The sequence below is a fragment of the Heteronotia binoei genome, chromosome 9 (genome assembly GCF_032191835.1).
Source record: "Heteronotia binoei isolate CCM8104 ecotype False Entrance Well chromosome 9, APGP_CSIRO_Hbin_v1, whole genome shotgun sequence".
NCBI classification, from domain to species: domain Eukaryota; kingdom Metazoa; phylum Chordata; class Lepidosauria; order Squamata; family Gekkonidae; genus Heteronotia; species Heteronotia binoei.
The window spans coordinates 28,387,058-28,459,146 of NC_083231.1; the positions used below are offsets into that span (position 1 = coordinate 28,387,058).

Sequence of the window (72,089 nt, forward strand, 5' to 3'; positions counted from 1 at the left end):
CACTCCATAGCTCAGCGATCAGAGCCTTATTCCATCTGATCTACCCATATTGGCTTACTGCTCCACATCAATGTTCCATTAAAGTCTTTCTCAGACATTAAAAAGGTAAAGGTCGTCCCCTGTGCAAGCACAAGTCGTTTCTGACTCTGGGGTGACGTCGCATCACACCGTTTTCACAGCAGACTTTTTACAGGGTGGTTTGCCATTGCCTTCCCCAGTCATCTGCACTTTCCCCCCAGCAAGCTGGGTACTCATTTTACCGACCTCAGAAGGATGGAAGGCTGAGTGAACCTCAAGCCGGCTATATGAACTCAGCTTTTGCTGGGATAGAACTCAGGTTGTGAGCAGAGCTTAGAACTGCAGTACTGCAGCTTTACCACTCTGCGCCACGGGGCTCTTTTCTCAGACATTACAATCACACATACTGAAAGCCCACCAAGTGTGTATAAATTGGATTGCCTGGAGTACAAGAGTTAGATCTGAGCAGTGTTCCTTCTAAGATGAGCTGAGCTAGCTCACAGTTTTATAGCCTCCGACTCACACATTTTTGTCTTAGCTCAGGAAGGATGGCCCCAGAGCAAACTAATTTATGCAGTAGCTAAATTGCTTGCTCACAACTTTCAAGCCAGTAGCTCATGAAGTAGAATTTTTGCTCACAAGACCCCACAGCTTAGAGGGAGTATTGGGTCTGAAGTCTCAGATTTAACATAAGTCAGACGTGAGTGGTGGGTTATCCTCAATTTCCACACATGTGTGGAGACTAATTCAGAACTTGACCATAGCACTTATGGAGACAGGCTTCAGCCTGCCCCTCACTCCACCTCTCCAAGTTGAAACAGTCCCAGGTATACTATGCAGCTTGTTGGTGATGCCCATGTGCATTCCACAGAACATGTGGGTTTTCCCAAATGGCACCATTAGGACTGTTCCATATTACAAAAGTGGTATGAGGGGGGCAGTTTAAGTCCATTCTATATTCACATTACAGTCCTGATCCAAATTGGATGCAGTTTGCACCCGAATTGAGGAGAAACCACAACTAATATCTTGCCGTGTTATGTCTGACACAGGGTTGTGGTGTGATCCCAGATCCAACCTGGGGACTCTGTAATGTCTGAACTGTAGACCTCTTCCGAGGGAACTTTGCTGAAAAAGAGATCTTAGGGTTTGGCTTTTGGATATGAGCAGAAGGGATGTTCGATTACCGTGGGTTGTAAATTACACACGGCACACAGAGAAAAGGTTATTGGTTGTAGTTATCCTTGGGAAATGAGACATTGATTTATGGTGACTAGTTCCGCAAAAGATGCAGTAGGAGTGATAATATGTTACTTGTCATAGGTATAAGGAAATGAAGGAAGAAATGAAATGAAGATATGAATATGAGTCCAGTCTAGTATTGGCTTCTTATGTTCAGCATGATGGTTTCAGGAAACATATATTTCAAAGTTGTAAGCAAAATGTGCCGTCTTAACAAAAGTAGCAAATTATGATTGTTGTTGTTTTTTCTCCTGCTGTCAACGGTGTAGTAGACATCCTAGTACTATGCATGTTTATGTAGAAATAAATCTCATTATGTCCAATGGGTTTTGTGCTTATTTTGTAGCAGGAACTCCTTTGCATATTAGGCCACACAACCCTAATGGAGCCAATCCTCCTGGAGCTTACAGTAGGCCCTGTACTAAGAGCCCCGTAAGCTCTTGGAGGATTGGCTACATCAGGGGGGCGTGGCTTAATATGCAGCGGTGCTCCTCCTACAACAAAAGCCCTGGGTTTTACTTCTAAGGTGTGGGGATTGAATCCTTACCACAAAAAACCCCCCACCTTTTTTGTTCTGGACACTCATTATTGAACCAAGCTGGGTCAGAGCAAGATCTGAGTTTCATCTCAAATGTTTTCCTAAGAAATTCCTTGAACATGACGATAAGAATTTCAGTTGTAACAGAGGAATTTAAAGAAAAAAAACGTAACTAAATAAATGCAGCAGTCAGACTAAATACTGTGATTACAATAAGATAATCAAGATAAAAGTGTCCATTTCTGCTCTTCCTGCCCCCCCCCCCTCTCTCTCCCCTCCATATTGGTGTTCTATAGAACTGCACGTAACCGTCCTCAAGACCTTGGCTGAAAGTGAAAGACTGCAGTTTCCCATAGTCTGTCTAGAATATATTTCGAAGCCTTGAATTTAAGAACCACGGGTGTCAGGATCACCATTTTGCGTTTGAGTTGAGAGTCAAAGAGAATATTCACAGCAAAGGTCAAAGGATGTAGTGGGCATATAACCAGTCACTGGGCATTAGGGAGGGAAGGAAGGGGAGCAGGAGGAAGGGGAGAAAACCAGATTTGGCTTATACCCTGCCCTTCATGCAGCCTCAAAGCAAGTTAAAATCCCCTTTCCCTTCCCCTCCCCACAACAGACACACTGTGAGGTGGAGGGGGACTGAGAGATGGAGCCTTAGGAGAGTGGAGTTTGGGGAAGAGGGACTTCAGTGGGGTTTAAGCTATAGACAGGGCTTATGGCCTAGGCAGGCCTACCTACCCCGCCGCCCTCCTCTGCGGCTCTGCCCCCCTCTGCGGTGCTGCCCCACAGTGCCGTGCCCCACCACCCACACAGCATGGGAGGAGAGACAGAGGTGGGGAAAGTGGCAGGCGAGCGAGAAAGGCAGTAAGCGAGCAGGGAAGGCCTCTGCGAGTCACACGGGCCCAGGGTCAGCGCCCTACGCAAATGCCTAATTTGCCTTGTGGAAGCGCTGGCTCTGGCCATAAAGATCACCTTCCAAAGCAGCCATTTTCTCCAGGTGAACTGATATCTGTCATCTGAAGATCTCCAGCTATCACCTGGGGGCCGTCAACTCTACTGGGCAATAAGTGCTTCAGAAAAACCTAGAAGGCATCGTCCTGTGTCTTTAGGAGCTCCCAGCCAGAGAAGCAGCTGCTTCCACTGGCTTGTAACCTCCCAGCATTTTGTGATTGGCCCCAGAATTCCACGGCAGCTACTCTGTGGTTGACTCAACCCCACACAACACCCCCTTTGTGGTGGGACTCACGCCATGTTCTCAAAAGTACTATGACCTCCAGAAGGATTGATGAAATGAGGACCTGTGGATAGGAAGTAGTTTTCATTGAATTCACCAAAACTTCCATCTGAATGAATGTGTGTGGGTTGTGCTACACATTATTAGGACCATATGTTGGACCTAATTAGAACTAAAAATAGATTTGCTCCTGAAGAATACTCTGTATGTAGTCTGTGTGCCTGAGTCCTCCTGAAACAGCAAGTCTGATGGGTATAATGCGGGTTCATTCTTGAATGTAAAGATTAACAGATCATAGATGGAAGTTCTGCTAGTCACTTTTGATGGTATATTTATATAATGTATTTCCAAAATGGTTACCTGCACCATAAATAGCTTGTAGTAATTTTCCATACAGACATTAACTATGTCTTTTCTATATTTCTTTTTCTAATTCAGTTCATCATCACAATGGGTCCTTCTCAAAGGACTTTGCTGTTCCTGGGGTATCTCCTGACAGGTAATATTTCCACTTTAAAAATATGTTGGCCAGGCTTGGAATTCTATAGCATGTAACCTCAGAACGGTCAATCCAAAGTGGTCAAAATCCAATTATGTGCATGCTTGCTTAGGAATTAGTTCAGTGGGACTTATTTCTAAGGAAGTATATCTAGGATTACATCCTTAGCGTCATTCATTTCAGCATACATTTAAAATGCAATGACTTTCAGCTTGAAAAGACCAATAGAAACAGATTGTGTATTTAATATAATTATGTAAGGATCTATTTATTCCGGCTCTCAGAGGCCTCTTCAAGATAGCAGCTCACCAGGAATGTTCTCAGCAGGGCTTTTTTTGAGCAGGAACGCACAGGCTGGGTGTCAGGGGTGTGTGTCCTAATATGCAAATGAGTTCTTGCTGGGCTTTTCCTACAAAAAAGCCCTGGTTCCCAGTAACTTGAATGACCACTATGCCCCTGATCAGCAGGCTGAATTTAGATCCCCAAACCAGCCCCAGTGCAAGACCTCCAGAAATAGCTGGAGTGCCATAATCTTTGTTGGCCGGGGTTGGAGGTACCAAGAAACAGAGGGAGCAAACAGCACATGCCTGGCTTACCTGTGACTTTTTATGTATGAGAAGAACATGGGTCACCTATGCCCCGTATAGGAAGAGTTCTGCTTCAGGCGGGACATACTCCCACATACACATTCCTACCATTTGGTGTGATTTCACTAGTCACATGTTATTTATCATTTTTTCAAATCAAAGACATAATATGACTGAATGCTACATGAAAAGCCCTCATTTAATGAGTCAGACATATCTGGCAGGGGGTTATCTTGCTGTACACTGCATTGGTCAGGCCACACCTGAAGAATTGCAGTTCTGGAGGCCTCACTTTAAAAAGGATATGGACAGAATGGAGCAGATACAGAGGAGAGCAACGAAGATTATTAGGGGCCTGGAGACCAAGCCCTATGAGGAAGGACTGAGGGATATGGGGATGTTCAGTCTGGAGAAGAGAAGGCTGAAGGGGGGGGGCATGATTGCTTTCTTTAAGTATTTGAAGGGCTGTCAGAGGAGGGCAGGGAGTTGTTCCTGTTGGCGGCAGAGGACAGGACTCACAATAATGGTTTAAATTGAGAGCAGGAAGGTACTGGTTGGATATTAGGGGGGTGGGAATTTACATTAAGAGTTGCTCAGCAGAGGAATCAGCTACTGAGGGAAGTGGTGAGCTCCCCCTCACTGGCAGTCTTTAAGTAGCAGCTGGACAAACATTTATCTTGGGGTGGTCTAGGCTGATCCTGCACTGAGTAGGGGGTTGGACTAGATAACCTGTATGGCCCCTTCCAATTGTGTGATTCTATTATTCTATTCTGTGATTCTACTTTAAACTATATGTCATGGTTTATAACTAGGTTTACCACCTCTGGTACCGGATTTCTCCTACTGTGGCGTGAGCATGTGACATTCAACATGAAAAATATATATTCCATGCTCCACCTACCACAAAACTATAGCCTCAACACTAAATACTAGCTTCTGTTTAAAATTAGCTGAATATCAGCTTTCCCCCCTCACAAATTATGAGGTAACAAGTTTCATTTTCCTCTTCACAGGGCTGTGGCTAGCTTCTTGTCAGTCTTTGCTTCCCACTATTTTCCCAAACAAAGATGAAATGGTTGTGCAGCTGAATTCCCCCTTCACCCTGAAGTGCTCTGGAGACAGCGAACTGAGTTGGCAGCATCCAATATCTGAGGGAAACGACACAATAGAAATAAGAAGTGAAGAGAACAACAGCGGCCTATTTGTGACTTTGCTTGATGTGGCAAAAGCTTCAGCCACTCACACTGGATTATATGTTTGTTACTACAATCATTCTCAAGAGGAGGATGTGGAGGTGGAGGGAAAGGAGATCTACGTCTATGTGCCAGGTGAGTTCCTTGAGGAGGCTTATGTGTTTGTTTAGAAAATGTGTATACTCTCTCTCCAGAGACCGACTCAAGGCAGCTCATAGTGGAAATGATAAAGCAAAACAAGCCATTAAAACAAGCCAGGACATAAAAACAGCAAAAAAACTGTGCAGCCTCAGGGCTTTTTTTGAGCAGGAATGCACAGGAACACAGTTCCGGCTGCCTTGGCAACAGGGGGTGTGGCCTAATATGCAAATGAGTTCATGCTGGTTTTTCCTACAAAAAAGCCCTGTGGAAATGATGGTGCCACCAGGGGTGTGGCCTAATATGCAAATGAGTTCCCGCTGGGTTAATATGATAGCTATTATAAACAATAAAAACAGCTTTGTAAAATCCTTTAGTTAAAAGCCATAGGGTTGCCAGGTCTTAACTGGCTGCTGGCCGGGGAGTTCTTTCATGTGTGCTATGTGCATGCAGCATGCAGGGATATAAATCACAAATAAATAAATGTTGACATCACCCAGAAGTGACATGCTGCGCACATCAGGTGATGATAGAGCTCTTTGGGGGTGGGGCTCCCTCCGCTGGCCATCTCTGGAATCAGGGGAACCCCCACCAGGGGTGGGGAATGGGAACCCTAAAAAGACAGACTGACCAATTGTAACAGTACAATTTGAATAGAAACCAATCATAGTGTGTAACTGTATTCTTTTGTTGTTCATTAAAATGTCAGAGTCTAATTAATCCCAAATTTGGTTCCTCCCACATGGTTAATCCATATCAAACTTGAAATGAGACAGGTGAGGGGTTGCCCAGCACAGGACCAGAAGATGCAGTGGCATAAATGAGAAAGGAATTTGGAATGAAAAGGGAAAGAGTCCCTAGGTGAAATGGGTCTCTGCTGGGTTTATGACTGAATCATCTGGGAACTGCATTGCAAAGTAGTTTTCAAGGGTGTTGGTTGTTGTACTGCAAACACCTTATGGTATTTATGGCAGAAAGCTGTAAGATGCTCTTGAGGTTCAAACAAAGGAGTTTAGATTGATGTTCTCTTGGAGGCAGATGACTACTTCATCTTGAACACACATAACGGGGCTATCTTCCTTGAGGCAGAGACATTGCTTTTAAAATCGAACTAGATGCATTCTGCATACCTCTGGCAACCAGTCTAAGCTGCAGAGTCTTATGAGCAAAAATTCTACTTTGTGAGCTACTGGCATTAAAGTTGTGAGCCACTGGCATTAAAGTTGTGAGCTACTGCATAAATTATTGTGCTCTGGGGTCATCCTTCCTGAGTTAAGACAAAAATGTGTGAGCTGGAGGCTAAAAACCTGTGAGCTAGCTCACGCTCACTCAGCTTAGAGGGAACACTGCTGGCACCTGAAGGCCAAAGGATCTTGGGATGCAAATGACACAGGTCTCAATTTGGAGAGGGGGCATCACACAACATGCCACTCTGTGCAAATTCTGTATGTACCGTAAAAATGCCTATCAGTGCCCTTTATCTGCACACTGTAGGGCAAATCAGAACAACCAGATAGTTCCCCTCACTGAGGCTGGTCAGTGGAGAGACTTGCCAGAAGAAAGAAGGCGGCCCAGGCAAGGCTGCCAGGGATGTAGCAACATTCACTTCTGGCACACATGGGAAGTGGCATCATCACACTGGAGACATCTAGGTGTTGCTCTGGTATTTGGGCAAAAACTCTATGGTGGATGACATTTTTAGCGTTGATTTTTTGCATGAATACCAGAGTGTCACTGCAATGTCACAGCATGATGACAGTATTTCCTTTGCTTGCCAGTAGTGATATCTCTTCCTCACCTGGGCCTTCTTCTCTGTCCTTGTAAGTCCCCACATGCCCCACCTCCTGGCAACCCTACAACTAGATCAGATCACATGGGCAAGTGGCCTTACAGGGACATTTGTATGATATTAAAGATTCCCCCCTCCCTGCCATGGACCAATGAACATTGCCAAGTTGTAGATTTTTGTTCTTTATTATTCTAATGAAAATGTCTTTTCTAATCATGAACCATTTTTAAAATTTAAAAGTAAGCCATCATTTTTCTATGCAAGAATAATGGAGGCACAGTTGGAAGACATTTCCTTTATTAAAAGCAGAATGTTTTTAAAAGCCCATATGGTGAAGCAATTCCAAAGTGAAGGGAGGGGAGACCTATGGGAACCATCAATTGGAAAGTGAATGCACTGAATTATAGGGTGCAGGTTGTATGTGGCTTTGAATGACTTTTGCAAAATCTTTGTATGTACACTGCAAAGTAGGGTTTGGGGGGGGGGTTGGCCAGAGGTTTGACTTTCATATCTATTAAATCTGATGAAAGACATTCTGGTGTGCAAAAATACTTTTTTCACATACTAAATACTACCATAACTGGGCATTTAAACATAAGACTGTTCTACTATAAAAGTCTAGAAATTTGTGGGGTGTGATTTCTTCCAATTTATACTAAATGATGTTCCATAATTTGAGCCACATATTAGCTGAGATTTTTTTTTAAAAAAAACCCCTCTTTTGTGATAAAAGGAAACAAAAACAAATTTCTATGGCAAGGGAACCCAGTTTTCTATTTTGGGGTGAGCATTTGTGTGTGTGCATGCTGGAAGTCATGGTTGACTTCAGGCGACCCTTAGTGGGGCTTGGACAATTCAGAGAGGTGGCTCTATTGCTGCCTCTGCATCCCAGCCCTGGTATTCTCTGGAGGTCTCCCATCCAAGTACTTGCCAGGGTTGGCCCTGCTTCGCTTCTGAGATCTGATGAGATTGGGCTTTCTGGGCTATCTAGGTCATGGTGGGGACACAATTTTTTAAACAAGAAAAATGAGAAAGCCAGTTTGGTGTAGTGGTTAGAGCATCTGGGTTGACCCAGATTGGAATCCCCACTCTGCCACAGAAACCCACTGGGTGACCTTGGGGCAGTTTACTTTCTCTCAGCCTAACAGCCCACACAAAGTCATGGTAAGGATAAAACAGAGAAGAGAATGAGATAAGCCGCTTTGGGTCCACATCAGGGGAAAAACCAAAGTACACATGAAGTAAATAAAGCAAGCTGGCAAAATTCAGGTTAAGGTAAGCAAATCACTTATTCTGCACAACTAATTTGGCAAAAGTTGGTCATTTGCCTAATCTGTTCTGTTCCTGCTAAACACTGGGAAGGTGAAGTCACTGCATGGCGCACTATGGCCACTGGAAATATTATTCAGCAACTCCTCTGACTTTTGACTCATTTTCTACATGTTTTCAAATATTCTACATGTTCTATGCATTTTCTTTCAAAAAGCAAGTAATGCCTCAAAAGCATGGCTGGCCACTGATAGGATGCTGGACTAGACTGCTCATTGGTCTGAACTAGACAAGAAGTTTTTACAGGGTATATGTCTTGTAGGATCTCTTCATGACTTGCAGGATCAGAACGATTTGCCCAAGCGGCAACCATTTTACAAAATCAGAGAATGTTATACATGTTGGTCACCATAAGGGCTAGATACTTGCTTTATTAAAAACTGAAAACTGGGATGTTTCAGAGTCTGAGTTTTAGAGCCCTTTAGTTATTTACTGTCATGCTCTCTGGTTGAGACTCAAGGCAGATTGCATCGTGTAGTGTAATGTGAACACTTAATGTAGGGTTGCCAGCCTCCAGGTGGTGGCTGGGGATCTCCTAGGATTACAACTGATCTCCAGACAACACAGGCCAATTCCCCTGGAGAAAATGGACACCTTGGAAGGTGAACTCTATGGCATTATGACCCACTGAAGTCCCTCCCCTCACCAAACCGCATCCTCCTCAGCCTATACCCCTAAAATCGCAGGGGTGGCCAAACTGTGGCTCAGGAGCCACAGGTGGCTCTTTCATACATATTGTGTGGCTCTTAAAACCCCCACTGTCCAGCCAGCTGACTTGGAGAAGGCATTTTTCTCTTTAAATCACTACTCCAAGTTAAGCCAGCTGGTGGCTTGGAGAATGCATTAAAATTAGTTGCTTTTTTCTACCTCTCCCTCCCCATCTATTTCCTTCCTTCCAACTTGAGGCTCTCAAACATCTGTCATTTATTCTATGTGGCTCTTATGTTAAGCAAGTTTGGCCACCCCTGCTCCAGGTATTCCCCAACCCAAACCAGCAACCCTAGATTAATGCACCTCTAGAAAAGCAGCATTCAGGCGGCTCTGCAATTGGATTCAGCTGTTGCTGGGTTCACACAGTGTTGGGAGAATTACAAACACGCATGCATATATCTGTTGTGGGAGTGGCCCCATCCAAACAGAGCCTCAAAGCAATACACTTCTGTGGCAAAAGTGACCGGATGATACTGTGCACCTTCAAGCTGGCATCAGCATGGAGGAAAAGGATAATGGCCATTCTCCAGACCATTACACATACATGCACGTATACAAAACAGCTGAGTGGGCTGGTTCTGTACTAGCTGTTTAGTCTGGAATTGCCACATTTCATTGTCGCCAAGTTGCTACATTCCGGTATTTTCAGTGTCTGTAAAGACCGAATTTGAGGCAATCTGCCCCCCCCCCCCCAAATGCAATTACAGCATCAGCCTGTTCCTTGGGGAGAGTCAAAGTGCTGTTGAGGCCTCCCAGGGCTTCTGTCCCTTTAAAATCCTTCTCCCTCCTCTAATTAGTTACTTGCTGGTTTCTGCCAGATGGCCCTTGGGAATAATTATCAGGGTGTGCTAGATCATCAGCAATAATTATCAGTATGCAGCAAGCCCAGGTCATTGATTTTATGATTATTTGGGATGAAATCCAAAATAAAAATTGCCTATTTATAAAATCCTGGAGAGGAGATATGCATGGCTATGTTGGAGGGAAATTTCTTGCAGTCCTTGCCCGTGATCCTTTGTGTTATGTATTGATGATAATGATGATGATGAAGATATTGGATTTACTGTATATCCCACCCTCCACTCCAAATCTCAGAGCAGCTCACAATCTCCTTTACCTTCCTCCCCCACAACAGACACCCTGTGAGGTGGGTGGGGCTGAGAGGGCTCTCCCAGAAGCTGCCCTCTTAAGGACAACCTCTGCCAGAGCTATGGCTGACCCAAGGCCATTCCAGCAGGTGCAAGTGGAGGAGTGGGGAATTAAACCCAGTTCTCCCAGATAAGAGTCCGCACACTTAACCACTACACCAAACTGGCTCTCATGGATGTGCTACCAGACTGGAACACTCATGGATGTGCTACCAGAAACTTTGCTGAGCTTGAGGCTCCAGAACAATAGCCACCTGGACTCTGGGAGGTGGTCAATCAGGAGCCAATGGGCCAGTACTTGTACCTATAATGAAGAGCTGACGGGATTAGGGTGGGGTCTTTTGCATGCATATATGCAGGGCCGTTGGCCTTGGGTGCTGAGTCTTGTTGCTGGTTTCACTTAATAAAGCAGAGCTGTTTCATTGTCATGCATCTTGAACCCAGTATTTAATACCTTATGAGCCTCCTGTTTGTTTGGTGTAGTGGTTAAGTGTGCGGACTCTTATCTGGGAGAACCAGGTTTGATTCCCCACTCCTCCACTTACAGCTGCTGAAATGGCCTTGGGTTACCCATAGCTATCGCAGAAGTTGTCCTTGAAACGGCAGCTGCTGTGAGAGCCCTCTCAGCCCCACCCACCTCACAGGGTGTCTGTTGTGGGGGGAGAAGATAAAGGAGATTGTAAACTGCTCTGAGTCTCTGATTCAAAGAGAAGGGGGGGGTATAAATCTGCAACCTTCTTGTTTGTATTTTTGTAGTTTTATGTGCATGTGTGTGTGAGTATTGGGATTGCTACAAATGGGCAGGGGGAAGTTCCCCCCTACCACACAAGATTTGAAAATTAACTATTAATTGCTTAGTGCAGGGGGAGAAAAAGCTAGCCTGACAAAAGGAGAAGCAATAAAGACAAAACGGGGTGGGGTGGGGGTGGGGATAAAGAAAATAGGACCCTTGAAAGAGATTTACTATAGTAGTATCTTGCTCTTGGGAGCAGATGGTGCCAGATTTCTAAGGGGGAATATAGCACTATAGCAACTGCTGTGTGAAACCTCATTTCGCTTCTGCTTCCACCTTTGTTTGGAGAGGGGATTTTTTTGGTAGTGTGAAAGATTCTCACCCGGAACCTCCTGTCAGGAGAAGGCAGGAGTGGGAAAGGGGAGAATCCAATCTAGTCAATTTCTAAGGCAGCCTCTCTAGTACTTACAATTCAAGGAGACAGAGATGAATGATCAGGTCTATAATTTCTATGGAGGAGATGCAATTTGGATCTCAGCCACACAATGGGAGAGGTATAACCTTCTCTTTCAACTGCTTTCAGATGGGACAGAAGCGATTTACAACAGGAATCACTGAGATGGGGAAGAGTTTAAACACTGCTGCCCCTAGCAGTGTAGGTATGGTTCTAGTTGTCATCCCCCATTAAAATTAAAATATCAGAAGATCATCAAACCTTCATTTGCTGTCATTAAATCAATAGTTCTCAGGGCTCTTTTTGTAGAAAAAAGCCTAGCAGGAACTCATTTGTGTATTAAGCCAAACCCCCTGATGTCACCATTATTTCACACAGGGCTTTTTTTGTAGGAAAAGCCCAGCAGGAGCTCATTTGTGTATTAGGCCACACCCCTGGACACCAAGCCAGCCGGAACTGCGTTCCTGGGCTTTCCTGTTCAAAAAAAGCCCTGATGGTTCTTAAAGGAACGAACAGGAACAGTTCCTGATTACACCAAATGGGGCTTACTTCTCAGTAAACATATCTGAATATCACTGCTTTGTGTGAATGAAACATGACAGAGTTATAATGGGAATATAGTGTGGAGTCTAACAGTTTCAGTTCTGTTTTCAGCTACTTGCTGAAGAGTGATCATTCATCAGTACAAAGCAAACTTTGTAGGGAATCTACAACTGGAATTAAAAGTGACTGATTTCTCAATGCCAAGGAAGCTACGCTCCAATGTAATACAAGAATAATGGAAGATGAAAAGGGATTCTTCATGTCACTTATGGAAGTAGCAAAGCTGTTGTACTCTACTGAGGACTTTAAGTTCTCTCCCAGGGTTCCCAGGTTGTCCATGATGCCCCAGCCACAATCCAAACTCCTGCTCCATGGAGCAGTGGGAGCAAAAGGGAGGGACTGCTTTGCACAATGCCATGATGTCACTTCTGAGTAGGCTGCCGGAAGTGACATCACAGCATCACATGGCATCAATTTCCATTATTTCTGCCTCCCATTGAAAAAGAGTATATTATTATTATTATTATTATTATTATTATTATTATTATTATTATTATTATTATTATTATTATTTCTTTGTAACTATTTTTCATTGTTCTGAGTTATTATTTACTGGAAGAAGATCCAAAGAGTATTGAGAATTCTGAGAAGTGCAGGGATGAGAAAAGAGTTTTTCACACAGAGCTGAGAAAACTGACACATCTCAAGTTAAAAGAGCTTTTCTTTCTTTCCATCTGCTCAGTCTATCCATAAATGAACTAATATCTTAGTTGGATCCAGTAGAACAGAAATATCTGTTCTGCTGCTTCAGCCCAACATGGCTGCCTATCTGGATCTATCTTGGTTGGATCCAGAGCACGGCTGGGGGTTGGGGGGACAGAGAAATTAATGCACTGTCAGCCTGAATGTTATATATGTCATCAATCAGACATCTTCACTTCTGAATGGTATTTTTAAAAAAATCTTGAGATTGACAGTATTTCATCCTTGTCAATCTGATTGCTTGATCCACTAGTCCAGGAATGGCCAAACTTATTTAACATAAGAGCCACATAGAATAGATGTCAGATGTTTGAGAGCTGTAAACATGAATGTCAGAAGTTTGAGAGCCACAAGGAAGGAAGGAGGAAGGAAGGAAGGAAGGAAGGAAGGAAGGAAGGAAGGAAGGAAGGAAGGAAGGAAGGAAGGAAGGAAGGAAGGAAGGAAGGAAAATAGATGGGGGAGGGAGGGGGAAAGAAAGGAACTTTAAATACATTCTCCAAGCCAGCCAATGGGATAGTAGGGGCTTTGAGAGCCATACAATACATGTAAAAGACCCACATATAGCTCCCAAGCCACCGTTTGGCCACCCCTGCACTAGTCTGTACCTCTGCCCTGTCAAAATAGGCAATAGGTTACACCCATGTGAAAGGTATCTTTTGAAAGTGTAGAAATTGGCACCCCACTTGTGTGGGTCTGCTTTATAAGCATCACCTTCTCTAGCAAGCTGCTGTTGCTGGCCTGAGAATGCGTTCCACCCCCTCTCAGTTTTCTCCCACCACCCAGCTGAGTGGGGGGTGGGGGTGGGGGTGGGGGGGAAGGGCCCTGCTTTGGTGGGACTTCTCCCACCCTCAACGGACATCTGACAATGGGTACATATCTCAAGCTTTCTCTCTCTTGTTTTTTAACAGATCCAGCCGTCCCTTTTGTTCCTGCATCCCCAGAAGATCAGATCATTTTTGTCATTGATGAAGAAGAGTCATCCATCATCCCTTGCCGCACAAGTGATCGTAATGCTCAAGTAACTCTCCTGAACAGTGAAGGAAAAATCATATATGCTTTTTATGACAACAAACAGGGCTTCATTGGAAATTTCTCTGCGGACTCCTATGTGTGCAAAACCACTGTTAAGGGAGTCGAGGTCCTCTCTAGTGAATTTATTGTCTACGCTTACAAAGGTACTCTTTTACATACTTTCTCAAAGGAAGGATTAAGTAATGAGTTTGAGTCTAATGCTCTGAAGCAGGGCTTTTTTTGTAGCAGGAACTCCTTTGCATATTAGGCCACACACCCCTGATGTAGCCAATCCTCCTGGAACTTACAGGGCTCTTAGTACAGGGCCTACTATAAGCTCCAGGAGGATTGGCTACATCAAGGGTGAGTGGCCTAATATGCAATGGAGTTCCTGCTACAAAAAAAGTCCTGCTTTGAAGAATGTAATTTTTAATGTTCTTGGTGGGGGGGGGGGTAAACATTCCAGTATACATTAGAAAAACAGGTCTTTTTTGAGCCTTTGCCTATAACCACGCGAGTGGCTTGTGTAGGGTTGCCACGTCCCTCCGCTGCTGCAGTGGGAGACTTGTTTCTCACACTCGTGAAGTGTATGCAGCGCGATGATGTCACCCAGAAGTAATGTCATTGCACTGGGAATGTTGCACCGGAGATACTCTAGGACTCACAATAAACTTGATGGTACCATAGAGTTTTTACCACAAGTCCTAGAGCATCCCCAACATGATGTCTCCAGTGCAATAATGTCGCTTCTGGGTGATGTCATCGCGCTGGGGATGCTATGTGGCGATGGGGCTCTTCAGGGGCTGGGATCCCCCCAGCGGCATACTCCCTGTTGGTGGGTTGGGGCCCTCCAGGTCAGAGAATTCCCCACCCCTGGCAGGAGCTTGGCAACCCTAGGCTTGTGCCTACTGTGAAGCAGTGAAGTCAGGTCGCCTACTGACAAGATAGAGGTCTTGAGGATTCCCTAGACGGAAAGAAAAATGTGGTTTTAAAAAGTAAATAAAGGGGGGAGTTGCTTATCAGGCCTGAGCTTGTTCCTTGAGGCCTGGAATATGGATAGCAGCTGAGTGAGTGACCATTAAAAACCTGAGGGAGACAGGAACACTGGTCTGCTTGAGCCCCAAGAGTTTATAAAATCCTGGAGTGGAGATATCCATGACTATGTTGAAGGGAAATTTCTTGCACTCCTTGCCCATGATTCCTTGTGAACCTTTTGCTTGTTGTTGTTGTTTGTATTTTGATGTGCATATGTGTGTGAATATGTGTGTGCCCCTGGAAGTCATAGCAATCTCTGGTGAGGTGACTGACTCCTACTAGGGGCCTGGAGGGTATTCAGAGAGGTGGCTGAATAAGCCTGCCTCCACCTTCTGGCTTCTGGTATTCCAAGGAGGTCTCCCATCCAAGTACTTGCCAGAGTTGGCCCTGCTTAGCTTCTGAGATATGACAAGATCAGGGTTCCCTGGGCTACCCAGGTCAGGGCAGTCTTTTGCTTCTTTATTGGGCAAACTTCATGGGTCAAGCGCTTGTCATGGAGGCAGAGAAATGGGACGATGCCCAGTGCCCACAGAAAAAGCAGGGGTTTCTCAAAATTCACTGGATCACTATGGTGTGCGCAAAAATATTTTTAATTGCTTTAAAAAAACTCCCAACAGCCTGATGAGAGATGAATAGTCTAATTTCCCTTGGGACATAGTATGGACTGTGGCCTGCTCAGTCCCTCAAAACCTGATAGTATCCTGGAAGAGGGGAGGATTTGGGTTGAGAAGAGCAAGTTTCTGAGTAATTTATCCCCCTACCTTGTGATCCCTCCTGGGCCTCCAGCTATGTGTGTTACCGTAGCATAAATCTATTCAGCCCGCATCGATCCCCAGATGCTGGTGACTCTTTTTCTCAGCAATTTCTCATTACCAGGGTTATAGCTCATATTTTACAAACTCACAGCTGTTTGCCACATGTGGAGAAGTTTAAGAGGTAGTAGAGCACAGCAGACTTTAAAAGTCAGCAAGGATCAATAAAGTAACTTTTTTTAAAAAAAAGAGAATAAATGTAGCTCTTCCCTCACAATATGGAATATCTTAATAGGACTCTTTTGGATGTAGACCATATTTTCTGAAAGGACCAGTGGTTTATTGCTACTAGGGTTGCCAAGTCCAATTCAAGAAATATCTGGGGACTTTGGGGGTAGAGCCAGGAGACTTTGGGGGTGGAACCAAGATCAAGGCTGTTACAAGAATAATTGAACTCCAAAGGGAGTTCTGGCCATCACATTTAAAGGGACAGCACACCTTTTCAATGCCTTCCTTCCATAGGAAATAATGCAGGATAGGGGCACCTTCTTTTGGGGCTCATAGAATTGGACCCCCTGGTCCAATCTTTTTGAAACTTGGAGGGTATTTTGGGGAGAGGCACTAGATGCTATACTGAAAATTTGGTGCCTCTACCCCAAAAAACAGCCCCCCAGAGCACCAGATACCCGTGGATCAATTCTCCATGATTTTCTATGGGAATAAATCTCCACAGGGAATAACAGAGTCCCCAGCAGACATTTCCCTCCCCTCCCCCCGCTTTCTGACGACCCTGAAGCAGGGGGAGGGCCTCCAAACCGTGGGATCCCTTGCCCCCACCTGGGGATTGTCAACCCTAATTGCTACAGACTTATTCCTTCTCCTCACTAGGGCAAAGAGTTGCCCTCAAAAATTACTTAGAGAATGGTGGTCAGAAGAGCTTCTGTGAGGTGAATTAGATCAACCCTCAATAGGGTTGCCAAGTCTAATTCATGAAATATCTGGGGACTTTGGGGGTGGAGCCAGGAAACATTGGGGTGGAGCCAGGAGCAAGGGTGTGACAAGCATAATTGAACTCCAAAGGGAGTTCTGGCCATCACATTTCAAAGGACAGCACACCTTTTAAATGCCTTCCTTCCATAGGAAATAATGAAGGATAAGGGCACCTTCTTTGGGGGCTCATAGAATTGGACCCCCTGGTCCAATCTTTTTGAAACTTAGGGAGTATATTGGGGAGAGTCACTGGAAGCTATACTGAAAATATGGTGCCTCTACCTCAAAAAATGGCCCCAGAGCCCCAGATACCAGATCAATTCTCCATTATTTTCTATGGGACTAAGCCTCCTTAGGGAATCATGAGTTCCTAGCAGACATTTCCCTCCCCTCCCCCCCGCTTTCTGATTGCCCTGAAGCGGGGGGAGGGTCTCCAAACCGGGGGATCCCCTGCCCCCACCTGGGGATTGGCAACCCTATTTCTCAAACATTTCCTATTTTTTCTCTCTCTGTTTCTAGGTACTTCACAGCTTCCTGTTGAGATTGGGTCCCTCAAGACTGTGTATAAAACTGGAGAAACTATTGATGTATCTTGTGTGGTCTTTGATAATGAACTAGTGAACTTAGAGTGGAGTTATCCAGGGAAAGTGGTAAATGCCCCTTTTGTTCTTGAATAAATTACCGGAGAAAGCTTTGGGCGGGGTTTTTAGTTGTTTTTAATTCCTGGAATCAAGACAGATGAAGAAAAAGCAATTTCTTGTCATATTTACTCAGTACTAAGACTTCATTGTGAGCAAACATGCAGGGATTTACAAGAGTTTATGAGGAGATGAGGACCATATGAGGTTGACAGGAAGTGGGACTATGGTTGTACAGTAATAACGCCCACTTTAACGTGCAGTCTGGAAACTATAACAGAACAAAACCAGAATATTCCTAAACTTAAGTCACACACATATTGATCCTCCTTTATGACCCCACAAATGACTCCCGAGTCACAATCTGAGAATTTGATTCTTCTTTTAGGTACCTTGGTATGTACGAATTAAAGTGCTAGATTAGGACAAGGGAGACCTTGTTTCAGATCTCTGTTGTCACAAAATCCCTTTGCTGGCCCTGGTCATTACCTCTTAGTCAATCCACCTCACAAGATGGTTGCCAAAATAGCAGATGCCATTTCTGTATATTATTTCCTCTGGTATCCAATGGAAGGATGGAATAAGTAGAATGTTCATCAGTGCTATCTTGGTAGAAAAAAGTGTAAGGAGAGATCAAATCCAAGTTGTTATAAACAAAGTGAAGCCTTGTTTCGTGATAAGGCCTTACTAGTTCTCTCAAAGACCAGAAACATTTTGTCCAGTCATCTTTGCTGGGAAAGTCTTAGGTTTCCCCCCATAGCCATGGTATGGGAACTATTCTAGGCGTGTCTACTTGGAAGTAAGTCCTGTGTTATTCACTGGGGCTTCTTCACAATAAAGTTTCTTAGGGTTACAATTTATGTTATGGGACTACTGAAGCTTCATTTATTATAACCTGATCTGTACAAAACTGATCGTGACATTTTTTTGTTCTTTTTGTGTGGCAGTTTTCATAAAGGCCCTGCCCCATTTTCTCTCACCATCTTGAAGAAGACTTATATAGATTTTGATCCATTAAAAAAAGCTGCTCCCATCCTATTGAAACTTATCTATTTCTCAAATAATCCTTCCTTAACACTGTGACCAATTTCGCACTCACCCTACACTGCTCTGACATTCCTCTTTTCAGTGTGGCGTCCTTCTGATTTCCCACTATCTGACCCGGGGCTTCAGCTTGTGTCGCTGTTTTTGCGTGGCAAAGAGAAACTGTTTTTTAGTACTTTCTCTTTGCCTTGCAAAAACAGCAACACAAGCTGAAAGCCCCAGGGCAGACAATGGGAAATTGGAAGGATGCCACATTGAAAAGAGGAGCATCAGAGCGGCATGGGGTGAGTGCAAATAGAGACTAATGCATTTGCATTTGAAGTACTTCAGCAGTGGTTCCAAAATTAATAACGTGGCCAGAAGAAGATTTGTATCACTCCCAAAACATACCTCACAAGGTGCCTGTTGTAGGGTGAGGAAGACAAGGTGATTGTAGGCCACTCTGAGACTCCATAGGGTAGAGAAAAGTGGGGTATAAAAACCTACTCTTCTTCTGCCCATCAGATCTCACTTAAAGAAAGGATCTGGAGCTGCACTGCCTCTGAAGATCTTAATGTGTGGAGAAGCAAAGGGTTCCTCAGAGTGCCAGATTATTTGCTGCAATGCTAACTTGTTTAACGAAGATTTATTTTGCCTCTTTTCTTAATGCAGAAGAACAAAGGAACAATCACAGTTGAAGACATCAAAATTCCATCCCAGAAGCTGGTCTATACCTTGAACATCCCAAATGCTTCAGTAGAGGACACTGGAAATTATGAGTGTGCTGCCCAACATGTGATCAACGATGTTACAAAAACCCAGAAAATAGTAATCACAGTTTATGGTACAATTTATTTCTTGTTTCCATACGATGCCCAGTTTATCAAGACAATGGCCCATTATTGAGAGATACTCATGGAAATGTTCATCGTTTCGCAGATAAAGGGTTCGTTCGCTTGGAGCCCCATTTTAGCCTCCTGGAAGATGTCAATCTACATGGAGTTAAGAACTTCATGCTTGATGTGTATGCATACCCAGCTCCCAATATGTTCTGGCTGAAGAACAATGTGACTCTGATTGAGAATGTCACAGAGATAGTCACTAGTTCCAAGCAGATTAATGAAACAAGGTAAGAAATGCTTGCTAAGGGATCTGTAGATGTTTTAACAGTTTCATTTTCTGTAAGTAAAATCTTGGGGCTCAGTTCACTAAAATCCTGTATTTGGAATTGAGTGTGGGGAGGGGATAAGTAAATCAAGTCTTGTTCCACAAAAATTAAGAACAGTGTACTCATTTTAGTCTACTCTTTCTTTTGGGTATATTGGCAATGCAGATGTAAACTGCTCTTAACTATCTTTCAAGCAAAGATGTTGACAGGGAATCATGGGAACAGTAGAGATGTGAGGGAGGCTGAGACAAACTCCATGTTACATTTTCTTTTATAGTCATTCTAAAAGACTTTCCCCCCTTTCCAGATGTAGTAACTCAGCTTGCTTTTTCAACAATGGTTAAGCCATTTATTTCCCTCCTGTTTTCTTCTTGACTTGCTTCTTCCTTCTTTGGGGGAATCTTGTGAGCATCTGTATTCTTTCCTCAGTAGGGTGCAAGCAGTAGGAAGGCTTTCCTTCTTTCCAAAAAGCATCAGGGAATGAAATTGTTAAAGACTTCTCTCCATTCACCTCCTTGAAAAAGCAGCCCCACTGGCTGCAATTGGAAAACAAAAGCAAGTCTTTTAAAACGAACCCAGAAGAAAGCCCATGGTTTAACAGAGAAGCCCCAGCACTCTTATGAAACCAATGTTCCCAGGATTCTTTCGAAGAAAGGCATAACACTTAACCTGGACAAAATGGATAAATGTTTGTAGGGGAGTCATACTCTATAAATTGTCCATGTTTTTCAGTGACTGATATTGATCGCTCTCTCCTTTGGAAACTGCGACATTATTTCAAATCTCTGTGAAAACTCCTTCGGGCTGATTCTCCTCTGTCTTTGAGCATTGTTTTTAGTTTCTTTCCTCAGTGTGCCATATATCACTAGCTGAACTGAGGTATTATGGCCAATTCACTTCCTTTCTGGTACAGGGCCATTTCAAGGTATTTTGTAACTCCAAGCAAATGTTGCCCCTACTACTTGACCGCCACAATAAGGGGTTTGTGTACAATAACCTAGAGTCTGTACAATGCACTCCCAGGTACTGTGACCTCAGGTCTCTCTCCTCTCCATTCCCTGCTTCAGATGAGAGCCATCAGGCAGCATCCTTCTCAGCCTTCCTGCACTCCTCTTTCAATATGGGGCAGCAAGATGTGCACACCACATAGAGCTCCTTGAACTCTCACATGGTTCGCTCAACTGTAGAGAGTTCAATTGCCATTTGGATTGACTTAGCAACCTCATTGGACAGTGAGGTATATTCTTCATCACTATGGCAGAGTGGTCAATTCCCTTGTCTTAGCATCAGGTGTTCAATGGTGCTATCGAGGGGTAGAATTCTAGCAGGAGCTCCTTTGCATATTAGGCCTCACCTCCCTGATGTAGCCGACCCTCAAAGAGCTTACAAAAAAGAGCCTTGTAAGCTCTTGGAGGATTAGCTACATCAGGGGGTGTGGCCTAATATGCAAAGGCACTCCTGCTAGAATTCCACCCCTGCTGCTATCCCAAAGAGAAGTACACCCTTCTTAGCCCACTGTCTTCAATGGGTTTAGATGACTGCAGCTCTGTTTAAGATAGCACAGAAAGTACAGCATTCTTTCTTTTCTTTCAGATAACGATAACCTCTCTCACTTAATTCCACTAATTTTCATTCCATAATATAGGATTTATGTCTTCTCAAAATGTGTGTTTCATGGAGAAAGGCAACTTCAAAATGGTGACATTACACGTAGGGAGTGTTTCCTAGACATCTTCTTGGTTTCAGTAAGGCTGCTGGTTTTGCTTAGAATGAGACTTCTGTGATATTTTGCAAGAGTTAATGCGGAGTTTTGTCTTCATAGGTACCGAAGTGTATTAAAACTAATTCGTGCCAAGGAAGAAGATAATGGAAATTATACCATTGTAGCACAGAATGGAGATGAAATTCAAAGATATACTTTCTCTCTGTTTGTACAAGGTAAGACTATAAAATAGCTACAGTCCATGTTAAATTACAATAGAGAGGCAGAAATGAAACTGATACAATGGAATTTAGAGTATATTTAAACATGGCACTATCTATTGGGTAGTAATAGGATTTCCAGGTCCTCCCTAGCTACCGATGGGGGTTGGGGGTAGGGCTACTCGATCCATGTTGGGAAACTCCTGGAGATTTGGGGGAGGAACCTGGGACCTCAGTGGGGTGCAGTGCCCCAGAGTCCATCCTCCAAAGCCTCCATTTTCTCCAGGGGATCTGATCTCTGTAGTTCGTAGATAAGCTGTAATTCCACGAGATTCCCAGGTCCCACCTGGAGGCTGGCATTCCTAGCTAGCAAGCTGATGTAGACTACTGAGTTATGGTGGACACAATGCTAGACTCAGACAAGAGAAACTTAAGTTAAAATCCTTAGCTATGAAATTCACTGACTGTGCCATCCTAAGCAGACTTACTACCTTGTATATTCATTGATTTCAGTGGACTTGTGTGTGTGTGTGTATTTGTGGTGGTGATGGTGGGTAAACTCTTCTTAGAATTGCACTTCAGCCAGTCATTCTCTTTTTGTGTCACCTACGTCACAGAGTTGTTGAGTGGCTAAAATGGTAAAAATGTTCATATCTGCACAGAAATTCGATCCCTGGTTCAAGACCAACTCTCTGTCTACTATATAATACTGACTTTCAGTGGGATTTTGTAAGATGCTGCATGTCAAACATGCTCATGTGAGAATAATGTACTGTGCATAGGAAGTTAGTAGAACAGTGGAAAGGGTGAGCTAAAACTCTGGAACACAAAACACACTCATACGTCTGGTTTTCTCTAGGGAGGGAGCTTTTTGCATGAGAGCACTTTTACTAGTGCGATTTCCCCATCAGTCTAGATGACAGAGCTATATTGTTTCTTCTGCAAATCCATCCTTGTAATTACTGTTTTCAGCGTTTGTATTATCTCAAGAGACAGCATATGATACAAACAATACTTCTTACATCAAATCACCTAGGAGTAAACCCATTGGCCATGAAAGATACTTTGGAAGTTATTTCAACCCCAGATGTTGACATACTTAGACATCTGTTGTGCCTGGCTGACAGAAATCTTCCTTCCACATGAATTTAATTTGGAGAGAGGAAGGAGTGCATAAAAGGAGTAGGGAATTGTAGTGCAAAACTGACAATGAGTGGAGAACTGATGTTGGCCAACATTTTCCAGGTTTTTTTTAAAAAAAAAGATTTTAAAAGATTTTTTAAAGATTTTTTTTTTTAAAAGGGAGGAATTCATACAGATGCCTGCTCCTGTTTCTTTGCTATCATTTGTTTTCTTTGTTTTTTGTGCTTGCACCTTGTTGTTCTCTGAGTAGCTCATACATATGATTTGTATGTAGGGTCTTATCCAGGCAACTTTTAGCTTAAGTGTCGTGTGCCTTCAGACCACTCTAGTGTGGCTGAAGAGAATAAGACAAGATTTCCTCATACTCTCTTTCCCTCTACGGGATATAGTTCTTATTTAAATCAATTAATTTCTAATTCCCACTGAAGACAAACTATCATCTTGACTGCATTAATTTTTACTCTTGAGCTCAATGACACTTACCCCAAGTAATTGTGAAGGTGGAAACTCAGCTGGGGTTTTCCCACAACATCACTGGACTGGAGCCTACTGAGTTACTCGGCCAGTCATTCAATAGCGATGGATATCAGGGGTCTCATAGACTCATCCTGATCTATTCCTTTCCAGTCCCAGCTATAATTCAGGACCTGGTGGATGTTCATCAGGGCTCAGCTGTGCAGACAGTGAAATGCTTGGCAAAAGGGACACCCCTCCCAGATGTGGAATGGCTAGTTTGCAAGGACATTAAAAGGTAAGGCTGTTCAAAGCTGATCTTCTTTGAATAGCACCAGCTTTATGGTGTGATCCAGATTTTTTGCAAATGGCAGAATTTTTTTTTGAAATTTGGTGTGGGGTGACCTGACTTGTGAATAAAATTCCACTTCAGATCCCAATGGATGCAGCTGTGTTCTCAATGTGTGGTATTATTTATGTCCAATTAGTTGTAAATTGTTTTTTATTGAGCAATTCTTAATAACCTCTGGGCAGTTGTGTACTATGCTTATCAAAACTAGTTTTGCTAGCTGGGAGGAAACTAAAGCTAGAAGAGTATCAAGGTCTTGGATCCACTGAAGGTGCAATGATTTCCACCTCCAGAGCACAACTTTCTTACCTCCCACCATTAGTATTGCCTGCCCTTTGCTGGCAACCCCTGGGAGCTTCTGGTGGGGAGCAGAGACTCATGAAACCAGTCATGATCCCACAACATCACTTCCAGTCATTTACCCAAGAGAAATGTCACAGGTTTATTTTGTGCTCTTGCAATTTCTCTATGGTTTTGACCATAGAGATTTCTGAAATTCCTAGAGTATCGTACAATACCATGATGTCCAGGTATATGACTGGAAGTGATGTTGTGATATAGTGCACTGTCAGTTTTCCCCTCCCCCATTCTGCCTCCTGCTGCTGCCTGGCAACCTGGCAAGCAGGGTCGGCCCCACCACCAGGCAAACTAGGTGATTGTCTAGGGCACTGGCCTTCTGGGGGCACCGAATTGGGCATCCTCATGTGACTTGGTGACGTTATCGGCACAGGGGAGGGGGACTAAAAGTTAGCCTTGCCTAGGGCCGGCCCTGCTGGCAAGGCTACCTACCACCCACTACAGCCCCAAATGTCTCCATGCTGTTCCTGCTCTGAGGGCATTTTGGGCTGCAGCAGGAAGGGGATGTGAGAAAATTGCACTCCTTGGATAGAAAACATTCCATCTGTGAAAATTCTTCATTGAATCCTAGTCCAGATTGGCTACAGCATATTGTTCTGACTCCTGGTAATTTTTGCTAGAACTTTAAGGAAAGCCTGTAATAAGGATGAGAAACTTGTGAAACCTTCAGAAAGGGAGAAAGTTGATTTTTAAAAAAATAAATATGCTCTTATATACAAAAAGTAGCCCTATGTGGTTTCTTGTAAAAATTAAAGAAATTAATGTTCAGGACAATCCTTACTATATTTTGCACTTGCTCATCTCCAGATGCAGCAACGAAAGCTCATGGACGCTTCTGACTAACAATATCTCAGATATTACTATGGATACTCATCTTGATGAGAAAAACGCCATCGAGAGCCAAGTGACCTTTCAGAAAGTGGAAGAGACTTTGGCTGTTCGGTGCATGGCAAGGAACGACCTTGGCACTGTTACACGAGAACTGAAGCTTGTGGCACCTAGTAAGTTAATGTGAGAACTTTGAGAGCAAGCCTAAGTAGGTCTACTCAGAAGTAAGTCCTACTTTATTCAGTGGGCTGTACTCCCAGGAAAGCATTCTTAGAATTATACCCCTTGTGTACATTTTAGGACTGCAGCTATTATCTCCTCCAGCAGATCCAATCCTATTTGAAACTATGTTTGCAGCTGAATGTAATAGCTACTTTCCTAAGAATACAGCTTTTAAAATAAACTGGATAGAATGCAATACTGTGTGATGCTTCTGACATGGATTTAGAAGGCTTGAGAGAGACAATACATTGCATAGATCATTGAGGTTCTTTATACTGAACTCATTATTAATATTGCTGTATCTGAGGTAGTGTTCTTAATGTATTAATATACTGACTTGAGTAAACTGCAGTTACTTATCAGTTGTTCTGAATGATCTTTGTTTTATAACTAGGGCCATGAACATACACACTTGACGAAATAATGCACTTTCAATCCACTTTCCAACTAGACTTTACTGTGTGAGCTGGCAAAATCCAGTGGGAAAGTGCATTGAAAGTGGATTGAAAGCGCATTATTTAGTGTGTGTGATCGCAGTCTAACAGTGCAATCCTAAAGAGAGTTACACCAGTCTAAGCCTATTCATTTTAATGGGCTTAGACTGGAGTAAGTCTCTTTAGGATTGTACTGTACGTTGCTTAACTCTTTCTTTTCTGTGTATAAGGAATATTGTGGACTAAGGATTCATTTTGCAGCTCAAGTCTATGAAAGATTATGCTACAACGATAATAGTGCCATTGCAAGCAGTTATACCCTTCAAAGATCGTTGGCCACAGTGGGCTTAGAAGGGAGGGGGTAACTCTGTTTATGGTTGCACTTTCTTTTGTTCTCCCCTCCTAATACATTTAGGAGACTATCAAGAACTGGAATAGCTGGAGAGTTATGTGAACTATTAGGACTGGCATTATTTCCTGCCCTCCTCCCACACAAATCTGTGCTTTTCCACAGCATTCATGAGGAAGGGAAGTAGTGTACAGAGGAAATACTGGCATCACATGGGTCTTTAATCTCAAGAAGGGCAGGAAGTAACAGATGTTAATTTAAAGATGAATGCAAGTAAATAAGAGTTGAGCACTTGTAAGTCCCTTTGAGAGTCTTAAGCTCATGCTTAACTTTAGAATTAATAGGTTGGATCTGGGGTTGCCAGCTGAGCACTGGCAACCAGACAGAGATTCTGTAATCAAGGCAATGAAATTGTCATTGTACTGATGCCATGGCATCAGTTCCATGTTTGCACTGCAGATAGGGTTGCTAGCCTCCAGGTGGGGCATGGAGATCTCCTGTTTTTACAACTGATCTCCAGTTGGCAGAAATCAGCTCCCCTGGAGGAAATGGCTGCTTTGAAGGATGGATTCTATGGCATTGTACCATGCTGAAGCCCCTCCCCTTCCCAAAACCCTGCCCTCTCCTGGATCCACACCCAAAGTCTCCAGGTATTTTTCAACACAGGACCGGCAGCCCTAACTGCAAGTTATGTCACACAGCATTAGTGTGACACTGGTTTCCGTCCTCATTTTATTCCTTCTGCCAGGACCGGATCTACATGGTTTTTTTTGGGGGGGGTGCAAAATTAAAAAAATGACAACCCCTTATGGACCCATTCTATCTTATGGGCCCACAGAATAGAAAGGACTCCATACTCAATTTGTCGTCACCCCTCCAGTGTGCCCAGGGCGAGTGCCCCCTCTGCCCCCCCCTAGATCTGGCCCTGCCTTCTGCTCCGCAGAGGTACTGAGGTGCCAAGGACCCCTAGTTGGATTCCTTGGATCTGTTCTGCTAACGGTAGTGCCTTCCTCCAGCACAATGCCCCTTTCCCTTGGCTCAGGAGACTTTGCGTCAAGAGAAAGTGTCGTGTGCCAGAGGAAGGCACCAAGATTAGCAGAACAGATATGTCCATGGGATACAACCCAAAGAGACTCAAAACCACTTCACTTTGCCACCTCCTTTTAAAAAATAGAGATAAGACGCTCCAGTTATAAACAAGGTAAATACACAAGAGCAAACATGAACATAAGCATGATTCTCTGAGAGTTTTCATTCTGGAATGCTTCTTTTTTTGAGATCGTAAGGCCTACACCTCAATTTTACTTTATAAGACTTTCTTCAAGCTAAGAAATTCCTGCAGGCTCAGCCTTACTGGTTTTCTTTGAAGGTATCTGTTAGCTGCTCATTCAGTGCCCATGTTATTTAAAAGAAAAGCCAACAGAGATTCTACGTAGCTTTGTTTTTATTAAAATGTTGATATTTGGCAGCAGCCCCGTGGCGCAGAGTGGTAAAGCAGCAGCACTGTGGTCTGAACTCTCTGCTCACGACCTGAGTTCGATTCTGGCGGAAGCTGGATTCAGGTAGCCGGCCCAAGGTTGACTCAGCCTTCCATCCTTCTGAGGTCGGTAAAATGAGTACCCAGCTTGCTGGGGGAAAAGTGTAAAAAGATTGGCGAAGGCAATGGCAAACCACCCTGTAAAAAGTCTGCCATGAAAACATCACCCCAGATTCGGAGATGACTGGCGCTTGCACAGGGGACCTTTCCTTTCCTTTTCTGATATTGATGTTAATATTTTCTCTTGTATCCTTGAGATGAATTCCCATCCATCTGCTGAAAATAAAAAAGCTAAGCCACATATTTCCTTTTCCCTACAGCTTTACGATCTGAACTGACAGTGGCCGCTGCAGTCCTTGTGCTGCTAGTGATTGTAATCATTTCCTTGATTGTCCTGGTGATCATATGGAAACAGGTAATTTAGAAAAAAAGCCTCCTTCAGATAGAGGCCATTCACTTATTCAGTAGGGATAGAGCTAGGATTGCCAAGTCCTACCTTGGCTTCAGCAGGCAATACCATAGAGTTTTTACCCAACTGCTAGAGTGTCCCCTGCACAACGTGCCTGGTGCAGTGACATCCCTTCTTGGTGACGTCCTCATGCCAGGCACGTTGTGTGACAACGGAACTCTTTGGGGGTAGGGATCCCCTCAGCAGCCTGTTCCATGCTGGTGGGTTGGGGGCTCTCAAACTGGAGGAAACCCCGCCCCCAGCAGGAGCTTGGCAGCGCTCGATGGAGCTAACATTTGACATACTGTGGTTTGTTCTTCACACTGCAGAAGCCAAGATATGAAATAAGATGGAGAGTCATTGAGTCCATCAGTCCTGATGGCCATGAGTACATTTATGTGGATCCCATGCAGCTGCCCTATGACTCAAGATGGGAGTTTCCCAGGGATGGATTAGTGCTGGGTAAGGACCTTAAGATGTCACCTTCATTTGCACCTTCAGTTATTCATTGCATATGGAAGTCAATATTACTGAGTTATTTAGAGTACAATCCTAGGCATTTCAAGCCATTGACTGATGAATTTAGAAAGGTGTAGCTCTGCTGATTTTGTGCAGCTAGCCGGAGCTATCAGAATACATGGTGCTTTGCAGAATGGGATAACAAAAAGGCAGATTTAAACTTTGATAAAGAGGGAAACAAAGAGAGAGGAGGTAAGGAAGAAGCCTGAATTGTATTGTTAGCCCTGGGTAGTAATTGGATGGGTAACCTCCAAGGAATATCAGGGGCTTTGTTCCGCTCCTACTCCTTTCCGCTCCTACTCCTTATGCTGCATGCAAAAGGAGCTTTAGACCTCTTCTCCCGCACCATTACATGAAAAAGAAACAGTCTGGGGAGGAAAGTACTTTTTGGCTTGTTGCAGAACAGTGGGGTCTGTTAAAGCTATGTTGTTTTAAGGATATGCCTTGACCTGGATAGCCCAGGCTAGCCTGACCTTGTGTATATTCTGTATTCTTGGTGCTTGGGAGGGGCCACAGCGGGAGGGCTTCGGGTGTCCTGGCCCCACTGATGGACCTCCTGATGGCACCTGGTTTTTTTGGCCACTGTGTGACACAGAGTGGGCCATTGACCTGATCCAACATGGCTTCTCTTATGTTCTTATATCCCAGAAGCTAAGCAGGGTTAGCCCTGGGTAGTAATTGGATGGGTAACCTCCAAGGAATATCAGGGTCTTTGTGTCGCAGAGGCAGGCAGTAGTGAACCACCTCTGAAATGCCTCTTGCCTTAAAGCAAGTCTAGCTCGCCACCTAGTGATGCATTACGCCAAAAGATCTAGAATATCAGGTTGCCATAAAATCTTAGGATCTCCCTTCTATATTACACTTATTGCCGTATGATAATGTTGATGATTCCACATAGAAATGCTGTTCTGGTGAATCCAGCTTGACCCCCATTACAGTTGGGAATCTGACCCCAGCTGGGGAGTCTGTCCTCATCTTTTGAAAATATTTGGTCATTGGTTCAAGGATTACTACGCTCAACTATAGTACATGACACTATACTACACAATGCTATGACAATCCCCAGAGCTGCAAAAATTGGGAACTCTCCAGCTTTACAGAAAAAAAATATTTCTTTGTAGATTAATCAAGGGGGGGGGGGGTCTGATGAACCCTCTCTGTGTTCCAGTCATGGAATACTGACTAAAAGGGGGAGGGAAATGTGTGCATGTATGGGGTTGTCTGCTGAGCACTGGCAACTCGTTGGGGACTCTGGGGGCTGGGATACCCTGAAAGCTCAAAGAATGTTTAAGAACTGTGTGCGTTACTTGCACGTTGGTCCTCTCTTTCTAGAACGTTCCGTGCCTACTCCTTATGCTGCATGCAGAAGGAGCTTTAGACCTCTTCTCCCACACCATGACATGAAACAGAAACAGTCTGGAGAGGAAAGTACTTCTTGGCTTGTTGCAGAAGAGAATATGGCCATGGGGTTTTCTGCAGTGGGGCAAATAACTCCAAATAGCTCATTTCTGTTTGGGGTAACAGCAAAGGGAAGGGGGACAGAAACATCTCATGCATGCTACTGCAGTCCCCAGTAATATATGACTGTGCCATCATTCACAAGTTGGGTCTGAGGTCCCCAGCATCTCATACCCTGTGAATTCCATTCCATGGACATTGATCCTGGGCAAACATAACACACCATTACAAACACTCTGATGCTAAAAATCAAATATCTCACCCTTGTCTTCCACATGCTTCTCGTCCCGTTAGTCATTTTAACAGCGCCATATGTATCTTGCAAGAATTTTCAGAATGTACACAAGAAAGAATATTTCCTTAATATGTCATTACATGGACTTTTCCTTCAGATATAAAATGGGATGATTCCAGTAATAGAAAAATATTTGTGGTTCACTCTCAAACACATGTATTGGAAGGATTATGGTTCAGGAAAAACAGCACTTAATTAAATCCACTTGGTTTAAGAGGAAATCGAACCACACTGTAAAAATGTATTCTATAATCTGGATTTTATTATGTACATGAAACAGTAATTAAAACCAAGGGTGAGGCACTGATGTTCCTGTCTTTCTGACTCACTAGCACGAGTTTTCGAGTAAACTTTAAAACGTTCTCGTTTATGAGTAAATGCATGAGTAATATGCAATTTCAGCTCTCTTGAATGTGTATGGCATTTTGTTGGCATACCAAATATTCCTTTGGGTACTAATCTGTTAAAAGACCAATTTTCCATTTGAGAAAATTACTCCAGTTTTAGCTCAGTATAGTAAGTGGCAGCTCCATTAACTAGCTCTGTATTAGGGAGCAGCTTGATCCATGTTAGCATTTCAGATGATAAAAATCCTTCTGCACTCCCCGTAGCTTAAAACAGGCACAATAAAAGACAGTAGGGCTTCCCTCCCCGCTGGCAAATCTTGGTATATAGAACACTTGTTCTATCTTAATTATTAATGATTTTCAGAATAATTTTTTTTTGAGGGGGTGACTGCTCCAGTGACATCTTTTTTTGGCAGAATGCACAAGCTTTACAACTTTATCACTGCATTGTTAGTTCACTAGAGACCCTTTGTTGTTTGCATTGTTTTTATCACATTTTGCAATCTGTCTTGAGTCTTAGTAAGAAAGGTAGACTCCTCTTCCTCTGTCCTTATAGGAAACTGTCACCTCACTGTATATTAACAAGCAGCCCCCAAAGTAACAGCCACTTATATGGCTGAATCACATGATAACAAAGTCATCGAAGCAGCCACAAGGACTTGTGTGAATTTCCCTTGCATTTCCCCCTTGTAAACAGAAAAGTATATGGGCCATAAATCAGCCCCAAAATTCTGTTGATTTTTAATTACTGGGGGGAAGTCCTATGCAAGTTGCATTGGGGGGGCAACAGAATAAAGCTGAATGCATAGAGAACTGGCCATTTGATGTTGTCCTTTTAGAACACAGCACAGGCCTCAATTTGGGCAGAAACTCACAAGATCGGAGCTCCAGAACCTCTAAATTTTATTGTGCTCTTTTTTTCTTATCCTCCCTCCCCACCATATGTGCTTCTGGGCTCCGTTGCTCAAACCCCCTGTGAGAATTTTGCTGAACTCTTAAGATTTTGACCAAAAAAAAATATGGGAAAATAACCAAAACATATAAAGCAAACAGATGGAAATCTTCATCATGCCACTGTGGCCACATAGGAGAAAATAATTTAAAAAGTATGATGGGAGTAAGGTTTTATTATGACAATTATAATTCAAGAAGCATTTTAAGGTAGATGCTGACATAATTTAGTACCCCTTCTGGTGATGTCAGGGGTGTGTGGCATATGCAAATGAGTTATGCACCTGAGTTGTGCTTCAGCACCTGTTTTTCTACAAAATGACCCTTCACAAGTATATTAGTAAACAATGTTTGCAGACATGTAACATTTTCTTTGTATAAACAGAAAGGGTTGTGGAGCAGAAAACAATCCCAGGGCTCATTATTTTTTGCTTTCTCGTATTGGTTCCTTAAGTGAAAGAAGAGATTTGAGTATTGTATCTGCTGTAGCCCTTGGATAGTGAAAGTCACCCAGTTAACAACTGAAGATTTCTTGAAACTGTTCTTGGACTGTACTGTCTGGAATTGCTGGGGGTGGGGGGTGGGGGTGGAGAAATGTTTCTCAAAGGCAATTATTCTTTACCTGCACAAAGCCAGCATGTTACAGAGCAAGCTAATGGAGAACTCTTCTCTCTGGCATGCAGCTTTCTGAATGCTGGGATTGCATGCCCTGCCATATAAACCCCGTCCCCTCCTACCAGCAGTTTGGTGTAGTGGTTAAGTGTGTGGACTCTTATCTGGGAGAACCTGGTTTGATTCCCCACTCCTCCACTTGCACCTGCTGGAATGGACTTGGGTCAGCCATAGCTCTGGCAGAGGTTGTCCTTGAAAGGGCAGCTGCTGTGAGAGCCCTCTCTAGCCCCACCCACCTCACAGGGTGTCTGTTGTGGGGGAGGAAGGTAAAGGAGATTGTAAGCTGCTCTGAGACTCTTCGCAGTGGAGGGCGGCATATAAATCCAATATCTTCTTCAGCAGTATGCAGTGCTAGGGGCTGCATCCTGCCATGTGGTGTGCAGACCTTCAGCCACAGAAAGACCCTGGAGCTTGGGTTTAAGCTCAGGATGTTGGCGTGGGCTTGAAAAGTTACAAGAAGCTTTGTCCTATCCTGGATGCTCCAAAGGGGAAAGAGTTCTGTCACAAGATGCCAGATGACAGTTTTTGTTTGGGAAGTGAGCTCTGTAGTATCTAAATCAGATAGTTTTATGGGGAAAACATTCGGGCCAGGATCTTCTCAGGTTTGGAGAGCTTGGGTTGTACACTTAGGGTGCGTTCACACTACACTAAGTGTTTTGCAACTGGATTTTTTTTACTGTGTAGGAACAGCAAAAATCCAATTGCAAAAAGTTCAGTTTGATGTTTAGCAAATCACTATAGAGAAGGGCAGCTCAGAGAGTAAGTTAGTGTCACTTTCTCTGGTCAGAGAAAGGGAACTTTCTCACAGCACATCCGCTGCATCTGTACAGTTCCAGTTTTCTGTTAATTGGAATTGATACGAATCCTACCTATGTACAACTAGATCAGATCATAAATATTAAAAATAGAATACTACCACCTCCCTTAACATGATACAGTTGCCTCTTCTCCAAATATGCTTCTTGGGATTTTTTTTTTTAAATTTCTCTGATATTTGCATGGGGTAGGTAGTTTGTAGGGGTCAAACTGGTATGGGGCAGTGGTTAAAAGTGTTTGTTATGGATCTGAGTGATCCAAGTTCCAATCTACACTGTGGGTGAAACTTTTTTAAATAGAAAAAGCTCAGCAGGAACTAATTTGCATATTAAGCCACACCTCTGATGCCAAGCCAGCCGGAATTGCATTCCTGCTCAGAAAAAGCCCTGATCTTGGGCCAATCACTTTCTCTGAGTCCAATTCCATCTCATATTGCTCATTCTCCTCGGAGTTTCTTTGTAGGAAGGGCAAAATCAAAGCAGAATATTCGAGTTCAGAGATGCAAATAGGCTTTACTCCCCTCGTTTCACTGGAGAAGTTAGTTTTGAATGAACCAAGAGCTACACTATTTTAATGAGCAGAACAAATGAGCTCATTGGGTTCACTCTCAAGCACATACCATCGGCAAGACATAAAAAGCAGTAAAAGCAGCAAGATAAACTACGATGTTGCCTCTCAGTGAATAACAGCAATTTGTTGTCTACAGGCCGGATCCTTGGCTCTGGAGCTTTTGGGAAAGTCGTTGAAGGAACTGCATACGGATTAAGCCGGTCCCAGCCAGTGATGAAGGTGGCTGTGAAAATGTTGAAGCGTAAGTGCTGTTATCTTTCATCACTGCCAATTTGCGATGAATTGTATGAATGCTTGAATTGAGATTTGGAAAGCATAATTAATTGGCATGCTACCCCCTCCCCCCCATCGTGGGCTTTTCAGTTGTGATGCTAAATTGGATCCTAGCAAAATGTACAAGAAGATGCACTCTTATAAGCCCTCTTTGCCTCTGAAAATATGGCATACATTTTACAATACACTTTAATTGATTGATCAGTTTATTAACGGAGTCAGACCAAAGCTAGGGCTTCAAGTATAAGCACATTTGCTTGGAAGCAAATCACACTAGCTTCAGCAGAATTTACTTACACACAAATGGATAGCATTCAAAGAAGCCTTTATGTGTGTTCAAGGGAATTGTGCATACTACTGGAGGGTTTCTTTGGTAGGGTTTGCTTGGATGTGACAGCTACAGAGGGTGAAAATTGCAAAGCAAGCCCTTGTTTTTGTGTATACATATAAACAGTTAGTTCAGATCATGTTTAGTATTGTCTTAACGGCCCAACTACATATTATACTTCCCTTCCCTCATTGGGTTAGATTGAGGGACACAGTTTGAATTCTGTGCTTCCCAGGTATGGGGGCAGGGGCTGATTCAGAGTAGGGCCATAGTGTGTGTGGGGGTACGGAGGGGAAGGAGCTTAGACTTCCCACTGTGTGATTTTCTTGGAAGAGCTCCAGGGAGCTGCTGTTTACCACATTGTATGATATAATCTGGATTTAATCATGTACATGAAATGGATGGGTGACACATTAAGTTTCCCCACAAGGTAAATAACACCCCCATGTGCATTTCAGGTCAGGAAAATGGCGAGGAGGGAGTTCTAAGCCCCCACCCCCCTACACACTATAGGTCTGATCCAGATTGGTCCATGGATGCCTGGGAAGCACAACACTGCAGGATATTGGAGGCTTCTACATGGGAGCAGGGATTTGTGGTTTCCACATGGTTGTTGCATCTGCAGATAGCATGGCAGCAACAGGGGTTTCCTATGGCAGGTTTCCCTGCCCCAATCCCTCACATGGTTATACCTCCTTCCTTGGGCCCCAGGGCCTTTTCAACTTAAAAAAGGGACACTGGACTATTGTTATGACAATATACTGTTGCAACAACAGGTGCAGCCAGTTCTCAGAATCCCAAGCTTTAAAAAAAATAAAATAAGTAAGACTCTATCCTCTTGCCCTGTGAAAACATACATTTCCCTTCTCTCCTCGTACCATAGAGTTTCCCTCCCAAATTGCTAGAGTGCTCGGAAAAACCGTAGAGTTTTCCTGGGCCCTTAAGACACTGCAGGCTGGCGGGTTGGGGGCGTCCTGGGCAGGAGAATCCCTGTCCCACCTGGGATCTTGGCAGCCCTATGGTATATACATCAGTGCTGATTTTAAAAAAGAAGACCCCTAGTGACAGGGGGGAGAAATGGCTACCACAGGGACAGGATAAGGATAATGGCTGCCACGTGACTGGGAAAATCCCCCACACACTCCGGTCATTAAAGTCATTACACACTCTGGTCTTTAAAGCTTCACTGTGGTCTTTCTCAAGATTTCAGAGCAATGTAGGTATGAGAAAGGTCAGAGAAAATTCAGGGAAACTTCTAAAGGTGCACAAATGTACCCAGTGCTGTGGGAAAGCAGGATACCTGCTTCCTAAAAGCATTGCACTTGGAGAAACAACCTCTGTGGAAATGGCTGTTTTTGTGGTGTGTGTGTGTGTGTGTGAGTGTTAAGGTTGAGAAGAAATCATGAGCTTATAAATGAATGGTCTTGACTCAGATACCAGCAGAGCTGAAAAAAATCTGAATCTCTAAAGTTATAACATATAAAACTATAAAAATGTGGTGCTACTTTTAAGCAAAATCAGACTAGTTCCAAGTGAGTTCAAACAGGTTTCGCTGAACTTAGATTTCTGTTAACACAATCTGGTTCAGGAACTGACTCAGTCTACAAAATTAAGATCCGTGAACAAATAGATCATTTGCTATCTAGAGGAGGTTTCCACCAATGAATAAGTACATCTCAAAAAAAAAAAAATCCTAGCATAAGGAAATGTTGGACATGATATCACACTGAGCACAATGCATTATCATTTTATTTTACCTGTACTTTATTATGAGCATTAAAAGACATTTGTAATTCTAATTCACTTCTCTCCTTGTTGTTTTTCAACAGCCACAGCAAGATCCAGTGAAAAGCAGGCTCTCATGTCTGAATTGAAGATAATGACCCATCTTGGGCCCCACTTGAACATTGTGAACCTCTTAGGAGCTTGTACAAAATCAGGTAGGTTTTCTTTAGCTGTCCTTTCATGCCATCAAAACACAGAAGTGACGTCTATATGCTAGAGGTAGGAATGTACAGTTGGCTGCTACCTTCAGGTCAAGAAGGCAGTAAGCTTCTAGGCACAACACAAGAAGTTTGATTTGTGACATTTCTTGCCTAGAACGTGCATACTTCAGAGGTAGTTCATTTTATGAACTACTCCCATTCCATTACAGTCCACTGAGATCAGTAGGAAGAACTCTGCTAAAGCTTTCATCCAAGAAAATCAGGATGAGAGCAGGAGGTTTTCAGGAGTCCTCAAAGGTTTGGAATGAACGGATGGAAGAAACAGAACAGCCTATCCTCTTTTGGGCGCTAAGGAGTTTTGCAGAAGCCATTACTTCAGACACACCTATAGCAATTAAAGGGTGGCAATAAATGCAGTTTTAGAGGTAAATTGTTTTTAGTAATTGTATAAGCTTTTTAATAGAAAGCATTTCAAAACTTATGTTGTGAGCCTGCCTCAAAGTTTGGGAAATGGAAAATAAAATCTTAAAAGATCTGGGGTAAAGCGAAGCACAGCAGACTCAGCTTCTTCAAGTCCAGGACCTGAAGCAACCGTGAAGTCACCTGTTACCTTCCCCCATTTACTGCAGATTTGAGGATAGCAATACATGAAGGGGAAAGATGTAGCAATTTTGTGTCTGTCACGCTGGCAAATGCATCCTCAGTGGCACTGCTCAAAGCCGAAGTGTGGTTTCAGCCCATAATATTTTGGAAGAGGAGGTATTTGGCTTCCCACAAGCCTCAGAAGTATATTGACTAGAACTGCCAGCTGTTCATCATTTTTATGGAGAGCTCATACTTCGAGAGCGCTGCCCACAATAAATAATAATATGGTCGTCGTTTGCCCTTTCTTTTGAGAAGTCAGGACTGTAAATTCCAAGAAACTTCAATAAGTTTTGATGTCAGTTTCAAAATGTATTTGAAAGCAAGAAAGGAGCTGCTGGAGGCAGCACAAAGCAACATGAAGTAACTTTAAGAAAAAATAACAGAGATGGTGTTTTTAAGTGTTTGGATAGGGCTTAATGTAAGAGCCCTGTGGCACAGAGTGTTAAAGCTGCAGTACTGCAGTCCTAAGCTCTGCTCAAGACCTGAGTTTGATCCCCAGCGGAAGCTGAGTTTTCAGGTAGCTGGCTCAAGGTTGACTCAGCCTTCCATCCTTCCAAAGTCGGTAAAATGAGTACCCAGCTTGCTTGGGGGAAAGTATAGATGACTGGGGTAGGCAATGGCAAACCACCCCGTAAAAAGTCTGCAATGAAAACATGAAAGCAACATCACCCCAGAGTCAGAAACGACTGGTGCTTGCACAGGGGACCTTTCCTTTCCTAATGTAAGGAGGATCCTGAGCACTGTTAGAGATGTTATAGCACTATTAGAGATGGATCAAAATGCAATACCAGTTCCAGAATTTGGGTATCTCTTATTCAGGGAGTCTCAATAGACTCCCCCCCTTAACCTTAAAGAAATGAGATCAAAAACTCTTTTCATATGAGCTTTGACCTTCTTCTGTACTCTCTGTAAAGTGAGGATGGTTGTAACTGTTGAGGGAGCGGGCCTTAGGGTGGTAACGGGGCCTAGAACCTGCCTGATTTCACTATCCTTCAGAGCTAGCCCCAGCAAAATGCTAAGTGTTGTTTTGTTTCCTGTGTTAGGTCCAATTTATATCATTACGGAATATTGCTTTTATGGAGACTTGGTGAACTACCTGCATAAAAACAGAGATAACTTTCTGAGCCGAAATCCTGAAAAATTCAAGAAAGATCTGGACATCTTTGGAATGAATTCAGCTGATGAAAGTAATAGGAGGTAAGTTGTCTTTTAAAAGGCCATTGCTTGACCCTGCAATTATTTCTTCATATGAATATACCCAAATACATGCATGAATGAGGCAGTAACCCTATTGATAATTGCAGTGATGTGCAGACTATCATGCCAAATTGCTACTGAGGAGGGAAGATGAAGCTGCACTGATTTTTTTAGGGCAGGGAGTCCAGCCTGGAAGTGCCTTCTCTGCATTCACTTCATAGTATATCTCTTTCTCTCCATAATTAAAAACAGAGGGTGGAGGATCCAGCTTTGCCAATCTGAAGCAGAAACAAGTTACGTACTTTGCTTCTGATGGGCAGGTCCTATGTGGAGGTTACCAGTCACTTTCCCTTCCAATTCTAGGAGATCTTTTTTTTGCACTTCAATTTTTTTTATTGCTCTCCCTAAATTACCATCATGATAAACGAGCAGGCAAATGTATATTAAAAAAGAGGTGCATTAAAAAGAGGAGTACTGCCTAAATCAGGGGTGTCAAACATGCGGCCCAGGGGCCAAATCAGGCCTTTGGAGGGCTTCTATCAGTCCCCCAAGCAATTGGCTGACATCTGCTTCCTTCTCCCTTTCTCTTGCTTCCTTCTGCATCACAGCTTGCTTTGCAAGGCTTGCTCAATTGCACTGGAGCTACAGAGAAAAGTCTCTATTTTCTCCATTGAGAAGGAAGGGGGGGAGGCAGAGCTTGCTTTGCCAGTCTCCCTCAATCACACAGCAGAGCTACTAAGCCAAACCTCCCTTCTATTAGCTGGGGTTCCTCCCCCTCCTAGTCCCCTGGGGAAGGAAGGAAAAAGCCAGAGCTTCCTTTGCCCAGTTCCCTGGATCCCATGGGAGAAATACAAAGAAACCACCTTTAAGACCAATGAGTGCTAAGGTTTTAAGCATGTTTTATTTTATTTTTTTAAAAAATACATTTAATTGTGTTTGTCTGCATCCTTTATAAAGTTTATATCTCTGCCACCTAATCTTAAATAGGTACTCACATGGCCTGGCCTGTCATGGTGCAGGCCAACCTAACATGGCCTGGCCCAACAAGGTCTCATTTATGTCAGATCCAGCCCTCATGACAAATGAGTTTGACACCCCTAGCCTACAGTCTATGGGAGAGAGCAAGAACAGTCTTCTAGTGTTTGACTAACAGCCTTGCATATCTGCAGGGCTTTTTTTTTTTTTTAGCAGGAACATACAGGAATGCAGTTCCGGCTGGCTTGGTGTCAGAATATGGCCTAATAGGCAAATGAGTTCCCGCTGGACTTTTTCCTACAAAAAGCCTTGTGTGAAACAATGGTGATGTCAGGGGGTGTGGTCTAATATGCAAATGAGTTCCTGCTGGGCTTTTTCTACACCCCCCCCTGCATATCTGTCAGGCACATCTAGTTACTTTGATCTATGAGGAAAGGTAGAATGTAAATATTTATAGAAATATTTGTATTAATATTTATAGAAAATTTTAAAAAGCAGTCATTTCACTTACAAGGCTGGGGGTAATCTGCTGCGTGCTCTGTACTTCAATTAGGCCTGTCTTCACCCGACGTGAAGACAACACAGCAGGTTTGTCCTGCAGTGCTGCCCGTCAGTTAAAATCTCATTGTAACAGTTTTTTACCATAGAGGTGCATAGCTTGCATGGCCACAGCTGGCTCCCAAACACAGATCTCAGCCATTCATCCCCCACTCCCAGCCCAGCCAGTAAATCCGCATTGTGGCAGGTAATCAGCACTGGGGCCTGAAATGCCAGCACATTCAGAGCCAGCCCAGGAAGATTTTTTTTAAACTGAGGCAGTTATCTCCTCCTCACTGGAGTTCATCCAGTCTCTGACCCCTGAGCCTCGATTGATTTAGGAAGGCCTTTTTCATCATTCTGCACTGTCTGGAAATGTATTATGAGCCAAGGAATAGTAGTAAATGTGCAGATTTCAGTAACAGATTCTTCAAATGATTTGTATTAAAGTGACATGCATGGATGCCATTGGAAAAGGGAGGGATACCGATCTTTGTGATGTAATGTCTTGTGTGCTAGCTCACTTCCCAGGAATAACCCCCTTCTTGCTGCAGAGTACAAGACTTGGATACTAAACTTGCATTCTTAGAAGTTATATCAAGTGACATCAATAAAACATATTTCCCTAGAAAGACCAGAGAGCTTTCATCAAATGAATCTTCAATTCAGCTGAGATTAACAAGAGTCCTAATCATTCTAATCACATGTTTCCCTTTCTTCCCCAAACTGCAAGGTTGTCTTCAGAGATTTTGTGGCATAGTGTATCTCTAGGGTTCTTCTGATTTGCCCTTCTCCTCATTAGCAAGGCTACCAATGGCATGGGAGGAATGGAGAGTAACAGGGGGAGGGGTTGTAGAAAAAGCCCAGCAGGAATTTATTTGCATATTAGGCCACACCCCCTGACACCAAGCCAGCTGGAACTGTGTTGCTGCTCAAAAAAAAAAGCCATGGAGAGTAGATTCTTTATGATTCCTTGAAAAGTTTGGGAACAGCAGAAAATCACTGAGAGTGCACATACAGGCCTGGCAAAGAAGCACTTTGCTGCTTGATCTTTATCTTGAGCTCCACAGAGAACAGACCATGTTATCAATATTTGGACCACCATCAACTAATTTAGGACAGAGTGTGGTGTACGAAGACTCCTAAACCCCACTACACAGTGGTTTCTTTACTCTGCTACTGTGCTTTTTATTTCAGTTACGTGATCCTGTCTTTTGAAAATAACGGGGAATACATGGATATGAAACAAGCGGAAACAACTCAGTATGTGCCCATGTTAGAAAGGAAAGACAGGTCAAAATATTCCGACATCCAAAGGTCTCTGTATGACCGGCCTGCTTCGTATAAGAAGAAATCTGTGTTGGGTAGGTAAAAGTAAGTCTGCATGCACATTGGAATGCCAGGCTAAAAGGGGTCTTAATCTCTGTGTTAACAGGGCCGTAGCCAGGATTTGGAAGATCGGGGGGCATTTACATTTGGGGCGGGGCACTGATGCCCCCCAGTTCCCCACACGACCTTCACTCTAGTTGTTCTCCCTCTCTGAAACCCTCCCCTCCTCCCCCCAAGGAAGGGATGGTGGCAATGATAGTGACAGGCAGAAGAATGGGCAACGATCGGGCTGGGAGAGAGGGGAAGGAGGCGAGAAGGTGGCGATCAGGGCTGGGAGGAAGGGGAAGAGGTCAGGAGAAGCTGGATCAGGGCTGGGACTGGGAGGGAGGGGAAGGAGGCGGGGAGAAGGCGGCGATCGGGGCTTGGAAGGGAGGGAGGGAAACTGGGAAAGAGACCAGGAGAAGCCGGCGATCCAGGCAGAAGCAGCCCTCCACCTCCCCATCTGTTAAAGGGCCCGATGATCAGCTGTTTTGCATGCCCTTTAACTAGCACAGGGGCTGGGGCTCCTTCTGCCTCCAGCCCCGCAGTGCTATTTTAATGGTGGGGTAGGGAGGGTGATGGCGAGGGGCAGGCAAGGAAGAGCTTCCCTTCCCTCCTCTCTTCTCCCTGCTGCTTTCCCCACCACCACCCTCCCTTCCTTCCCCACCATTAAAATAGTGCGCAGGGCTGGAGGCAGAAGCAGCTCCAGCCCCTATGCTAGTTAAAGGGCCCGCAAAACAGCTGATCGGGGGCCCTTTAACTCCAGTGGGAGTTTGGAACTGCTTCTGCCCTCGCCTGCCAAATGCTCACGGGGCCAGTGACAGCCCCCAGAACCATGGCAGAGGCCCTGGGGGCTGCTTGGGGTCTCTAGTCAGGGGGCCTCACTCAGAAGTCGGGGGACTGTGCCCCCACAGGCCCCCTCATAGCTATGGGCCTGTGTGTTAATATCCACCCTGGGTATTTTTAATGCTACAGTTCATTGAAGAAATTGTTGCACTGGTAGTACTCTTTTTTTCTAAGACTGCCAGGTCCCCCCCAGCCACCAGTGTGTGTGGGGGGAGCATCTTCGTATCTTCCTCAAATGCTGAAAACTATTCTGTACTCTCAAGAAATCCCAGTCATGGTCGAAACAAGAAGGGTGCTTGAATCATTAAAAATCATTTAACACCAACCCCTAGTTAAAACTGTCAACTCAAGTGGAAAGAACAAGGGCCAGTTTTCATGTCTATTCTGTACAAGGCAAGACTTTTGTTTGTGCTAAATGGAAGGATTATTTCTTTGGTCATATTTTACCTGCATGGTCAAGTAGCAAGGGAAGTCTCTTAGCATGCATTCAGGTGTGGCCAGTCCATTTCGGGAGGCAATGTGCTCATCTGTAGCCTGAGCATGTGGCTGATGCTTCATAGAACCATTTCGCCACAGACAAAAAGCACTTCAAACTGCAAAAATAGAGAGAGGAGCAACTATGAAATCTACCTTTTATTTTATTCTTTATTTTATTTTATTAGATTTGTATCCCGCCCTCCCCATTGAAGCAGGCTTAGGGCAGCTAACAGGCTGATGGCAATATTAAAACATACAACATTTTAAAACAATAAAAACAAAAACACATAATAGGTGCTAATTACATTTGTACAAGAAATAACTAGGCCATATCCAAGATAATCTTTGTTGTCACAGTTTACATCCAGTGGTCTAGGCGAAGTTAGGTACAGGTTGTTCCTTCAGTTACTGCATCCATTTTAGTGGTCTTCTGCCAGCTTATATGGAACAATAAGGAGGCAAGGTGGGATGAGTTTGTTTTAAGAAATTATAGCACTATGAAAAACTAACACTGTTTCATTATAGAGTATAAATTTAATTGATTCTGCAGAACTCTTGAGGCCTAGGAACCTTGACAGTTTTCAACTACTGCACTAAAGCAAAACTAAGAAAAAAATATACACTTAAGCTGTGATCACACACATGAAATAATGCACTTTCAATGTCCTTCCCAATGGGAATTTGCCAGTTCACATGATAAAACACAGTTGGAAAAGTGCTTTATTTAGTGTGTGAGATCACAGCCTTAAGTGAAAGGTTGCCAGACCCTGGGAAGACTTCTGTACCTTTAAAGAGAGGAAAGTCGCTTTTACTTATTATTTACATTAATTAGAAGCATTTGTAGATCTTCCCTTGAAGCTGAAAGTGGTTTGCCTGGGCTATCCAAAAGCATACATAAAATAATAGCAAAATTCAATATTCTAATAAAATCAAAGCATATCTGTTTATCCGACAGCATTAGCATAGCCTACAATAGATCAAAGAATCTGATAAAAGACCTCTAAGGTAACATTACTATAAAGGGGGGCAGGGTTTCTCCTTAAGGATAGTAAAAAAGCTGTTGCTCTCACCTCCTTTGAGCAGTCCACTCACAAAAGGAAGGATACCACTACAAATGCCCAGAATGGTCTGCAACCAACCCAACTCCTTTGCAGGAAGAAACAAACAACAGAGGCTGCTGGGGGAAATTAAAGTCCTTTCCCTCAGTGCCAAAGTTCTGTAGTACCTACTGACTATGCAACTGCAAAGGAAACATCAGTGGATAAGTAATCTAGCCAAAACCCCTTTCCAAAATTAATATCCATGCATAGCGGGAGCCCTGGAAAATCCAATGCTTAGTTCGTGAGCAAAGAAGCCATACACAAATGCAAAATACGTAATCCAGACATTATGGCATATTGGAAGTAGTGTGCTTTCAATACGCCTGGCTGCCATCCTCCTGGTATGTGCAAAGAGAACACCTTGAAAAGTTTAATTCAAAGTAGTTATGCATAACAGTCTCCAAAGTGAAAGCCAAAAGAACACATTCTCTTCCCCTTTCATGCAACATATAACAATAGCAGATACATGCTGAGTGCCATGCTGCCACTCCCGTTATGCCTTGGGAGGGCCAGTGTCAGACGTGGCACTGCCAGTTCTGTTACCTTTATATTTAGCAGGACTTGGAGCACTTTGGCCCAGCTGTCTCTTGGGATTCATTCCCATCCACTAAAAGCTTCCAATTGAAGGTTGGCAAAGGGCAATACGGCTAACTCATCCCTTTCCTTTAGAAATCCAATCCATGCCTTCCAAACTAGGCTTGGTCACCTCCTGCTATCGATGCCAACTCTTTTCCAGACCCGGATTTGATTGGCACAGCCTAGTCTGCTTTAGTGTTTGCCTGAGCCAACCGGGTAATGGAACAACCAGGTTTTAGTCTCGTTGCTGCTGAGTTTCCCCAAAACAAAATAGCAGCTTCTGCCAGGGGAGATCATTTGCCCTTTGTTGGTCTTGGATGCCCCCCAAGGAATATTTTCTAAGGAACATCCCTGCACTCAGCAAAGCTAAATGGGGCAAAAATGAAACAACACAAATGAAAGTTGACGAGGCTGTGCCGTCTCTAAACCATCCCTTTGGGGTTTTGACCACAACTGGAATAGAGTAAAAACAAGTGGCATAATATGTAGGTGGTACAGCTTTCATCCTACAATTTCTTGGAAAGGTCTATAATCAAAAGGGAACTCAAATGCTAACTATAGCTTTTGAATATTTCTTTAAAAAGTAGTCACTGTCTATCATTGACTGATGCAAATGCACCAGGGAGTCACTTGTTTTGAAGCTCTGTTCTGAAGGGGATGTGTTGTTTTAACGACATTGACCCAGTTTCATGCAAAGCAGAGGTGAGTGGCCATTAGATTTGTGCAGGAAAACAGCAGTAGTTGCATAGGGGGAAAAAACCCCAGTCTCCTTTTATTCCTATGCTTTTGCAATAAATCTTTCCTGAGGGATCCTTTGCAGTCATTCTCTCAGAAAATCCAAAATGTATATATATATTTGAGTGGAGCCCATCCTCAAAACCATTTCAAGGTGACTGGCTCAACCTTCCAAATGCCTTCGTATCATAAATGTATTTCACTAATTTCCCCTCCTCTCAACAGACCCAGATGTGAAGAACCTTCTTTCTGATGACAATTCCGAAGGCCTCACTTTGTTGGACCTCCTGAGCTTCACATACCAAGTTGCACGGGGAATGGAGTTCTTAGCTTCGAAAAACGTGAGTTTCTAAGATAACGGATGGGACTATGGAGTTTAAATAAGCCCCAGGTACACCAATGACACAGTATTATTATTTTAATTCATATAATGTTTGTACTCTGCAGTGTGTCCACCGTGACTTGGCAGCACGCAACGTCCTTCTAGCTCAAGGAAAAATTGTGAAGATCTGTGATTTTGGTCTGGCTAGAGACATCATGCATGATTCGAACTACGTTTCCAAAGGCAGCGTATGTATGCTTTAACCTTTCACTAGAGAAAGGCACCCTGGTGCTGAAGCATTATTTAAGGCTTCCTTAGTCAGTTTTGGGGGTGAAAGCCATTGACATTTGGATGAAAAATAATAGGGAGATTTTTTTTTTCTCATTAGCCTTTCAGTTCCTCAAACTGTCCAGTCTTCCCAACTATTCACACTAAACACAACCAATAGGAAAACCTGTGGTGCCTCACACAGGTTGGTAAAGTACCCTCACTCCTCTTTGCTTGTTCTATTGTGCCCAGGTGGGTGCTACATAAATGGCCCTTCTGCTGGAAAATAGTAGAGGTGTGTGATATAGATGTCAGGCTGCAGGTTGTGTGAGCCAGATTTGTGTTGGAATTTATAATCTAAAAAGTTTCACTGTGTAAATCAGCTCAGTTGATAGAGAGCCAGCATTGGCAAAGTGGTTAAGGTCAGCGGACTCTAATCTGGAGAAACGGGTTTGATTCCCCACTCCTTCTCCACATGAAGCCAGCTGGGTAACCTTGTGCCATTCACAGTTCTCTCAGCACTCTCTCAGCCCCACCTACCTCCCAAGGCAAGTGTTGTGTGGATAGGAAGGGAAGGAGAATGTAAGCCACTTTGAGACTCCTTAGGGTGCAGAAAATCAGGATATAAAAACCAACTCATCTTGTTCTTGATAAGCTACTTTAAATTATTTATCCAATGGGCATAAGCTTTCTCTCAAACCAGTTGGCCATTTTTTTTCCAATGCTCACAAAAGTATTTGTCAATATTTCCTGGTTTAGTTTTTCTGTAGTGTCAACAATGGCATCTGATTGTCACCCCTCTGAAATTAGTGGCTTATATTTTCATTACCATCCATGGGGAAAAGATAGCGTCTGGGGCTTATAATCGACAACTGTTACAGTACCCATATTCACAAGTTACAGTGAGGCTGATTCTGCACTAACTTTGCTCTGCGCCAGGCTTCCGTTTCACAATTTCACAACAGTTGCTCCACACTGCCATTTTGCATGGGGAAAACCCGCAATTTGCCGCACTGCAGTGTAAACCTGAAAAAACAGGTTTATGATGCAGAGTGGCAAACTGTGGGCTTTCCCTGTGCAAAGTGGTGGCATGGAGCAACTGGTGCGAAATTGCCAGCTTGCTCCAGACGGAAACAGAAGCCTGGCGTGGAGCAAAGTTAGTGCGGAATCAGCTTGAATGTACACACAGTCTGCATACAGTGTGTACATCTGATTTTCCTTTAAACATGAGTTGAATAATTCTCATGTTGTGTTCAAGTCATGTACAGCTGAACAATTGATTGGAACTGCATACTTATCCAGTACTGGTCCCTGATTTCATTTATAAAGTGAATGCATGTTGGCTTTTCCTTACAAACAAATGTATACACATATAGGTATATGCTTTCACATAACAGATGAACAGCAGTAGTACATTACAAACAATTTGAACAGACAGAAAATAAACAAATTAGCATCACCCCTTGAGACTCTACTATTGGAGATTTATGCTGCTGTAAGATTTAAACCTCAGTTGTCTTTGGGTGTCCTCTTTGGGTAGGCGTAGTTTTAATATCTAAAGAGATTTTTTTTATAAATGGGCTGTAAATAAAATAAAAATATATATGCTGGTGAACATCTCGTGTAAGATTGATTTTGCAGTCATTCTTGTTTACTTTCCCCCTACTGCAGACCTTTCTTCCAGTGAAATGGATGGCACCTGAGAGCATTTTTGACAACCTGTATACAACACTGAGTGATGTCTGGTCATATGGCATTCTGCTGTGGGAAATATTTTCTCTTGGTAGGCACCCTAATTATCATTAAGACATCAATTAGTAACTGGCAATCTGCAAGTGTGCTGTTATATAGACACGTGGCCCCGGAAACCATCTGTTACTCTTCCAGACATTTTCTGCCAAAAAGATTAACTTTACTTAGGCAGATTATGAGGAGGAGGGTCGAAGGGGTTGCATCAGTGCTTAGTTCTCATGGCCCCTTCTTACACACCCAGGGAAATGCTGTTTGCCACTTTGGGAGTCAGGTAACAATTTGTCTCCTGGTCAGTTTGGCCAAAAATACTGGAAAGTGGTGGTGGGGGGAGGGGTTTGCCATCTTCTGGGCTTTGAGCAGGGCTCACTGGATGTGTGTGTGGGAATTTCCTGCATTGAGCAGGGGGTTGGACTAGATGACCCTGGAGATCCCTTCCAACTCTATGATTCTATGAGAGATATAAATGCAGGGTGATGGGATATATCCCTATGTGACCTGGGCGTGGGTGGCTTTGAAAATTATGAGAAAGCACAAAAATCATGCTACTTATTTTTGAACTTATGGGGTGAAAGAAAAAAAGTCTATTAGTATTTTGTGCTTTAAAAAGATATGAAAATCAGACACAAAGCCAATCCTGTGCCAAGAAAAGTTGAATTCTGCCATCATGAAATGTGAATGATGCAGGAATATGGCCATATGTCAACAAAACATTTCTGTCTTGATGTAGTTTTTTGAAAAGATTTTTCAGAATGGACAGAATTTTGTTTCAGATGCATGTTGGACCTTGTAAGAGTCCAACTTGGAGTTTGTGTTTTAAAAATGCAGTTGTGGTGGCTCTGCAAATGTGTAATGACCGCTTGCTGCTTAACTTTAGGTGGCACTCCTTATCCAGGCATGATGGTTGATTCAACTTTCTATAACAAAATTAAAAGTGGCTATCGAATGGCAAAACCTGACCATGCTACCAATGAAGTGTACGTATTCTCTTTTATGCTCCTCTTCTGTATCTCTGTTTGTCAGTTACATGGGGAGGAGACAGGCGTGATATGGATAGAGTGACAGGGATGAACGGGAAGCTTTTTTGTTGCATGAAGTCCATGCGTATCTTTTTCTTTGAGGGTCTAGGGTCCAAACAAGATATTAATTTTTTTGACAAGTCAGGTCCCCAACACAATTCACTTTTTCCTCAGGCCTACAACAGCTGTGGGGAACTAAGCTTCCAAGCACCATAGGGCGCTCGTTTAGATGAAGACCAAAGCATGAGGGAGGAGTGGCTTAAACCCCAACTCAGCTTAGTTCCCCACAACTGTCATCTGACTGAGGGAAAAACAAGTTTCCCAGATTTGACTTTTAAATAATAATGACCAGTTGCACCTGAAATTCAAAAACAATGGTTCTAAAAATTTGAAGCTAAAGTCAAATTTGCATGGTTGCACCACTACAATATCACACCTCAGACCTCTCCCATTCTCCTAGACCATTTTGAATGTTTTTTTAAAAAAAATCCTTTTGTATATTTAAAAAGTTTACAGATGAATAATTAAATGTTCGCATGCTGTTTTTAAAAACATTAAAAAGCAGACAGCTCAGCTGACAGGGTTGCCAGCCAACCTTCAGGTGGAGGCTGGAGATCACAACTGATCTCCAGTCTACATGGTTTATTTATTGCACTTATATCTCACCCTATCCCATGGTGGGGTTGTTAGTTTATTTGTTTATTTAAAGCATTTATTCCACTTCTTCTGGAGAATATGACCGCTGTGGAAGGTGGACCGCATGGTATTATACCCACCAAGGTCCTTCCCCTCTGGAAACCCCACCCTCCCCATATATTGGCCACTGTGTGACACAGAGTGTTGGATTGGATGGGCCGTTGGCCTGATCCAACATGGCTTCTCTTATGTTCTTATGTTCTCCCAGGCTCCATCCTCATATCTCCAGATATTTCACAACCTGGAATTGGCAAGCCTAGTTGACACATAGAAAATGTGCAAGAATGATTGCTGAGCCAGTATTCAATTAGTTGACGATTTTAGTTGGGACATTGGATGCTGAGCTCACCACACAGCTGAGGGACATGCTGTGGGCTCTCTCTATTATGTGTCTCTTTGCCTTATCATTCTAAGTTTGCTTGTTAAATTTCCCAGCTCTCAGATCATTCAACTTTTTTTTTTTTGACACAGGTATGATATCATGGTGAAATGCTGGAACAGTGAACCTGAGAAAAGACCTTCCTTTTACCTCTTGAGTGAAATAGTTGAAAATCTGTTGCCTGGAGAATACAAGAAGGTTTGTTCTTTTGGAACTTCAGTTTCACTCCAGGAGACTATGTTACTGTGGGGGAAAACATTATGGAGCTGGGAAACCTGTAGCCCAAGTCCCCTTTCCCAAGCTCTAATTTGATGCGTATGGCTTTCTTTGCCAGAGAGAGAGAGTCACAGATCGAAGCTTCATTCTAAGCTATTATGTTGCATGTAGCTATCAAGTAGGGTACAGAAATACAAACACCCACAGACCGCATCCAGACAAAAAAGGAATATATTCCAGCTGCACCTCAAGGCCCCTTGGCATTGATGAGCACTCCCAACCACTAGTAAACCAGAGGTATATATCTTTCTTGGATCTACAGCTGCTAACATGCCTATTGATGTATCTATCATGTAGGACTACCTTGGAGGTGATGGAGGCCAAACTAGAACTGACCCAATGTACCTACCCAAATCCTTCCCCTCCTTTCTATCTCTAGAGTCAGAAAGCTCTCAGAAAGTCAAGGAAGCTGTGTTCTGATACTCTTATCTATTTAAACTTTTGATAGTGGCACCACTAACTCATGGAATGCATAAAGATCCTCTCAGGCAAAGATCTTGTACAACGTTATCAGTACCAGGAGGTCATAGTACCAGCCGAATTCTGCAGCCTCCTGGAAAGCAGAACCAAACAGTCAACTATGGAGGCTAATTTACTATAGAAATCAAACAGGTTTAGCAGGGGACTGAGGCTCAACCCAGCCCTAATTCCCGACAGTTACTGTCTTGTGCCAGTGGTTTTTAGATCTTGTTGGGAGAATTAAATGTTTTAGGATGGCACAGTAGAGAACAATATGGAGACAAAACATGGGGATTTCTTGGTTCCTAACTCTTCTCCCATTGTGCTATTTTGGCTCTTGGTATTTACTATATTTACTTTATTCACTGGTCCCATGCTAATTTTTTTTAATGCCATCAAGTTGCAGCTGATGTATGGTGGCCCTGAAGGGTTTTTAAGGCAAGAGAAGAACGGAGGTGGTTTGCCATTGCCTCACTTTGCATAGTAACACTTGGTGGCCTCCCACCCAACTGTTAACCATGGCTGACCCTACTTAACTTCTGAGCTCTGATGAGAGCTATCCTGGGCTGCCCAAGTCTGGGCTCCTTGCAAATAGATCCATTTAATTATTTACAACAGCCATTTACTCGTAGAACCTGCAAGGTACCAGTGTTCTGGTCTGGTCTGAAACACAGAGGGACATATTGCCACTTGGTTCTCCCTAAAGCTGCACCTGATCCTATCTAGCATGGGAGTGAATCATTGCTCAGATACTCTGAACTTAAAAGCAATTTAAAGAGAACAGCTCCCTTTGCATCAATTTTTTTTTTCAAAAAAGAAACTTACTGGGGGACAGTAATAAGCAAGAAGACTGTCAACTGGGCTGATGTGGTCTTTGCCATGATTGGTGGGAAAGGCAAAATATAAATATTTTTAAATAAATAAAATAAAAATTGGCAAGATGATGTCATAAGTGATTCCGACTGACATTGCAAAAACAAACGTTTTAGAGCTACGAGAGAATTCACTTGGACTTTCTGAAGAGCGACCATCCTGCTGTTACACGCATGAGAGCCGACTGTGACAACACCTACATTGGCGTCACGTACAAGAATGAAGACAAACTGAAGGACCGAGAGAGTGGATTTGATGAACAAAGACTCAGTGCTGACAGCGGCTATATAATCCCCCTGCCTGATATTGACCCCGTTTCTGATGACGAACTTGGCAAAAGGAATAGGCATAGGTAAATATTGACTGATGCTTTGGGTTCTGGCCTTGTTTACTCATGGAAGTGAGTACATACAGAAATTTATGCAAATAGCTTTTAACATCCTTGATTAGTGATTTGGTAAGCAAATTCTTGCCACTGTAATTTACCATCCTATGTGAAGTTCTAGTGGGTAAACTGGTTTACTGAACTGGTGAGGACAATACTCAATTCTTCCTGCTGTTTCCCCTCAATTTCTGATCAGGTGTAGAATTCTGCAAGGAGTCTACTTAGTCCATAGCGAGCAATGATGAAGTCCAAGAAAGTTGGCCACATGAATGAAGGGTGTAGCTTCAAACAGTCCATTCCCCAGAATCCTTTGCAACATGCACAACATATCCTGGGGAAAACTCAGAGCCAAACTGCAAGTGACAATGGGCATCCAATGGCCACTGAAGCCAGTTTAAAAGCATCTGCAGTTTTTTAAAAAATTGCTGTGAGGCTCCAAATTTGGGTTGGGTGTGTGGCACAGTGGTTCCAGTAGCTCTTGTTTCCTCGTCTTTTCAGATGCTGAAACAGCCTTCTCCCATGGCTGTTTCAGCACTTGAAAACACAGGGTGGGGTGAGGTGAACAAGACCTCCTGTGGCCACCATGCCACAAGTCTGATCCAGATTGCGCCTCACAGCTATTTTTAAAGAACTACAAATGCTTTTAAAATGGTGCCGGCAGCCAGGGGATGGATCTATGGTGGCTATCATTTGTAGTTCGGCCCTCACAAACTGATGTGTAAAGAGTTTCTCAGAGGCATTTGAAAATAAAAGCATTACAGTACCAGGGAGCTTTTATCTGATTCCAAAATCATAGATATAATTTGGCTGAATGCCTAGGTAGGGCTTTTGCTGTCCCCAGAAATCTCAGGTATGTTTTCCATGGTGTATGCCTATCTTCATAATAAGTTTCCTTTGTGGTCTTCTTAAACAGTTCCCAGACGTCTGAAGAAAGTGCCATTGAAACTGGCTCTAGCAGTTCTACGTTTGTCAAGCAAGACGACGAGACCATCGACGATATGGACATTGATGACATAGGAATGGATTCTTCAGAACTGGTTGAGGACAGCTTCCTGTAACTCTGAAGAAAGTGGTGGACATCTTTGGGGCTGTGAGAAACAGCAACAAAGAAGTTCAGCCTACAACTCATGGACTTTTTGACTGCCGAAGGAATACCACTTTATGAGATGGCAACTTCAGCTGAAATAATCAGAGGCAAAGAGGATCTTGTCCTGGTTTGGGAAATATCTTTTGGAAACCAACTCTGAAGCACTGTGTTTCACAGTGCTTCAGTTACAGATCAGTATTGTTTCCAGTTTTAATAGGTAGGTGGATAAAGAAAAAGACAATCCAGTTTGCACTTCAAGGGCATTTACGACTCAGATGGATAAAGTTCCCACTACGGTGAAACATCACCAATGTAACTGTGTAAATACCTGTCCTTACCAGGATATTTTGTGATGTGTATGGAATATACTTCCCCCCTCCCCCAGAAGACCACTCAAGATTTTACATATTTTTTTCCCTTCAGTCTTCATCACAAGCTGCTGTTGAACTATCTCATGAGGTGAAGTACGTGCAAACAAGAAACCACTTTTGAAACTCAAAGGAATTGGTCCTGGGCAACACAACCTTTCACAGCTAATGCAAATAAAAGGGAACTATAGACATTTCCAAACTGTATACAATAGCTTAGTAAATCTAGTGACTCTTAATAACCATAGAGGAATAGCTATTTACCTATTACTACTGTCTTCAGTATCACTAAGTATAGTTTATAACTATTCATTGTCCTTCACTAAAAACACAGCGTTTAGAAGACCTTTACTAATGAACTAAAGAGTTTTCTGATTTACGAGAAACAACTGTTCTATTCTATTAACACCTTTGGTGAATTTGAACTAGTTTAGTATGTAGGGAAAGCTCAGTGTATTCTATGGAATTCAGATATAATTTCCCATCTTTAGCAGTATGGCTTTCCTAATATGATGAATTTGTATGGCTTGTGAACCCTCTTTTGATTCAGTGGAACTTTTAAACAGTTGAAATTATTTTTAACATTTCCAATTTGCAACCAGGTTTGTCCAGTTATTGCACAGGGGATGTGTGGCTAATCAATCAATAGCAAGAGCTGCTGGGGAGTGTTCAAGATATATACTGCACACCTGAAATTTTATTTTGGGATACATGGGACTAATTGATTTGATATGCCAAATGTGTTTTCTGGGGGGGGGGGATCTTTGTTTTCTGAGCATGGGATTTCCAGTTAAGCATATAGCTGCTTTGTGAGAGAAGTTCTACCTTCAGCCATCAAATTTTAATGGAGAAAAAACTGGATCTTTCGTTGTTGCCACCTCTGCTTTTCAAGGGCAACCCCAGGAATCTCTCATGGCCTCTTCAGTGAACATTGAATGAGAAGAAAAACGATTTTATGAGTCTCTTCGTACATTTATGTTTTAAACCTTGCACCTAACAATATAATGCAAATGTTAATAGTTAGGTGTTTGAAACTCTGTGTATTGTACAGGTGCAATGAGTGGGTTGTCTGAATTGGTTGCAGTTCCCTGCAGAGTTCCCAGTCATTAACAATCCTGGCTGTGTAATGTGTGGGATGGCCCTAGAAACACTTGGTCTTTTATACATTTTGTTGGAAGCAAGGAGGTTTGTATCAGCCCTTTCTTCAGTTGTATTTTTTCTGTTTCTAATAGAACATCTCTGCGGAAGCGTTTTTTTACAATTTAGGCTGTGACATTGTCAGAATCTGTGGGACACTTTAACTGGGACACCTTAACTGGAATCAGTCCCATGGAAACACAGTGACTGGGAGAGTGTGGTCCATAAAAGAGATCCTATCGTTTTCACTGTTATCGTAGTCTTAGTGCATAATTTCTATAAAGAGAAGCACCAAGGGCTAAAACAGCCTCAAAGCTGTGCTGTTAGCTCTTGAAGCCAAGTTCCTTAATCCTGAAGTGCATTTGCTTGCTGGTACAGAAAGCCCCGAGGTGCAGAGTGGTGAAGTTGCAGTACTGCAGTCCAAGCTCTGCTCACAACCTGAGTTCGATCCTGGTGGAAGCTGGGTTCAGGTAGCTGGCTGATGGTTAACTCGGCCTTCCATCCTTCCGAGGTTGGTAAAATGAGTACCCAGCTTGCTGGGGGGAAAGTGTAGATGACTGGGGAAGGCAGTGGCAAACTACCTTATTAAAAAGTCTGCCATGAAAATGTGAAAGCAACGTCACCCCAGAGTGAGAAATGACTGGTGCTTGCACACGGGACTACCTTTAGGGAAAGCCACTCTGCACATGATCAGAGTGTATTACTACTACAAACATAACCTGGGCTTGGATCTGGTACAGAAATTAGATGCCAAACCTGAGTCAAGGCATCAGTTAAGCTGGACTCAGACCAACATGGAGAGTGACTGGGTTTCCTGTGCAATATAAGCCCCTCTGTGTTGCTAAATCTAGTATAGAGTAGCAGTAGGGTATAGTTCAGGGATGGGTGGTTACTCACATCACTGAAGTCAATGGGCTTAGAAGAGTGTAATTCTGCTTAGGACACCACTGTGAAAGACCCTTCAGTTTAAATGGGAAATAGTTATGTTTGTGTTAAATCCTCCCACTGAAATCAGTTCGTCTGAAATGTGCTTTCTTTTGACTGGCTTGTTTCCATAGGGGAAACTGTGGGTAAGATAACTGTTTGTAGCTCTGAATGCCAAAACACAATGTTTCTAGGCAGCTGCTTTGGCAAAATGAGTAAGTCAGGGCCTTGTACAGCATTGGCAGCCTCTCTCTTCTGCTTGGAACAGCCCTTGATTTCAGTGGTTGTAATCACAGGAGACACAGTTGCCTTTATCTACCTGCATTTGTACTGAAAGTGTTCCCCATGCGTTGCTGTGCACGGATCTGGAGTTTTGCATACTGGCCCTTCATGTTGTAATGATGCTAGCCCCTAAAGACCCTGGTTTGGGCAAACCCTGATTTTGTCAGATCTTGGCAGCTAAGCAGGGACAGCCCTCTTTAGTAGTTGGATGGCAGACCACAAAGCTACACAGAGTCAGGCAACACAACTCACCTCTGTTCATCTCTTGCCTTAAAAACCCAACAGGGTCACCTTAAGTTGACTGAGACTTCACAGCACTTTCCTCCACCAACACCATCACCACTAAAGAATAAGCTACAGACCTTTCCTGTTTTCTTGGTAGTTTTTTTTAATGCCGTATCTCATCACAGGTATGTGTAGCCAGCTTATCATACCCGCAGATATGATGTATGTACCCACATTGCATGGCACATCTGGATGCTTTCCAGTTGCATGTTCCCACCTGCATTTTAAAAGGGATCCATATTGCTAGCCACTCTCTCCCATCATCTCCATCCCTGCTACAAGTGCGCAACGCCGTTTAGCAAGAGCTCGACTGGGGTTATTCAGTTTGGAGCCAAGCTCCAGGTGTGGACCAAAACAATTCTCAGATTTATAATCCTATGAAAAATGTTCCTTCTTGATGCTGCAATAGACTGCACATTGGGCAACTTTACAAAGTCAGCCGGTTGGGCGGGTTGGGGTGGGGGTGAGGGTTTCCTGTTGACCAATAACTAGTCTGAAAAAAAAATACCTGGATCGTAGTGTTGTGTTTTGTTTTCTGGTAATGTTCTTAGATAGTATTGTTTTCTCTGTTTGTGGCTCAGTGTGGAGAAGTCTTTGTCATGGAAACACCCAGCTTCTGCCTCTTCCGTATTTGTATAATGACAATCGATACTTACATGTGAAACACGACTTTCCCATTTCAGATGGCTGACCTGTTGTTTACAACATGGTCTGCAAAATGTACAAAAGAGTCCTACAATATAATGAGGGACAAAAGATAAGGTGATGTTATACATCAATATGTATATATGTATTTTTATATCGACTTTGAGAGTACTGCCAAAACATGTATGACAAGCTGTATCACTGCCTTTGTTTATAATTTTTAAAAACTGTGATATATTCCACAGGCCGCTAACTGTTGCACTTTTAAATGTCCGGAATTTATATTTTAGAGTGATTAAAAAAAAAAGAATGCAAAAATCTCCACATAGGTGGTATTGCAAAATGTTTGAGAACAGCAAGCTAGAAGGAGTGCTCATCGGTACAACGTGTAATGCAAATGCCCCTGCTCTAATATTTTGTCTTAAAAAACATGTAAATTAAGATCTTTATATTTCAATAAATGATATATAATTTAAAGATAATTCAGATGTTTTTATTCTCTTATTCAAAGTGGGTTATTGTATTCTGTGCAGCTGGCTGTTATTTGTTGTTATTCAGCTGGCTGTTATTCAGTTGATTTAAAACCATCAGACCATATTCATTGAGTAGCTATAGAGCAGGAATGTCAAATATGTGGCCTGAGGGCTGGATCAGGCCCCTGGAGGGCTCCTTTAAGGCCCGCGAGTAACTTACTGTCATCTGCTTCCTTCTCTCTCTCTTCCTTCCCTCTTCATCGCAGCTTACTTTGCCAGGCTTTGCTCAATCACACAGGAGCTACGGAGCACAATTCAGGCCCACGGGATGCATGGTTTTGCCAGACCTTCTCTAGAAAGGAGCCTCCTTCTTGAAAACCTCTGAAGTATTGAAAGAACTTCTTACAATGGTGCCAAACTCGCCCATCCAGTCCAACACTCTGTGTCACACAGTGGGCCAAAAAACCCAGGTGCCATCAGGAGGTCCAGCAATGGGGCCAGGACACTAGAAGCCCTCCCACTGTTCCCCCCAAGCACCAAGAATACAGAGCATCACTGCCCCAGACAGAGAGTTCCAACAATATGCTGTGGCTACTAGCCACTGATGGACCTAGGATGGACATAGGATGCATATGTTTTCCATTAGTGGGCTTTAGTTGAACACCAGATCTTTCTAATGGGATGGAATTGGAGGTGAAAGAATATGTAACTATACAGTTAATGAGTTAAGACCATAAGAGGGTTTCAGATGCTTTTGGCATGCCATAGAAGAGAAAATTCTACCAGGTGCATCACATGAGTCAGACCATTGGCTTATCAGTGTCAGTTGTCTACTTATTGCAATTGGCAGACACTGTCTGTGGTCTTTCCCATTAGCTAGCACTTGATTGTTTTTGCTGGAAATGCTGGAGACTGAACTGGTAGCCTTCTCCATGTACAACATATGCTCTGTCTCTGAGTTGCAGACCCATTGCTTGTCTCTGGCTCCTGTAGTGTTTCTATATAACCCTGAAGCTGCAGTTAGTTTAGGCAGTGTTTGGGGAGGGGGCTGCGCCTCAATGACAGAGAAGATGCTTGCCATGCAGAAGGTCCCAGGTTCAATCTCTGGCATCTCCAATTCAGGATCAGGTTGTAACTGATCCAATCTGCCTGAGAAACTAGGACTAGGTACAGACCAGTGGCTTGGGGCAGCAGCCTCCTGTCCTGGAAGAAATTCAGCAGAGGCAAAAGCACCTCAAGGGTGGTCAGACGGCACGTGGCCTGCTGCTAGGACAAGGATGGGCTGCATGCACTCTGGAGGGATGGTCAGATTTCTCAAGCACAGAGTTGCACTTCCCAGGTGCTCCCCGGCCATTCAGATGGCCAGGAAAGGTGGCAGGGAAGTGCTGTGGAGATTTGCTACCACTTAGGAAGTGGTAAATTTTTAAGCTGCTTCAATGATGTCAGAGGATGGGATGAGTATGGGAGCGGGACAGTTGCCAGATGTGCACAGCTGAATGTTCTTTTTTAATTCATCTAGGGGCCATCTGAGCAGACAATATTCACTTTAATGAACCAATGGGCTGATTCAGTATGAGGTAGTGTCATTTGTGTGTGATGTGTTAGGTGTGCTTATCCAACTAATTTAATTGGGTTTACACACCTGAACCTTGCATAAGGCTGAATTAGGAAGGGTACTGATACCTGCTTAGGGTCCAGTCCAAGCCAAACTGTCAGAACTTGTGCTTTTCATGCTTGCTAAGCTGGGCAATGTTAGCCTAACTGACTCCATCTTGTAAGTTGATACTAACCCTATGTACCCTTAGCTAGGCCACTAATCAAAGCGCTTTGCATTTCAAACAAACTGTAGCCATGGAAGGAATGACAGATAGCCTCTGGGAGTCATTTGCAGGTGTCCTTTGAAGACAGCCGCTCAGGACATCACAGCAGGACTCCTTCCTCCCTTTTCTGATAACAGACTCTGGCAACAGACAAGTGTCTCTGGAAGTGTGAGAACCAGCTTTATTGTTTCTGTAACAACCGCATAAAGTTGTAACTATTGCTAACCCCGTTATCAGAGTTATTCTGTGCCTTCATGAACCTAGTTCTCAATAAACTCCTATACTTTGTAATGAAGTACTGGGCCTCGTTTGAAGTTCTTCAAGTTCTGACACAAACTAGATGCAACCATCACTCAGCTGGGGCTCACAGCAGGCTGTTGATCTTAGGAGCAAATTGATTGTGCTACTCATGTAAGCAATGCATTTGGCATGCAAATGACTCACGAGACTCACTTTCCCATATCTGAAATATAAAACATGTAGCAGTTTACTTTCTGCCAGATTAGCCTCATTTAACCAAGTCTCTCACTACACTGTTTAACTTGTCTGCCTCATGTTGTTTCATCAGATTAGTAAGGCCTGGCTTCATCCTTTAACTATGACCACATGAGCTATGTTGCAATGTCTGTTTTCTCCCATTTGCTTATGGTATTGGCAAGAGCCACTCTGTGGTGACCTATTTCCTAGTAGCAGGACCGTTTCAGTTCCCTCTTGGAAACTGGGAACTCATACCTGTCCAGTTTCAGAGTAATCTACTCATACAGAAGAACTTTTTCCTCATTTTTTCCTCTCTTTTTAAATCATGCTCCATTAATTCAAGGCAATCTACATCTCTCTCAGAAATACAAACCTGCACATATGGGCATGGGAATGTGTACCCACATAATCCTGCAGGTGATGCTAAAGTGAGATGTAGTGACTAGGCCAAGGTCACCCTGTGATAGGTGAATGGGGATCTGAACCTTCATCTTCTTGATATAAATCTAACACTACTCTAACACGAATCTAACAACTGTGGTAGAGAGTACAATACTGAGGATCTTCCTAATTGGGCTCCTATATCAGGCCTTGATCACACACACTAAATATCGCACTTTCAATCTGCTTCCAATGCACTTTCCAACTGGATTTTAATGTGTGAACTGGCAAAATCCAGTTGGAAAGTGCATTGAAAGTGGATTATTTAATGTGTGTGATTGCAACTTCAGAGAAGGATGTATATAGCATGATTAATCATATGTGATTTAGTAAGGGTTCAGGCTCAGATAGGGTCCAAAATGACCTATTTAAGATAGATACTTTCTAGCAGGGTAGTATATTAGCACCAGGCTTTTCCCCCCTCAGATAAATTTGTCAGGTGAAATTCCAGTTTTCAGAAAGGATAATGGGTCTGTTCCTGCTAATTATCACATGATCAACCTTTATTGGGAAATTATATTCTTCCCTTCTATAACAAAAGTTAACTGAATGTATTGAGACCAATAATATTTTGGGATGGGAACAAGTTGGTTTCAGGAGAGGAATCTTCACCATGGACCACTGTGTAATTCTTCTCCACTCAGCAGGAAGAATTACTGCGTAATTCTTCTCCACTTCCCCTTATGCCAAAGGGAAAGCTGTATGTGGCCTTTATGGCCATTAAGGGTGCATTTGATTCAGTCAGCTGGACAAAGCAATGGGAGAGACTGGAGGGCTCATCAACTGATAAAAATCTACTCTGGTTAACTAAGATATTATACACGAATTCTACTGCTCAAGTTTTACATGGTGATGAGGGACAATTCTCAGATAGTTTTAGTTTTGATAGAGGTTCAGACAAGGTTGTTTGCTTGCTCCTCTTCTTTTAAATTTATATTTAAATGATCTGATGCGGAGTCTCTCATCCCTGGAGTTTCATGCCCCCAGATTAGCTTTAAAAGAATTACCACTGCTGCTTTGTGCTGGTGATTCTGTTCTTATTTCTCATACTAAGATTGGTCTGAAGAGACTTCTGAGATGTTTCTCAAATTACTGTTTAGAAGAAAAATTGGAAATGAATTATGATAAAGCTAAAATACTGGTTTTCTCAAAAGAAAAGAAACATAAGACTTTCATATTGACCAAATTAGGAAGTTTTGTTGCTTGGGAATTGTTTTATCTTCGTCTTCCCAGTTTAAGTTTGCAGTGAATAAGATTAAGCCTGTTACTGGAGACACCTTACATTTCCTTTTCTCTAGCGGATGAATATATATTCCTAGTACAATTCAGGTGTTCCATTCAAAACTAATTTCAGAGCTACTCTATGGTGTTCCTATCTGGATTTTGGTAATCTCAAGATCTACTGATCATCCCCCTTTTCAGTTTTTGTATAGGATAATAGGCTTCCCTCAGTGCATTTCAGATGTGTCTCTCAGAGCTGAATAAGGCTAAAAGCCATTGGAAAATAGAGCATGGCTTAGTGCTTTTAAGCTCAGAATAAAGACAATCTTTGCCATAGAAGTGGATGGATTGCTGTTTTTTCTCAAACAAGTACTAGGTATGGATGAAGACTGTTGACACTAGATTACCGCAGATGGGCCTTACATTAGAAGACATTCTCCAGCTAGGTAAGGTAGAGACTCTCAATATTGTCAAATGTCATCTCACCATGCTCAATTATGATAGCATAGTAAACCAGGCTTGGAGAGTTTGTTCAACCCAATTCTTTGGCATTTTACCACTTTGGTCCTTGCCGTCCTATACAAAATATTTAATGGTTCCTCATTATGCTAAAGCATTTGCTCTAGGTCATCTTAATGCTAAGCCTTCTGAAGTATCGCTTGTGAGGTTTGTAATATTCCATTTTCAGATCTTTTCGGGTAAAATTGATGCTTTGTCTCATAAAATTCTGGAATGCCTTAAGTATAAAGATTGACTATAACTTCTTATCACAAACACCATATTTTATCATATTTCTTAATGTCTCTTTGTTCATGGAAATCTCCTCTTTCATATGATGGGATACCTTTTACCATATTTCTTAATGTGGCTACAACTTTGATCATGGAAATGTACTCTTCCATATGACACAGTATAGTTTAAAATACAGGGAAAAGAGAAGAGTTGGCTATATACCCTACCCTTCACTATCTGGAGGAGTCTCCAAGTAGCTTACAAATTGCCTTCCTTTCGTCTCCCCACACCAGACACCCTGTGAAGTGGGGCTGAGAGAACTGCTCATGAGAGAACAGCTTTGAGAAAGTTATGACTGGCCCAAGACCACCCCGCTGGCTGCATGTGGAGAAGTGTGGAATCAAGCCTGGGTTCTCCATTTTAAAGTCCACTGCTCTTAATCACTACACCATGCTGGCTCTCATGAAGAGGCAACTTTCCTGTATTTCTATTTGTAATTAATAACTTTGACGGGCAGTTTGGCTTTGGGGAGACAAGGTCTGTTAAGCAAAAGCATGGGGGTAATTTGAAGAGAACCCTTTCTAACAGAAAGAGAAAGTTGGGAAAAGAAGGGTGTAACTCTGCATTGGAGAGAAAAGACCAGTGTCCTGCCAGGCCTGCCAGCTCCAGGTTGCGGAATTCTGGAAATTTAGGGGCCTAACCTGAGTAGGATGGGGCTTGAGATGAAGAGAGAGCTCAGTAGAGATGTGATGCACAGAGTCTGCCCTCCAAAGCTGCCATTTCATACACAGACATCATTCCCTGTAGGCTGCAGGGAATTTTAACTCTGGAAGATCTCCAGTTCCCACCTGGAGGCTGGCAGTCATCTTGCAGCAGTAGTGATGTTCTCAGCTATAAATGAGATGGAGAGAAAATTCTGTTCTAGATTAACACAACCTGACTAGTCCCAGGAAGACCTAGGCCTCACACAGTTTATTTATAACTGCTGTTGTGTCAAAGGGTGATCTGAGGCAATGGGCTGTTAGCTGGCTACCTAACAGACCACACAGGTTCTACAAATAAAACAGAGGGGAATTTCACAACTGCTATCCTGAAATAGGAAGTTACCTCCCCAACTATTTAGACAATAATTAAATTTTCTTTGTGCCAACCACAAGGTGGAAGTATTGTTCAAGAATAAATTAAGACACTGGATTTCTCACCCATCCCCTTCATTTTCCAAATGCTGAAAATTCTCTGAAAAGACAGTCATCTACTCAGGTTGATGGCTAAGAGATTCTATATTTTACCTTCCTACCACAAAGTATTCTGGCTCGCTCAATGTTCTGAATATACTGTTTGTGGTTTCAGTATGATAAAATAGCTTCAGAAGAATTCAAGATAATTTTAATAGAATTAGTCCAGTGGGATGCTGTGGCCAAAGAATTAACCCACAGTTATCTAGTTTTAGGTTTTCACACAGGGAAAAAAAATACACAGACAGGAAGGCTTCAACCCTGCAAAGAATAACTGTTTAACTCCCAGTTTAAGAGAACAGTTGAAAAAAACAGGTGTTTTCCCACATTTTTGTTGTTCAGTCGCACAATCGAGTCCAACTCTTTGCAACCCCATGGACAAAGTCACTCCAGGCCCTCCTGTCTTCCACCATCCTCTGAAGTCTGCTCAAATTCATGTTTGTTACATCAGTAATGTTGTATCTCATCTTTTGCCATCCTCTTCTTCTTTTGCCTTCTGTCTTTCCCAGCATCAGGAACTTCTCCAGTGAGTGCTCCCTTCTCATTTGGTTGCCAAAGAATTTGAGCTTCAGCTTCAGCATCTGACCTTCCAGTAAACAGTCTGGGTTGATTTTCCTTAGGACTGACTGATTTGATCTTCTTGCAGTCCAAGGGACTCTCAAGATTCTTCTCCAGCACCACATCTCAAAAACATCTATTCTTCTGCACTCGGCCTTCCTTATGTTCCAGCTCTCACAGCCATACATTACTACTGGGAATACCATCGCTTTGACTATACGGACTTTTGTTGGCAGGCTGATGTCTCTACTTTTTATTATACTGCCCAGGTTTGCCATAGCTGTCCTCTCAAGGAGCAAGCGTCTTTTAATTTCATGGCTACAGTCACCATCTGCAGTGATCTTGGATTCCAGAAATGTGAAGTCTGTCATGACTTCCATGTGTTCCCCTTCTATTTGCCAAGGTGTGATGGGGCCGGAAACCATGATCTTAGTTTTTTTGATGTTGTGCTCTCCTCATTCACCCTCAACAAGAGGTGCTTTAGGTTCTCCTTACTTTCTGCCATTAGAGTGGTATCATCTGTATATCTGAGGTTGTTGATGTTTTTCCTGGCAATCTTAATTCCATTTTGTGCTTCATCTAGGCCGGTATTCCGCATAATGTACTTGGCATATAAATTAAATAAGCAAGGTAACAATATACATCCTTGTCAAACTCCTTTTCTTATTCTAAACCAATCAGTTGTTCCATATCCCGTTCTGACCATTGCTTCTTGACCCTTATACAGGTTTCTCAGGAGACATGTGAAGTGGTCTGGTACTCCCATCTCTTTAAGGACTTGCCACAGTTTGTTGTGATCCACACAATCAAAGGCTTTAGCGTAGTCAATGAAACAGAAATAGACGTTTTTCTGATACTCCCGTGCTTTCTCCATAATCTAGCAAATGTTGGCAATTTGATCTCTAGTTCCTCTACCTCTCTGAAACTAAACATGAACTTCTGGTAGTTCCCGATCGACATACCTCTGAAGCCTAGCTTGTAGGATCTTTAGCATGACTTTGCTGGCATGTGAAATGAATGCAATGGTGCGATAGTTTGAACATTCCTTGGCATTACCCTTCTTTGGGATTGGAATATAAACTGATCTTTTCCAATCCCATGGTCACTGTTGTGTTTTCCAGATTTGTTGACATAATGTGTGCATAACTTTAACAGTATCACCTTTTAGGACTTTGAATAGCTCAATTGGGATACCATCATCTCCACTCACTTTGTTGTTAGTAATGCTTTCTAAGGCCCATTTGACTTCACACTCCAGAATGTCTGGCTCAAGGTCAGCGATTTCACTGTCATGGTTGTCAAGAACATTGAGATCCTTCTTGTATAATTCTTCTGTGTATTCTTGCCACCTCTTCCTGATCTCTTCTGCTTCTGTTAGGTCCCTACCGTTTTTGTCCTTTATCATGGCCATCTTTGCACAAAACGTTCCCTTGATTTCTCCAATTTTCTTGAAGAGATCTCTTGTCCTTCCCATTCTATTATTTTCCTCTATTGCTTTGCATTGTTCCTTCAGGAAGGCTTCCTTATCTCTCTTTGCTGTTCTCTGGTAATCTGCATTCAGTTGGGTGAATCTTTCCTTTTCACCTTTGCCTTTTGCTTTCCTTCTTTCCTCAGATATTTGTAAACCCTCATCAGACAGCCACTTTGCTTTCTTGCATTTCTTTTTCTTTGGGATGGTGCTGGTTGCTGCCTTCTGTACAATGTCATGAACCTCCGTCCATAGTTCTTCAGGCACTCTGTCTATCAACTCTAGTCCCTTAAATCTATTCTTCACCTCCACTGTATATTCATAAGGGATGTGATCAAGGTCAAACCTGAATGGCCTAATGGTTTCCCCAGTTTTCTTCAGTTTAAGCCTGAATTTTGCAATGAGTAGCTCATGATCTGAGCCTCAATCAGCTACAGGTTTTATTTTTGCTGACTGTAAGGAGCTTCTCCATCTTTGACTGGAGAGTATATAATCAATCTGTTGCCCATCAGATGATGTCCATGTGTACAGTCGCCTTTTAGGTTGTTGGAAGAGGAGTTCGTTATGACCAGCTTGTTCTCTTGACAAAACTCTGTTAGCCTTTGCCCGGATTCATTTTGTTCCCCAAGGCCAAACTTGTCAGTTGTTCCGGTTACCTTTTGACTTCCCACTTTAGCATTCCAGTCCCCTATGATGAGGAGGGCATCTTTTTTTTGGTGTTAATTCTAGGAGGTGTTATAGATCTTCATAGAACTGGTCCACATCAGCTTCTTTTGCATCAGTGGTTGGGCCATAGAGTTGGATTACTATGATATTGAATGGTTTGCCTTGGATATGGACCGAGATCATTTTGTAATTTTTGAGATTGTATCCCATTACTGCCTTCCTCACTCTCTTGTTAACGATACATTTTAAATAATTCCTTCTGTGAGTTTGGGATTGCATCCCAACACACTGTACTTTATGGTAGACACCCATGTAGCCAGCAAAGCTCGTATCACCCAGGAACTTGTAGACTTCTGTGGTTCCACTATACTTAGCCTCTCACCAAACTACACTTCCCAGACTACACTAGAAATCATAAGTAACTATGCCACTGTGTATAGTCACATACACATTTCTTGTGGCAAGAGCTTTCAGAAGCAACACCCTACTTCATCCAAAAGATCTGATTAACAGGTGCTCTTCCCCAGATTGGCTGTCCTACCCCTTCCATTTATTTCAGCTTGCCTTCTTGAAAGTAACATTTAGGAGACCCCATGTGAGTTATAGTCATTTCTGCTTTTAGTCTACACTTGTAAGAAAACTTGCACAAACATAACCTAAATTTTGCAGCAAAAAACTGAGCTTTGCTCCTATTGCCAAATATGCAAATTAAGCAAATTAGCACATATTTGCCATATTTGCATATTTCCCCCTTGCTACTGTGAGTCACGAAGAAAGACAGAGAGCACAGAAGCCCTGCTTACTGGAAATCTGTTCAAACCTCTTGACTGAATCTGGAGATTTCCCCAGGCTAGGTTGCAATCCTAGGCACACTTACTTGAGAGTAAGTCCCATTGCACTAAATAAGGGTGCTTCCAAGAAACTTCCAAGTGTATTTCCAAGAAACACGCATAGGATTGCACTGTCTAAAACAGAAATCTGAGTCTAAAACCAAATTCCTCATTTGCACTTGACTCTGACAGTGGCAACAATCCCCAATTCGCTCAGCTGAAACAAGTTGCATTTCACAAGGAGGGACTATGCTACTGCAGAACTTGAAAGACTGCAGGATGGCCGTCAAGTTACTATCCTCTCTCTCTGCTTTTTAAAAAGAAATCCATTGCATTTCAATTTCTCAGATGTTAATTTCATATAGGATGCATTTATAAAAATCCTTACTGGAAATGAGCCATTTGAAGAGCCCAGAAAGCCTATGTCATGTAACCCAAGACAATTACCAATAATTAACAGGCCTAATAGCAATATCCTGACTTCCACAGACAGATACTTGGTCATGCCACTCGTGCATTCCAGCCCCAAGAAAACAATCCTGAGAGTTACAGAAAGTTTGTCCCGTTACAGATCTGAATGTTTGTAGGCACATTCCACCTCCTTGTGATGCAGTTCCATATATGGGTGGAACTCCCAACATGGCTTTTGACATGAAAAAGCAGTAGAGGAAGGAGGGGGCAATACAGCTGGGTGCCTGTAGCTCAGGGAAGACAGACATTTAACTCTCCCACACAGGGATGCCAGCCTCCAGGATGGACCTAACGATCCCCTGGAGTTACAGCTCCTCTCCAGACTATAAAGATCAGTTCCCCTGGAGAAAATGGATGCTTCGGAAGGTGGTCTCTATGACATTGTACCCCACTGAGGACCCTCCCCTCCCCAGACTCCATCCCCAAATCTCCAGGAGTTTCCCAGTCTGAATCTGGCAACCCTGTCCCCCCCCTTCCCCCACCAGTGGCCAGTGGGGATCTGGCAGCCCTAACTCCCACACACACACTGGTACCATTTCCCCATTGAATAATGCTCCCCCCCCTTGGGGATGCTTTTAGCCCCAATCATACAGCCACCTCGGGCCATTTCCAACCGTGGGAACAGCATGTGGGGAAACATTAACCTCCCCTCTTTGCCATGGCAGCCCTTGGTCCTATTTGCCACACTCTGCAGTGAGGGTTGCCAGTCCCCAAGGGGGAGGGGATCCCTGGTTTGGAGGCCCTCCTCCCACGTCAGGGTTATCATAAAGTAGGGCGGGGGAGGGAAATGCCAGCTGGGCATTCCATTATACCCTGTGGAGACCAGTTCCCATAGGGTATAATGGAGAATTGCTCTGTGGGTATCGGGCTCTGGGAGGGGGCTATTTTTTTCAGCACCTCTCCTCACAACACCACCCAAGTTGCAAAAAGTTTGGACCAGGAGGTCCAATTTGATAAGCCCCCAAAGAAGGTGCCCCTATCCTTCATTATTTCCAAATGGAGCGGGGTATTTAAAAGGAGTGCAGTCCCTTTAAATGTGATGGCCAGAACTCCCTTTGGAGTTCAAGCATGCTTGTCTTATTCCTGGCTCCACCCTCAAAGTCTCCTGCTCCACCTCCAAAGTCCCCAGATATTTCTTGAGTCAGACCTGGCAGCCCAACGTGCAGCTGCTTTTCAGGGCTGAAAGTCCCATCTTGGCATTCCAGTCATAGACCTTGAATGTCACATGTAGTTTGGCCCTGCATTCCAACATATTTGGCAAAAAGACCCCTTATTAATTATTATCTGCTGTTGGGGAATGCCTGAGCTGGAAGACTGTACATTTTTGTACTTTATATAAACACCAACAATCAAACACAATCTGTCTCAATGGGCATGCACTTTCCTGTGGATTATCGGGGTGTGGGAGGGAAATTACCCCTAAATAGAAGATGTGTTCGGATTCACTTGACCATTTCTTAAAGGTAAAGGTGCAAGCATTAGTCGTTTCTGACTCTGGGGTGACATTGATTTCACAACGTTTTCACAGCAGACTTTTTACGGGGTGATTTGCCATTGCCTTCCCCAGTCATCTACACTTTCCCCCCAGCAAGCTGGGTACTCATTTTACCGACCTCGGAAGGATGGAAGGCTGAGTCAACCTCGAGCTGGCTACCTGAACCCAGCTTCCACTGGGATTGAACTCAGGTCGTGAGCAGAGAGCTCAGACTGCAGTACTGCAACTTTACCATTCTGTGCCACGGGGCTCTTTTTATTAACACCTTACATATCAAAAGAAGCACTGGGCGGGGGGGGGGGGGCGGATTCTCCCTTCCCTTTTTTTGTGAACCTTCCTGCTTTCCACTGATGTGCATGTGGAAGGCATTTAAAACGGAACTATGCTTTTTTAAAAAAATGCACTGCATTTGATATTAATTTTTTTGTGTTCATAGATCAAGATGGGCTGCCATGTTAGTCTGCAGCTGCAGAAAAGAGCAAGAGCCCAGCAGCACCTCAAAGACTAACAACGTTTGTGGCAGGAGAGGAGCTTTTGTGAGTCTCCAGTCACTTCCTCAGATTAATCAGCAGTGGCTCATGAAAGCTCATATCCTGACACAAGTTTTGTTGTCTTCAGTGTTCTTGTTATTGGTATTTTGATTTATAAAGGACCTTGGGTTTACGTTCTTCTACAGAAAGGAAAGGAAGACATCTACTAGTTCTACTTTGTGAGCTACTGGCATGAAAGTTGGGAACTACTGCATAAATCAGTGTGCTCTGGGGTCACCCTTCCTGAGCTAAGACAAAAATGGGTAAGCTGAAGGCTAAAAATCTGTGAGCTAGCTCACACTCACTCAACTTAGAGGGAACATTGCTTGCCACATGTAGAAGCTGCAGGCTGATCTCCTGAAGTTTGGAAGACTTCAACCTCAAGCTTGAAATGGATGGATCCCCCTAGGGTTGCCATCTATATGGAAACACCTGGAGATCTGTGAGGTGGATCCCAGGGAGACCTCAGCAGGGCATATTGCCATAAAGTCCACCCTCTAGGGTTGCCAAGTCTATGTTGGAAAATACCTGAAGACTTTGGGGGTGGATTCAGGAGATGGCAGGGTTTGGGAAGGGGAGGGGCCTCAGCATGGTACAACGCCATAAAGTGTGTGATTTTAGTCTTGTTCCAAGGCTGCCAGCCTCCAGGTGGGGCTGGGGATCGCCCGCTTTTACAACTGATCTCTAGCTGGCAAAGATCTGCTCCCCTGGAGAAAATGGCTGCTTTGAAGAGTGGACTCTATGGCATTGTACCATGCTGAGGCCCCTCCCCTCCCCAAATCATGCCCTCTCCTGGATCCACACCCCCCCTCCCCAAAGTCTTCAGGTATTTTCCAACACAGACCAGACAACCTTAAAGTTGATGGTTTTGAGAGGGATATAAAAGGAAAATTTCATGAACCTATGATGATTAATAGCTTTGTCCTTTGAGAATGTGTTGAATCCTTTTATAAAATCATATGCCATCTAGTGAATTTCATAATTTAATCATTTATTGTGTGAAGAAATCCTTTTTTTTTTTTTTGCCTTTCCTAAAAGTACTTTCATTTTCATTTACTACTGCCAGATTATTCATTGGAAATTCTTGTGCCAGGGCCTCTGTGTTCTCATTTTAAAAAACAGAAGTCTTTGCCAGATGCAAGGTGGAATTTCAACAGCCGTCTCCTACATCCTTCTCTCTTGCTCTCTAGAAGCCATTTCAAGTCAAGGAAGTGCTGCCGGGCGGGGAAGGGGAGACAACTGTCATATAATCTGCAAATTATTCACCTTGGGTAGCAGTGATGCCAGACCTATTTTCTGTTCTTCCAATTTCTCTGCTGTCCAGATTCAAAGTATATTGGCTCCCCACCCCTTTTTCTGCTCTCTTGCAAACCCCTTTACCGGGGTTTTTTTGTAGAAAACGTCCAGCAGAAACCTATTTGCATATTAGGCCACACCCCTGACATCATCCTTCTGATGGCACTTGGCGGGGGTGGGGGGTGGTTTGGCCACTGTGTGACACAGAGTGTTGGACTGGAAGGGGCCATTGGCCTGATCCAACATGGCTTCTATTATGTTCTTATGTTCTTATCATTGCTTCACACAGGGTTTTTTTAATAGAAAAAGCCCAGCAGGAACTTATTTGCGTATTAAACCACAGCTCCTGATGCCAAGCCAGCTGGAACTGCATTCCTGTGTGTTTTACTCCAAAAAAGCCCTGCCTTTACCACTCCACAAGGTGCCTGTATAACACGCTGCATGGGGAGGGATGGTGGCTCGGAGGTAGAGCATCTGCTTGGTAAGCAGAAGGTCCCAGGTTCAATCCCCAGCATCTCCAACTAAAAAGGGTCCAGGGAAATAGGCGTGAAAAACCTCAGCTTGATACCCTAGAGAGTCGCTGCCAGTCTGAGTAGACAATACTGACTTTGATGAATCGAGGGTCTGATTCAGTATAAGGCAGCTTCATATGTTCATATGTTAATTTGCTCTGTCCTAGATGACTAAGGCTAGTTCAGTCTCATCTCTGAAGCTAAGCATCATGGAAATCTGGCCAGTATTTAGACACCACCAAGGAAGTCCAGACTGATCTGCAGAGGCAGGCAATAGCAAACCACCTCTGTTCATGTCTTGTCTTGAAAAACCTCTAGGGTCACCACTGTGCAGGTGTCAGCAGTGGGCAGGATGGGGAACATGCCAAGGCCCATCCCTGATTTGAAATAATTGGGGGGGGGGAGGATTTCCTCACACTGTTTTTCTTCACAACACAGTAAAGTGGAGAATGGCAACTATTGCATATAGTGATGGATGCTAAACTCTCACCAAGGCGCCAAGGGACAATTTGCCCGTTCTAATGACGCACACTTCCCCTCCCTTGGTTAACAGCAAATCAGTGGACATCAAAGAGGATTTTTTTTTTTGCATTTGTGCATGTCACAGATATAGCAGGAAAAGATCTTGCAAGCATTCTGTTGGACAGGGTGACAGGAAAGTATGGACTGTTGGTGTCCAATATTTGTGGTCCATGTTATGATCATGGTGCCCAAGGAGTGCAAGCCATTATTCTAGGGGGAAAAGTCCTCAGGCTTTATTCGTCCCTTGCTCTCCCGATTACTGGGATCTCGTGTTGGTGCATGTTGCAGACACTTCTAATGAGGCAAAGGAATTATTTGTAATATTCCACCACTTTTATTCATATTTTTTTTCTGCAGCAACAAAGTGCTGGGAAGTGGCCTCACAGCAATTGCCAATTCTGACCCTGAAAGCTCTTTTCCAGACATCTTGGAATGCTACATGTTGGAGCTGATGCTGTCAAATTGGTTTTGCTGCAGTTACCAACTAGTTGGGTTGCATTAGAGATGCTTTCTCATGATACATGTGGTACACACAGGCAAAAAATGTACTTAGCCATCTTTGTACCCTATTAGGCCCTTGGGGCAAAAAGACAATATTTTGTACCCTATTAGGCCCTATGTTCAAAAAGACAATTGCCCCGGGGCACAGAGTGTTACAGCTGCAGTACTGCAGTCCTAAATTCTGCTCACGATCTGAGTTCGATCCCCAGTGGAAGCTGGGTTTTCAGATAGCCAGCTTGAGGTTGAGCCTTTCATCCTTCCGAGGTCGGTAAAATGAGTACCCAGCTTGCTGGGGGGGAAGTGTAGATAGGGAAGGCAATGGCAAATCACCCCGTAAAAAGTCTGCCGTGAAAGCAACGTCAGCCCAGAGTCGGAAACGACTGGTGCTTGCACAGGGGACCTTTCCTTTTCCCTTTCAAAAAGAAAATAAAATGATTAACCCCCCCCCCCAAAAACACATATGTATAAAACCGGGGGGGGGGGTTGTAAAAAAAGCTCAGCAAGAACTCATTTACACATTAGGCCATGCTCCCTGATATCACCATTGTTTCACACAGGGCTTTTTTTGTAGAAAAAGCCCAGCAGGGACTCATTCGCATATTAGGCCACACACCCCTGACACCAAGCCAGCCTGCGTTCCTGTGCATTCCTGCTCAAAAACAGCCCTGTATAAAACCAAGCAACCAACAATTAAAGATTTGGATTGTGATATTTGTGGCAGGATTCAATTAGCAGCATCAAAAATGTGACTTTTGGTTTTAAAAAACCTGAGTGATACATTTCTCAATATTAAAAATAAGTATTCTTCTTGTATTAGTTAGGGCTCCTTTGATCTTTCTCACTGTTAGATGGTTCCAAAGGAAAATCTTTGGGATGGTGGGATTGTTCAGCTGCTTATAGATGCTGGAGGGATATGGATTGGCCTCCTTATATTCAGAAATGAGAGCAACTTTTCTGCAGACCCTTAGACCGCGGCTTCTCCAGAACAGTATTTGTATTGCTTTTATACAAATGGCACCAATTTTATTGAATACAGTTCCAATAAAATCATAGAAGGCATATTTTCTTCTCACTGGTTTTATATAAAGTAATTAAAATAACTAAGAAATTTAAATTTTAATATGATATCTTTATCAGAGCAAGCAAATGGAAATGGAAAAGGAGTGGCTGAAGAAGAAAAGGTAGTGCCAAAGGGAAGAGGCCAAATGTAAGGGATGTGGCTAGAAGCAAAAAGGGTGTACCAAAGAAGAAAGGGGCTGTTGTACTCTATCATCCAGAGTGCACGCAAACCTGGAAGTGTCTCTGGGTCACCGTAAGGTGGCTGTGTTCCGCCACCACCATGAATTGCTATATTGGATTTATATATTCTGCCCTCCACTCAAGAGTATATGTGCTGTTATAGAAGAAAAGCACACATAGAAAACACGCCATATCACCCAGCTAGGGAAAGAACTATGCTAGAGCAGGGGTGGCCAG

At 43.2% G+C, this 72,089-nt stretch overlaps 1 protein-coding gene across 1 annotated transcript; it reads left to right on the plus strand.

Moving 5' to 3' along the window:
- The first annotated feature begins 3,474 nt into the window (after nt 1–3,474).
- On the plus strand, nt 3,475–52,842 carry PDGFRA (platelet derived growth factor receptor alpha). Its single transcript, XM_060246355.1, has 22 exons — nt 3,475–3,534; nt 5,135–5,449; nt 13,830–14,096; nt 17,229–17,359; nt 19,043–19,214; nt 19,310–19,499; nt 21,361–21,476; nt 23,232–23,355; nt 24,571–24,764; nt 27,454–27,548; nt 27,911–28,043; nt 33,346–33,450; nt 35,640–35,750; nt 37,445–37,598; nt 40,308–40,474; nt 44,438–44,553; nt 44,660–44,782; nt 46,473–46,584; nt 47,428–47,527; nt 48,737–48,842; nt 50,369–50,604; nt 51,551–52,842. The coding sequence occupies exons 1-22, from the start codon at nt 3,486–3,488 to the stop codon at nt 51,693–51,695; spliced, it is 3,261 nt and encodes a 1,086-aa protein (XP_060102338.1). The 5' UTR covers nt 3,475–3,485; the 3' UTR covers nt 51,696–52,842.
- Nucleotides 52,843–72,089: the final 19,247 nt, after the last annotated feature.

Bases quoted from the DNA above. Each gene is read 5' to 3' on its own strand.
- PDGFRA (XM_060246355.1), top strand. From the start codon at position 3,486: ATGGGTCCTTCTCAAAGGACTTTGCTGTTCCTGGGGTATCTCCTGACA. The intron at 21,477-23,231 runs GTAAGACTATAA...ATTCCTTTCCAG, and splicing joins TTTCTCTCTGTTTGTACAAG to TCCCAGCTATAATTCAGGAC. The intron at 48,843-50,368 runs GTTTGTTCTTTT...CAAACGTTTTAG, and splicing joins TGCCTGGAGAATACAAGAAG to AGCTACGAGAGAATTCACTT.